The sequence below is a fragment of the Papio anubis genome, chromosome 4 (genome assembly GCF_008728515.1).
Source record: "Papio anubis isolate 15944 chromosome 4, Panubis1.0, whole genome shotgun sequence".
NCBI classification, from domain to species: domain Eukaryota; kingdom Metazoa; phylum Chordata; class Mammalia; order Primates; family Cercopithecidae; genus Papio; species Papio anubis.
Genome location: NC_044979.1, coordinates 13,719,415 through 13,791,503, shown reverse-complemented (window position 1 = coordinate 13,791,503; position 72,089 = coordinate 13,719,415). Strand labels below are relative to the sequence as shown.

Genomic DNA, 72,089 nt, shown 5'->3' with positions numbered 1-72,089 from the left:
TGAATTGAGAAGCACATATTAATATTCATTTTGAGTTTTGAAGTGCCAAATTAGACTATGAATCCAGGCTAAAATATAGTACTGCAAATTTGAAAGCACAACAGCCGATGTTTAAGGGGTGCTGTGGTTTCTATATGGTTTGTTTGGCCCCTTCCCGTCTCATGTTGAAATTTGATCCCCAGTGGTGGAAGTGGAGCCTGGTGGGTGGTGTCTGGGTCACGGGCGTGGATTTCTCGTTAATGGCTTGGTGCCATTCTCCTCATAGTGAGTGAGTTTCACTTTATTGCTCCCCGCAAAGAGTTGCTTGTTAAAAGAGTCTGGCACCCTCGCCTTCTCTCTCTTGCCTCCTCTCTCATCATGTGATTTCTGTACGTGCAGCTCCCCTTCCCCTTTCACTGGGAGTGGAAGCAGCTTGAGGCCTCACCAGAAGCTGAGCAGATGCTGACACCATGCTTCTTGTACAGCCTATAGAACTGTGAGCCAAATAAACATCTTTTCTTTATAAACTACCCAGCCTCAGGTATTTCTTTATAGCAATACAAATGAACCAAGACAAGGGGTCAGACAACAAATAGCAAAATTCATGATGGCCAACAAGTTTCAGCTTCAACTGCTGAAGTGGAAGAATGCTTGGTAATGGGAATGAGAATTCTCTAATAGGGAAAAATGGTAAGTAACAAAAGGAGAAATTGGATAAAGCTTGGACAAAGAGATAATGTATTCAAAATATCTTATGTAATAGAAATGTAAATTGTGAGACATAATAATAAAAGAAACTTATCTGGAGCAACCATCCAACCTTTTTTTTTTTTTTGAGACAAGGTCTTGCTCTGTCGCCCAGGCTGGAGTGTGGTGGCGTGATCTCAGCTCACTGTAACCTACGCCTCCTGGGTTCAAGCGATTCTCTTGCTTCAGCCTCCCAAGTAGCTGGGATTACAGGCATGAGCCACCACACCCAGCTAATTACAGCCATCCAATCTTAGCAAAAGACTTTTACCAAGTATCTCTTTCAATAGATGCTGCCCATGTCCTCTTTACAAGAGGTCTGAGCTGAATTTTGTGATCACCATTCTGTTTCTTCTCATTATCATTTTACCAAATACAAATGCATCCCTAAGCAATGCATTATTCAGTTTCACAGCTTCTGAATTTTAAGAACTGATTTCATTATATATATATATGAATTTTGAAATTTGCTTCTGTCACTCAACATTTTAAAGATTCATTCTTGTTGATGTATAAACCTGTAGTCCATTCACTTTTACTGTTGTATAGGATTCTACCTTATGAATATGTCACAGTTTATCCATTTCCCTGTTGATGGGCATTTTAAAAAATAATTTTAAAAACCAGGAACAATGCTCCTATGAACATTCTTGTATATGTTACTGGACACATATGTATGTGTTCTCCAGAACAGCACTGTCTAACCAAACTTTCTGCAGGGATGGAAATGTTCTATGTCTATGCTATCCAGTATTACAGTCAATACCCACAGGGGCTTTTGAGTACTTGCAATGTGGCTAGTACAGCTTAGGAACTGAATTTCTATTTAACTTCCTTTAAAAAGCATGGATTTTATGCACTTAATAGCCAAAAAAAATCAATCCATAGAGTGTTGAAATTAATTTCTCTTGATGCAAAGATTGAGGGGAAGAGGGACAACACGTTAGAGCTTCATTATATATTTTGATTACTATTGTATTTCTTTATTTGTAGTATATTAGTATTTCTTTATTTTTTTTCCTAATGTTTTTCTGTTCCAAGATCCCGCATTACATTAATCATCATGTTTCCTTAGGCATTTCCTGGCTGTGACAGTTTCTCAGACTCTGCTTGTTTTTGATGACTTTGACAATTTTGAGTACTTGTTATATATTTTGCATAATGTCACACTATTGGGATTTGTCTGATGTTTTTCTCATGATTAGATTGAAGATTAGGGTTTTGGGTAGGAAGAGAAGAGTATCATTTTATCATATCATATCAAGAGTACGATACTGTCAACATGGCTTATTACTGTTGACGCTGACCTGGCTGAAGTAGGTTTGTTTTTGTCAGGTTTTTCCACTCTGAAGCTACTCTTTACCATTTCTCACTGCCCCATATTTCCATATTGTTCTCTTCAGAACAAAGTCACTATGTGCAGCCTATGCTTAAGGAGTGGAAATTATTTGGGATTCTTCTGCAAAAGCTTTGTCTTTTCTCTCTCATTTACTTTATTATTCAGTAACTAACTTATGTTGTATGGATTCATGAACATTTATATTTTAGGTTATAATCTTTGTTGCTCAAGTTGTTCTAGATTTGGTCATTGGGAGCTCTTTCAGGTGGTTCCTGTGTCTTTTTGACATAACTCCCATCAGTATGCATGTGTATGTGTGTGTACAGATGTGTATGTGTGTACAGATGTGTGTGTGTGTACAGGTGTGTGTGTACAGATGTGTGCGTGTGTGTGTGTGTTTTGAGCCCTGTCTTTCTCGCACTACAAGATGCTCCAGGCTTATCTTGTATATTTCCTATTCTAGCCCCTAGAATCAGCCATTTCCCCAAAGGACCTGGTTCCTTTTGTTGGAAAATGGTATTAGAGACCAACGTCCAGGCACTAAGTCTGCTCATTACTACTGCATATATTTTACTCAATTTTAATTAATTAAAATTTATATAGGTTTATGTGGCTAGTGGCTTCTATATTAGACACTACAGCTCTAGGGTACATTCTTACGAATAGACTTGCTGAATCGTGGGATATGTGAATGACCCAGTTTACAAGATAATTCCTAATTGTTTTCTAAAGCATTTGTACCAATTTACACTCTTACCAACAATGTTTGAGTTTCTGCACTTCCCAGTTTGTCACCAATACTTTGTATTCCAGACTACCAATTTTTTTGCAGATTGTAAATATTCAATACTAAAATGTTAATATCAGCATATATTTTTGAAGTAGAAATTCAATGCCATCTTTTCAAAATTCATTACAAAATTACATCCAATTGGTTCAAGATCCTAAGGAGACAACCTGTAGCTCTTGAATCGTAGCTATCTTATTACTGATGTATGTGATTGAGGCAGATGTGATTACGGGGGGAAGACGTAAAGTGTAATGCTTACTCTAGGGTTTTCCTAGGTGTCCTTTATTAAGTGATAAAATTTCCCTCTCTTCCTAGTTTGGTGAAGTTTTCATTAGGAATGGATTTTGGCAAATTCTTTTTTTAATGATTGAAATGATCATGTGATCATTTGGTGTACCTGATCATATCATCATATGATTTTCCTTTTAGTTTCTTACTGTGGTTAATTACATTGATCAGCAGTGTAACTGAGAATTTTTAAATTATACCATTTTTAAATTATACCACTGGCTGGGCACGGTGGCTCACGCCTGTAATCCCAGCACTTTGGGAGGCCAAGGCAGGCAGACCACGAGGTCAAGAGATTGAGACCATCCTGGCCAACATAGTGAAACCCTGTCTCTACTAAAAATACAAAAATTAGCTGGGTCCGGGTGGTGGTGCATGCCTGTAGTCCCAGCTTCTCGGGAGGTTAAGGCAGGAGAATCTCACTTGACCTGGGAGGTGGAGGTTTCAGTGAGCCAAGATTGCGCCACTGCACTCTAGCCTGGCAACAGAGTGAGACTCTGTCTCAAAAAAAAAAAAAAATATATATATATATACACACACACACACACACACACACACACACACAATTCATCCATTGAAAATATACAGTTGAAATGTTTTAAAGTATACAATTCAATAGTTCTTGGTACACTTCAACCATTACCATAATCAATTATGGATCATTTTTATCACTCGAAAACCCTATACCCATTAGCAGTCACTCCCCATTTCTCCCCACTTCCCTCTTCCTGGAATCTCCAGCCCTAGGCAACTACTGATCTACTTCCTGTCTGGATGGCTTTGCCCATTCTAGATATTTCATGTAAATGGAATCTTACAATATGTGGTCCTCTGTGACTGAGTTCTTTTACGTAATATTTTCAAGTTTAATTCATGTAGCATGTATCAGTACTTCATTTCTCTTTATTGCTAAATAATATTCCATTGTATAATATCTCACAGTTTATTTAGCACTTATCACCTGACACATTGGTTAACCTTTGAATGTAAACCAAACTTGTATTTCTTGGATAAACTCAACTTGGTCAGGATATATTATCCTTTTTATAAATTGTGGGATTCAATTTGTTAAAATTTGTTTAGAACTTCTGCATCTATTTCATGTGGGATACTGGTTATAACAGATACAATTTTGTTTTCTTGTAATGTTTTTGTATAGTTTGGGTGTCAGGATGATGCTGGCTCCATACGATGAGTTGGGAAGTGGTCCTTCCTCTTCAGTTTTCTGCAAGAGTGTGTGTAGACTTGGTATATTTCTTCATCAAATATTTGGTACGATTTATTAGTGGAACTTCTAAGGTTGGAGTTTTATTTACGGAAAGGACTTTAAAAATTTAATTTCTGTGATAGTTGGAGTATCTTGTAAGGCCTCCTAGAAGAAAATTAGGGGTTCTTTTGTGGATGATCTCTTCTTAACCCCGACATGACATTTTTATGACAGTCAAGCGTGTGCCTTTATCTTTTTGAACTTTCTATACTTATTATAATTGATTTAATGATAAATTTCCAGGTACATCAAACAGCCTCAGAGGTTGGCTTCCCCTGTGGCTTGTCTGCAAGGAAAATACATTGACCACAGGATTTGAATGATAGGTCCCTTCTGCAGTCATTTTTTAAAAATGGAAATCAATAAATTGGTATTCTTATTTTATGTGTTAGTTTTGTGAGCTTGGTTAATGTGATTTCCCGTATTTGTGCTGACATACCATTATAATCAACCTGCAAAGGTTCAACTGTGGCAAATTAATTAAAGGCTCGTCACTCTATGAAGACACTTGGGAGTTTGGAGGGGACCTGCTTTCACTTATTCAACTCCTTTGATGGTTCACACAATCCTTTTCCTATTTGAGTTTCTAAACCTGCAATATGAAATACAATTCTGAGGGAAAGTCATTTAGCCCTGTTCAGCTGATATGAGAGAGGGAGCAAATATGTGTAAAAGTTTTGATAGTATTTAAAAATTTAGCATTCAACAAATAAAAACTCCAATTCTTGAATTTTTGCTCTGGTTAAGGCATTACTACATGAAAAGACGCATCACGTTGGAGAAGAAAATCAATATTGGCCTGTGAAAAACCCAAGTGAGAATATCTTGAATGACGTATCACATTCAATAGAAAGTTGGCAGGTATGGATATCTAACTGTCCAGTGAAAGGAAATAAGGATCCTTGACCTTCCGTAGATCATAGGCCATGAGAGAAGTTTTGGAACAGTGAACAAAAGAGCAGGAATTAAATGAGAAATGTAATGTTCACCCAAATGCGTTAAGGCAGCCATTCCCAATCTTCTTAGCACCAGGGACTGGTTTCATGGAAGGCAATTTTTTCATGGGGTTGGGGTGTGGGTGGGTGTGGGATGGTTTCTGGATGATCGAAGTGCATTACATTTGTTGTACACTTTCTTTCTACTATTATTGCATTGTAATATATAATGAAATAATCATACAGCTCACCATAATGGAGAATCAGTGGGAGCCTTGAGTTTGCTGACCTGCAACTAGATGGTCCCATCTGTGAGTGATGAGATACAATGACAGATCATCTGGCATTAGATTCTTATAAGGAGCCCACAACCTAGATTGCTTGCATGCGCAATTCACAACAGGGTTTGCACTCCTATGAGAATCTGATGCCGCAGCTGATCTAACAGCAGGCAGAGCTCAGGTGGTAATGCCAGTGATGGAGAGCCAATGAAGCTTTGTTCACTCGCCCACTGCTCACTTCCTGCTGGGTGGCTTGGTTCCTAACTGGCCAGGAACTGGTGGTGGTCTGTGGTCTGGAGGATGGGGACCCCTGCATCAAGGGATTTTAGCTTGATTTCTTTGGTTGAAATTGCAAATAGAGTTTATAATTCTACTTATATGAAGTACCTCAAAGTAGATGTTTAACATTTTCTCATACTTTTCTTATTTAGATACTTATTTTTAGATTTTTGTTCAGATTTCTTTTATTTTAGATGTTATGACTATTTTAAATTTTATACCAATTATGTCCAATGTCATTTTTCATGTCTCATTTACCTGGTGTCATTTGCAAAATATTCCAAAAATAAACCACATCTTGCCAGCATGATAACTGCTGAAAGAAAAAAAAAAACCAGATTTTTAAAAAAAGTTGTAAGGGCCGATCTTATGTATAGGAGAGGAAGTTAGAACAATAGAAAATCTCATATATAGAAGGTAGGAGTATAAATTAATACGATGAGTTTGAAGAACAATTTGGCACTATCTAGCAGGTCTACAGATGCATATACCCTGTGACCAGCAATTATATACTTCATTCCCATGATCTGAAGAAGGTGTCTGTCTGTCTGTCTGTCTGTCTATCTATCTATCTATCTATCTATCTATCTATCTATCTATCTATCTATTTTTCTGTCTATCATCTATCTATTAAATATCTACTTTTTCTTATCTATCCAAAAATATGATTATTCATTACTATTCTTTGCAATTAAACTGAAGCCAATAGAAGTCGCCATTAATAGGAAAAATGAGTAAACTGTCATATATTCTTATAAGTGAACATTAATGGCAATTAAAGTGAATAAACTAGACCTTTAGCAACATGCATAAATTGCAAAAGGAAAACTTTAAGCAAAAAATAAAAGTTTTGTAAGGCTACATAAAGAATGATACAATGTATGCATTGTTTGGATACTTGCAAAACAATACTGTATAGTTTAAGAATACACTGCACTCCAGCCTGGGCGGCAGAGCGAGACTCCGTCTCAAAAAAAAAAAAAGAATACACATTTTATAGTTGCGGTGTAACAACATGGGTGGAATAAATAATGCCAAATTCAGGATAGTGACTACCACTGGGAAGAAGAGAGGTGCACTCTTTTCTATCCGTTATGTCTTGTTTGTTTGCTTTTAGCTAGATGGTAGGATGATACCTAGTTCATTATTGTTATTTTCTGTATATTTTGAATGACTGAAAATGTTTCCTAATAAGAAAAAAATCACTTTTAGGCTATTACTTCTATAGTGCTCATTGCCCAGAGAAAAACTACTTGCTTCATAGACAGTTAATCCTCTAGCCCTTAAATAGGAAAAGTCCAAATTTTGGGGGAATCTTTACCTAGGTTCTCAGTTTTATTTGCAGCAAAATGTATAAAACTTGAAGATATATTAATGTAACTCTGAAATACAACTACTGGAAAATGTTTCATAACATTCCAATGACCCTCCATCAGTTTGGGTAATAAGAATGCAGAGAGAGTATGAAGCGTATGCCTTTTTACCACGTTATCCCTCTCTAATTTTATTGCTGGGGATGGCATAGCAGTCTGACATACATAATACCAAGGCAGACACAAAGCATTATTGTGTAAGAGTATTATTGCGTTATTACCATGATGCAAGTGAAATTACAGAATAGCTAAATAGATGAAGTTTGTCCCTTGCTTTGATGTTCTTATATTCTGCCCTCTTTCACCCCATGTTCTGTCTTCTCAGAGTTTGTTAAGGCAGTGATAGTTCTCAGACTTACACACTTCTAAATATTCCAAGTTCTAAAATTATCATTGCCTTACCAGGAAATAAAGCTCAATGGTTTAAGTTAAGCAAACAGACCTCAGTTAGTACCATATAACGGTCATATATACTGTATATGAGATAATATACCTTGAGCAACTCTATAAATTTAATCAATTTAATGAACTAATTACTATGCCATACTATTTTTCTATTTGTAGCAAAACTGGAAATGAGACTAGTTAATCTTTAAGATCTTTTCTAGCTCGAACATACACGTAATTCTATTTTATTTCCCCAATCTGCAATATTCTAAGGTATTACTAGGTGAAGTTAAGTAAACATGGCAGAGGAGACAGATTTAAGAATACAAGTCAGAAAAATCTCTTTTCTTTTAAAGGACTCACATCTAGGAATAGATAAATGGAACAAACAAAACCAGAACAGCGCATAGTAAAATATGCAATGCTGTTTTTCTTCGAAGTGATTTGCTATTATTAGCTATTGTATATTGGGCACCTGTATGTATCACCTCTAAACCTTGGACTAATGAAAGACATAATTATCCCTACTTTATGTTGATAAAAATGAATATTCAGATAAATTAAGGAAAATATCAAAGTTACCCAGATAATAGATGCAGACTTATAGTTTGATTCAGGTTGTCTGCATACAGAGATGATGCTTAGTTCACTATACTATATTGCCTGCATGACATACACATTCTAATTGATTTCTTAGAGTTATTTTTAAATAAAAAAGTAATCTTGCATTATATGCCTGTTGCCAACCATTACATGTAAACAATAAATAAAGGAATGAAAGCAAAAGTATCCCTTCACAGCCCACTTCCTCTCAGCATTCCCATCTCTTCCTTTACAATTTCAGATCATGCACACACATTATTCTTTGACTTCTTTTTAATGGGAAAAAATTTATTGTGATTATTTCCTATCTGTACATATAAACTTACTTCAGTGAACCACACCATAATTTATTTAATTTTTTATTTCCTTATTTTTGGATATAAGTTGTTTCTATTTTTTCTTATAAAAATGCTGTAATAAATGTATTTGCTTATATAACTGATCTCTTGTGCAAATTTCTCCTGTAGGAGAGTTTCCTGAAAGTCAGGTGCTATGTCATTAGAGCTCATGAACTCCAAAGCCTATTCTCCCCATCTCACTCATGCCAAAGTTATTTATTTATTTTCCCTCCGTCTTTCCTTCCCTTGTTTGATGAAGTTTGTTTCACTAATGACTTGCTAAAGTCTACTTTCTTGCAAAATTCTGCCTCAGTGTTTTTGATTCTTTAAAAATTCCAAGGATTGTTACTTAAAATTTTGTCTTAAAATTTGACATTAAAAAATGATTATAGAAAAAAAACCCAGCATTGTGTGTTAATGGCCTATATTACATAAATGCCCCAATAATGAATATTATTTTAATTTGTTTTATGGGCATTCTAGGTAAATAAGGGCTGACCCTTGGGTGTATAATGTCTACTAGCAGATGTTAGTTTCTTTTATAGAATTTAAAAAGTGATCTAGAAGAAAAGCTTTAGAAATTAAAGAGGAAGAATATATTAGAAATAATGGAATGAAAGTGAATTTTAGAGACACATTTGAATATCAGCTCTATCATCCCTTAGTTCTGTGGTTTTGGACAAATAATCTATTTTTTTTTTTACTGCCATAGTACTTTATATTTAAATTAGAGTAGTAGTAATAAGAATAAAACTAATAATACTAAATATATTCAAACTTTGTCCAAGGCAGCATTTTGCAAAGTAATTTCACTGGAACCTAAAAAAAAAAAAAAATAGTTTCACGGTCAAGTTAACATAAGAAACCTTGAGATAAAAACTTTTACTGCTTTTTTTTTTCCCCACTGTATATCTCAGATGATTTAATATATGAATATGTTTCAGGAACCTGAAAAATCAAGAAATAGTTTGAAACAGTCTCTAAATGATCTCCAAAGCCTATTTTTTTCCTTTCTTTTTTTTCTTTTCTTTCTTTCTTTTTTTCTTTTTTTTAAAAACTACTTTAGAGGGCTTGAGCTGCAAATAACATATTTTTGGGAAATACTTGTAATATTTAAATGTAACCTATACAAAATTTCTGGAATATTTTAGATACTCAGTAATGGTTTCTATTACTATTATAAATCAATTTTAAAAGTATAAAACAAAGGGCTATATAGGAGAGGTAATGGACATTAGAGACGAGGGAATACAAACAACATAATTAATAAAGAACACCCTCCCCAAAGTTTTAGGAGAAATTTTACCCAATAAATGAGCTTTAAAATGTAGCAAAGATTTGAGGAGTTTAGAAGTGAACATCAGAGGTATTCGTTTTCAACACAGATGCATTGAATTTCTCCTGTCTTTTCCATCATTGTCCTATGTGTGAGCATATTAGCCTGAGAATAAAGAGCTCTAAAATCTTTCAACACAAAAAACAATAGAATGATGGCCTTGATGACAAGAAGTGGGGCAGACGCGATAAAAACAGGCATGTTGAGAATGGGATAATTAAAAAAAGAAATTGGTAGGTGCTCTTTATTCCTAGAGTTTGATATATTTGTTTGCCTTTTTTTTTTTCTCACACATTGACGGATTCTAGTGAAATAATGCTCTCTGTTGATAATTTATTAATTCAGGCCATTTGCTATAAATACAGTAGGCGTCTATGGATTATTTCTGGTATCTTCTAATTGTCTAGTGCTTCTGATATTATTCTATTGATTGCACTTTTCCATTGTGTGTCCCAAAGGCAGAGAAGGGCAAACAGCAATCATGAAATATGAATGAGATGCCTCATTAACCTTTGGGCTTTTGAGTACTTGGAAGCATCTAATCTATGTCATTGGCAAGGAAAGCCTGGGAGCACTGCAGGAGGTAGAGGGGAGAGAGGAAGGACAGTTTCCTTTGTGGTTGGTAAACTCTTGTATGCCAAGTGCTGGCGAGGTGCCTGCTCTCACACAACAGGATCCTGCATTAAACTAGAGACTCTGAAATCTTAGTGGACAGAAATGTAATGCAGAAAGCTTGCTGACATTTAGATCAGGCTGTATCCCCAAAGATTCTGATTCAGCAGCAGAGGGTGGATTTCCATAATCTGCACTTTCACAGGCACCCAGGTGATTACAGTCCAGGTGATCCATGGACTACACTTGGAAGAATATCCATCAGACTCACTCAACAAAGAGGAATAAAGTTGACAAAATTAGATTTCTTTTTTTTTTTTTTTTTTTTTACCAGAACATGTAGAACTGTTTTTATTTTTGTATATTTTTCATTTGAGATAAATTTCCTACCAAAGTACATAATATTTGGATTAAAGCTATTACTTCCATATCACTGGAAGCTATTTCATCTACAAAGAAGTCATTGCCATGTGGACTATTTAGGTCTTATCTTCCCAGATTTTACAGTGGCCTTGCAGATGTGTAGTCATTATTGTGTGAACACTGTCTATTGCAGGGAGAAAACTCAAAAACTTAGTATTTTCAAGTGTTAACAAAAAATGCAATGTGATACCAGAGGCTGACTACAAATGACATCAATGTAAATAGTAGATAGAGCTATTAGCCATGAAGTGATAAGCAGAGTAAAATAACAGCACAAGAAGATAGGAAGCCCAGTTTTGTAGGGGGCAGGTGGAAGTGTTTAAAAGAAGAAGAAAGTGAAAATTGTTTCCCATTACCTGCCCTGAAACAACTTTTCTGGTTCTCTCACAAACCATCTGTAGTGTCATAGATTAATGGGAACTGGGGAGGTGAATTATTTGACTCAATGTCTTCTTCCTACCTTCTCTTTTTCTTTGTCTGCTGTAACCTCTCTGATTCCATAGCTTTTCGTTTTATAGCCAAAATCCTAGTTAATTACTTGTATAACAGTCACTTTCTCATACTCACCCTGTAGTCTTTACTCTCATTTTTTTTGCGCCTTTACACTCTTGCCTCATGCCTCATGAAAATCTATAATCACCTTCCTCTTTCTCTCTTCAATTGTGATCAAAGAATAACAACACAATTGTTAAGCCTAAGAATTATGACAGAGAAGTGCATTATAATGAGAAAAAGAAAAGTCATATGTTCATATGTTCTCAAATACTAGCTATAATAATGATAAGCAAAACAGTGTCACTGGGATATAAAGGGCCTTGAAAATACTCAGAACATTTGCAGAATTCCTAAAATAGTCTCCATCTACCAACTCATTCTCCACTAATTAAAATTGCTTTACCTCAAGGAGTCACTTTCAAGATAAACTATGTTCGATTAGAAAAGCCATATTCTATAATTTTTTACTTTTATTCCACTTCAGACTTGTATTGCTTGCTTTTTCATACATACACACCTTTTTTTTTTTTTTTTTGTCTTCTGAGATGGAGTCTTGCTCTGTTGCCCAGGCTGGAGTGCAGTGACACGATCTCGGTTCACTGCAACCTCTGCCTCACAGGTGCAAGAGATTCTCCTCCTGCCTCAGCCTACTGAGTAGCTGGGAATACAGGCGCCTGCCACCACATCCGGCTAATTTTTTGTAATTTTAGTAGAGATGGGTTTCACCGCACACACACTTCCTAATTGTTTTAATATTTTAAATAAAAGGTAAACCAGGTTTTCTTAGAAGAAATGAGAGATTTTGCTTCGTCTGAAAACATTGACTTTGTAACAAAAAACCTTTCTAGTTCTAAAGACTGTCTTTTAATGAACTTCAGAACACAGTGATATTTAATACATACATTGTATTAATGTAATATATATACATTGTATATATACACTGTATATATATACACACATTATATATACACACACACACACACACATACATACATTGCCCTCGCACCTGTAATCCTAGCACTTGGGAGGAATGGGGCAGGTGGTTCTTGAAGCCAAGTTTAAGACCAGCCTGGACAAAGTGAGACTCAATTTCTACAAAATAGTAAAATCAGCTGGAGTGGTGGTGCAAGCCTGTGGTCCCAACAAAACAAAAAATGACCAATGAATTATACTACATGGGCATATACAATGTGTGTGTGTATATATATACATTGTGTATATATACACTGTAATATATACACTATATATACACAATACACTATATACACACACACACACACACACACAAAATGGAATATTGCTCAGCTATAAAAAATGACATCTTGTCATTTACAACAACATGGATAAGCCTGGATGCACCACATTTTATTTATCTGTTCATCTGTTGATAGACATTTGGGTTGATTCCAAACCTTAGCTATTGTGAATAGAGCTGCAATAAACATGAGAGTGAAGACATCTCTTCAATGTACTAATTTCTTTTCCTTTGGATAAATACCCAGCAGTGGGGTTGCTGGATCATATGGTAGTTCTATTTTTAGTCGTTTGAGAAAATGCCACGCTGTTTTCCGTAATGGCTATATTAATTTACATTCCCACCAACAGTGTATGAGTTCCCTTTTCTTTGCATCCTTGCTAGCACTTGTTATATTTTGTCTTTTTGACAGTTGTCTTTCTAACTGGAGCAAGATAGTATTCCACTGTGGTTTTGATTTGCATTTGCCTAATTATTAGTAATATTGAGCATTTTTTCATATGTTGCATTTTCATTTGTATGTCTTTTTTGGAGAAGTTTCTATTCAGATCCTTTGTCCATTTTTAATTAAATCATTTGTTATGTTGTTGCTGTTGAGTTTTTGAATATTTTGGATATTAGTCCCTTGTTGGTTGAATAGTTTGCAAATACTTTCTCTCATTCTACAGGTTGTTTCTTCAGTCTGTTGACTGCTTCCTTTGCTGTGCAAAAGGTTTTAGTTAGATATAATTTCATTGGTCAATTTTTTGTTTTTGTTGCCTATGCTTCTGAAATCTTACTCATAACATCTTTGCCTATATCAGTGTTCTGAAGCATTTCTCCTATGTTTTCTTCTGGTAGTTATATAGTTTAGGGTCTTATGTTTGTCTTCAGCCCATTTTAACTAGATTTTAAAAAATAAGGTGAGAGATAAAGGTCTTGTTTCATTCTTCTGTATATGGAGATCCTATTTTCCCAGCACCATTTATTGGACAGGATTTTCTTTCCCTAGGATATGTTCTTGGTGCTTTTGTCAAAAAAGAGTTGGCTAGTGAGGCACCATGGCTCACACCTGTAATCCTAGCACTTTGGGAGAATGAGGCAGGTGGATTTCTTGAGCCCAGAAGTTTAAGACCAGCCTGGACAACAAAGTGAGACTCAATTTCTACAAAAAATAGTAAAATCAGCTGGGCGTGGTGGTGCAAGCCTGTGGTCCCAACAAAAACAAAAAAATGACCAATGAACTATACTACATGGGCAGCTGAGGTAGGAGGATTGCTTGAGCCCAGGAGATTGAGGCTGCAATGAATGGTTTTTGCACCATTGTACTCCAGCCTGGGTGACAGAGTGAGCTCCTGTCTCAAAAAAATAAATCAGTTGGCTGTAAGTACGTGGATTTATTTCTGGGTTATCTATTCTGTTCCATTCTATGTGTTTGATTTTATGTCAATACCATGCTATTTTGGTTATTGTAGCTTTGTAGTATATTTTGGCCTAACTTTGTATATTTGTAGTTTATTTTGGTATAATTTTGGCATTGTTTTGCCTCCAGCTTTTTGCTCAGTATTGCTTTGACTGTTTAGGGTCTTTTGTGTTTTCATATAAATTTTATGATTTTTTTCTATTTTTGTGAATAAGTCATTAGTATTTTGATAGGAATTGCATTGAATATGTAGATGCTTTGGGTGATAGGATCTTTATAACAACAGTTTTCTTCTAATCCATGAACATGGAATGTCTTTCTATATGTGTCCCCTTCAATTTCTTTCACCAATGTTTTGTAGTTTTCCTTGTAGAGGTCTTTCGCCTTCCTGGTTAATTTTATTCATGGCTATTTTATTATTATTATTATTTTTAGTTATTGTGAATGAGATTGCTTTCTTGTTCTTTTTTTCAGCTAGTTTGTCATTGGTGTATAGAAATGCTACCAGTTTTTGTATGTTGATTTTGTGTGTTGCAACTTTCCTGAATTCATTTGTCAGTCCTAAAAGTGTATTGCTACAGTCTAGGTTTTCTCTATATAAGATCATATCTGCAAGGGACAATTTGACTTCCTCTTTTCAGATGGATGCCCTTTCTTTCTTTCTCTTGCCTAATTGCTCTTATGTTGATGAAGACCAATGAAAGGTAGGCATCCTTGTCTTGCTCTAGTTCTTAGAGGAAAGGCTTTTAGCTTTTCCCCATTCAGTATGATGTTAGCTGTGAGTTTGTCATATATGGCCTCTATTATGTTGAGATGTGTTCCTTCTATACCTACTTTGTTGAGAATTTTGATCATGAAGGAATGTTGAATTTTATCAAATGCTCTTTTCTTTATCTATTGAAATCATCAGATGGTTTTTGTCCTTCATTTTGTTGGTGTAATGTATCATACTTATTGATTTGTATATGTTGAACCATCCTCACATTCCTAAGGTAAATCCTGCTTGATCATGGTATATTATGTTTTTGATGTCTTGTTTGGTTTGCTAGTATTCTGTTGAGGACTTTTGCATGTATGTTGATCAGGGATTTTAGCCTGTGGTTTTCTTTCTTTCTTATTTCTTTTTTTTTAAATTCTGTCCTTGTCTGGTTTTGGTATCAGGGTTATGCTGGCCTTGTAGAATGAGTTAGGAAGAAATCCCTCCTCTTTAATTTTTTGGTATAGTTTGAGAAGAGTTGGTGTTCTTTAAAAATTTGGTAGAATTCAGCAGGAAAACTATCCGGGTCTCAGCTTTAATGTGTTGTGACGCATTTTATGACTAATTCAATCCCGTTACTCATTATTGGTCTGCTCAGGTTTTCTCTTTCTTCCTGGTTTAATCTTGCTAGGTTGTATGTGTCCAGGAATATATCCATTACCTCTAGGATTTCTCAATTGTTGGCATATTTATTCATAATAGTCTCTAATGATTCCTTGTATTTTTGTGGCATCAGTTGTAATGTCTCCTTGTTTATTTCTGATTTAATTTTGTGTCTTCTATTATTCTTCATCTAGCTAATGGTTTTTCAGTTTTGTTTATCTTTTAAAAAACATTTTGTTTGTTGACTTTTGTATTTTATTAGTTTCTATTTTGCTTAGTTCTAGTTTATTCTTTATTATTTATTTCTGCTACTAATTTTGGGTTTTTATTGTTTTCACTTTTCTAGTTCTTCAAAATGCATCATTAAATTCTTTATTTGAAGTTTTTCTAATTTTTAATGTATGGATTTATTGCTGTAAAATTCCCTTAGTACTATTTTTGTTGTGTCCCATACGTTTTGGTATGTTGTTTCCAATTTCATCTTTTTCAAGAAACTTTTTGATTTCCCTTTAAATTTTTTAATTGGCCCTTTGGTCATTCAGGGGCATGTTTTTAAATTTCCATGTATTTGCACAGTTTCCAGAGTTCCTCTTGTTACTAATTTCTAGTCATATTCCATTATGGTCTAAGAAGATACTTAATAAAATTTTTAATTAATTTATTGATATTTGTTCTGTGGTCTTGCATGTAGTTCATCCAGCAGAACATTTCACATGCTGATGAGAAGAATATGTATTTTGTAGTTTTTGGATAAAATGTTCTGTAAATGTCTATTAGATCCATTTTGCTTATCATGCAGTTTAAATCTATGTTTCTTTGTTAATTGGCCAACTGGATGATTTGTCCAATTCTAAAAGTGAGGTGTTGAAGTTCCCAATGATTATTGTATTAAGGTCTATGTCTCTCTTTACCTTTAATAATACTTGCTTTATATATCTTGGTGCTCTGTATCGAGTATATATATTTACAATTGTTATATCCTCCAGCTAAATTGATTCCTTTATGTTATATAATAATCCCGTTTGTCTCTTTTTATTTGTTTTTACTTAAAGCCTATTTTATCAAAGTGTAGCTATTCTTGCATGCTTTTGATTTCCATTGCATGGACAATCCTTTTTCATTCCTTCACTTTCAGTCTATGTATCTTTACAGGTGAAGTGAGTTTCTTGTAGGCAGCATATAGTTGGATCTTTTTTGATTCATTCATTCGGCCTATAGCTTTTAATTGAGGTTTTAAACTATTTACATTCAAGGTTGTTATAGATTGGTGAGGAGTGGCTCTTGTCATTTTGTTAGATAGCTTCTGATTGTTTTGCATATCCTTATGTTTTTTCATCTTCTCCTATTATTTATTTTGGGATTTGGTGGTTTTCTGTAGTGATAAGGTTTAATTCCTTTTGCTTCCATAATTGTGTATTTGCTTTACCTGTGAGTTTTATTTATACTTTCATGTGTTTTCATGATGGTATATATCATCCTTTTGCTTTCAGTTGTAGGACTTGCTTAAGCATTTCTTGTAGGGCTGGTCTAGTGGTGACGAAGTCTCTCAGTTTTTGTTTGTCTGATAGAGACTCATTCTCTTTCATTTCTGAAGAATAGCTTTGCTGAGTATACTATTCTTGACAGCCATTTTTTTTTTCTTTCATCACTTTGACTATATCATCTCATTCTTTCCTGGCCTATATAGTTTCTGCTGAGAAATCTACTGCTAATGCGATGGAAATTCCCTTATATGTGACTTGATGATTTTCTCTTGCTGGCTTTGTAATTATTTATTTGTCTTTGACTTTGATAACATGGCTATAATTTGCCTTGGAGAGGAATTTTGGAGTTAAATTTATTTGGATAATTTTGAACTTCCTGTATCTGGATGTCTGTATTTCTCAAAAGACTTGGAAAACTTTTAGCTATTATTTCATTAAATAGGTTTTCTATGTCTTCTCCTGTTTCTTCTCTCTCTACAAAATTTGAATGTTTATTTGCTTGATGTTGTCCTGTATGTCATGTAGGCCTTATTATTATTATTTATTAATTATTTTTAGACAGAATCTCTCTCTCTCACACAGTGTCACAATCATGACTGATTGCAGTGTTGACCTCCCAGGCTCAAGCAATCCTTCTGCCTCAGTCCCCTATCCCCAGGTAGCTGGGATCACAGTCATGCACCACCATGCCTAGTTAATTTTTTAAAATTTTAGTAGAGATGAAGTCTTGCTATGTTTTTCCAGGCTGGTCTCAAACTCATGAGCTCAAGTGATCCTCCAGTCTTGGCTTCCCAAAGTGTTACGATTACAGGTGTAAGCCACTATGCCCAGCCTTCTTCATTCTTTTTCACTCTTTTGTTTTTTATTTTTTACATTGGGTAATTTTCAAAAGACCTATCTTCAAGGTTAGAAACTGTTTTTTTCTTCTTAATATAGTCTGTTGTTAAAGGTCTTGATTATACATTTCATTTCATTCATTGAATTATTTCATTCTAAGATTTCTCTTTGTTTCTTTTCTCATATCTTTTTTTTGGTTAAATTTCTCTTTCAGATCACAAATCAGTTTCTTGATTTCTTTGTATTGTCCATCTGTGTTTACTTGTATCTTACTATGTTTCCTTAATATTATTATTTTGAGTTCCTTTTAAGGTATTTTATAGATGTCTTTTGGGGTCTGTTATTGAAGAATTATTGTGTTCCTCTGGAGGTGTTGTGTTTACTTGCTTTTTCATGTTTCTTGTTGATGTTTATGTTGATATCTATGCATCTGGTGTAACTGTAGCATTTTCTAATTTTATGGAGTAGTTTTCATAGGGAAATATGATTTCTTGTTGGTGTATCTGTAGTGCCTGTTGGTTAGGGTACTTTGGCTTAGGTTCTGAGTGGGTGCCAGAGTATAATCTCCATATGATTTCTTTGGCTGTAATTAACGTCAGTGGTGTCTGTGAATTCCCTAGTGGTTGTCGTTATTTGTGCAGGCTGTGGTGAGACTTTGCTGGAAACTGGGGTGCCAGTCAGGCCAGTCCTCAGGTCCCTGGGTGGCCTGGGTGAGCCCCAGATGAATCAGTCCTCAGGTCCCTAAATAGTTTGTGTGGGTATTGGCTGTGATGGGAGGACTCTGGGTGGGCTAGTTCTTGGGCCCCTAAATTGGGTGTGTGGGCACTGGTGGTAGTGACAACAGAACCTATGCTGGCTAGTCCTCAGCACCCTGGGTGTGGTGCACAGGCACGGGCAGTGGCAGCCATAGTCTGGCTTGTCTGTTCCTTGGGCTACTCCTTCGGACCCTGGGCAGAGCATGCAGGTGTCAGTGGTGATGACATGGGGACACCTGGTAGGCTGGTCCTTGAGTTCCAAGGTAGTGTGTGTGGGTGCCAATAGTAACAGTGGTGACCCAAGAAGGCTTATCTTTGAGCCATCTCAGGAGGTGCACACATGTATCGGCCGTGGTAGTAGAGGTCTTTGGGCCTCTTGGTGAAGTATGTGGGTGTTGGTAGTAATTGTGGGAGGCAAGGTGGACTAGGTTTTAGGTACCCAGGCAGTGTGATTGGGTATACAATGGCTGCTGGGGTGGGGGCAGGATCACTGTTGTGGAGGCTTGGGCAGGTGGCTCTCAGGCTATAAGGAGCATGTGCTTTGGCTCCCTATGTCTTAGGAGCAGCCTCCACGATGTGCTGGACTGTCTATTCCCTGTGTTGTAGGGTGTTGCATGGGCTTGGGTGTCAGAGACATGGCCCACCTCTAGGTCCAGCTGGTGTGATGCTGCAGCCCTCTGGGCAGATGTGGGAGAATGTTGATGGGGCCCCAAGGATATGGAGATGTAGGAGTTATTGGGCTCCAGGCAGGATATAGTCTGGTGTTGGCTCCACTCTGAAAGTAATGCTGGGCAGCAAATTGGGTGCTGGTGGTGGATAAGATGAAGTATGAATTCCCTTGCAGGGATAACATAATTGTGCTGCCTGTAGGCATAGGGTATGGGAGGTTTGAGGGGCTCACCTGTAGTTAGGATTACAAGCATCTGTGGTGGGAAGGTGGACCATTGGGGATCTCTCATGTATATTTTTCCTGCAATGGGGAGTCTTTCCTGGCTCTTAACTGATCCTGACCATCTGGTTTGCTTCTCTCTTTATGGTGCAATCTCAAGTTTCCATGCCTCCGGGTCACTGTTACTTCTCTGCTGAATCCCAGTGATTTTGCTTATGCTATTGGACATGTGGTTATCTACTTGCAATTTTGGTCTTTTTTTTCAGGAGAGAAGAGTGCTGGGCACCTCTAGTCAGCCATCTTGATGACTGTCAGTATTACTATTTTTTGAGATAAAAAGTAATCTGTCTCTGAGTATACTTTTTCTTAGGTAACCACTACTGAAGTCTAATAATGAATGAATCTGTGTTCAAACAAAATTATAACAGAATTCTGGACCTTAAGGGCACCATGGAGATTTTTGATCATGCTCAATAGCCTCTTTTACAAATTATTTGACCAATTAATTCATAATCCACTTTGTTGTAGAAATACTATAGTTGCATACAAGCCATTTATTTTCTTCCTTTTTGTAAAAGTCTAGTGTTGCCTGGGAGAAATTTGGAGGGATTGTCTCAGAACACTTAACATAATAGTTTTAAAATTCAGTCATTCATTTATCAAATACTTATCACTTGGCTGTTATATGCCTGGGGATTTTACTGTTTTTGAAAAGGAGAAAAATGACACCTCACTCCATGGAGCTTGTATTCTAGAGATGGGAACATGTAACAAATAAGTAAAAACATAAATAAAATAATTTTAGGTTCTGGAAATTGTGAAGTAACTAAGCAAGGCAATATGATAGAACGAAGGTAATATAAGATTGGCTGTTAAGGGTGCGTGTCTGATAGTTGACATTGAAGTTGAGATGTGAAGGATAAGAAGGAGTTAACAAAATAACGACCTGGGGAAAAGGATATTCTAGGAATTTGATGGCAAGTGCAATAACATGAGGGTTGAAGTTACTTTGTTTACTAAGAACTGTATTGCTGTAGCATAGTAAGCAATGGAATGAGTGAGCAATTTGAGGTAGAAGAAATATTTTGCAAAACTGTACAGGATATGGAAACAGGCTTCAATTTTAATGGTTATACAGGCTGTTGCAAAGGTTTTTAAAAAATCTGATATGGTAAAATACGCTGTTTATGGGGTATAGTTATACAGATTTTGGCAAATGCATGAAGTCATGTATTGACCACCACAGTCATAAAATAGAATAGTTTTGATATGGTTTGGCTGTGTTCCCACCCAGATCTCATCTTGAATTGCAGCTCCCAGAATTTCCATGTGTTGTGGGAAAGACCCAGTGGGAGGTAATTGAATCATGGGGGCAGGTCTTTCCTGTGCAGTTCTCATGATAGTGAATAGCTCTCATGAAATCTGAGGTTTTATAAAGGGGAGTTCCCTTGCACAAGCTCTCTCTTGCCTGCTGCCATGTAAGATGTCCATTGCTCTTCCACCATGATTGTGAGGCCTCCCTAGCCATGTGGAACTGTGAGTCAATTAAACCTCTTTCGTTTATAAATTACCCGGTTTCAGGTATGTCTTTATTAGCATTGTGAGAACAGATGAATATGGGTTTCCTCATCACCAAGTCTCTCATGCTATGCATTTGTACTCAACTCTTCCTTCTCTGCCAATCCCTAACTCCCTATGATATGGTTTGCCTCTGTGTTCCCACCCAAATCTCACCTTGAATTATAATAATCCCCATGTGTCAAGGGTAGGACCAGGTGGAGACAATTGAATCATGGAGCCAGGTTTCCCCCATGCTGTTCTTGTGATAGTGAGTGAGTTCTCATGAAATCTGATGGTTTTATAAGGGACTTCCCCCTTCTTTTGGCACTCATTCTCTCTCCTGCTGCCCTGTGAAGAGATGCCTTCTGCTATGATTGTAAGTTTCCTGAGGCCTCTCCAGTCGTGTGGAACTGTGAGTCAATTCAACCTCTTTTCTTTATAAATTACCCAGTCTTGGATATTTCTTAATAGCAGTGTGAGAATGAACTAATATAACCTATGATGTGTTTCCCATCCTATAATAAGTCATATAGAATGGAACTGTATGATATGTAGCTTTTTGGATATGGTTTCTTTTACTTGGCTTAATGCATTTGAGATTCACCTATGTCATGTGAGTCAAGCTCATTTCTTTTTATTCCTGAGCAACCTCTTGTTGAATGGGTTTGCTAAAGTTTATCAGTTTACCATTTGAAGAACATATGCGTTGTCTCATTTTTAGACTTTAAAAATAAAAACCTCTATAAATATATAAAGGTATTTGCATAAATATAGCTTTTATTTCTCTTGAGTAATTATCTGGAAGTAAGGTTGTTGGGATGTATCAAAGGCATGTGTCTAACTTTATTAAAAACTGCCAAACTATTTTCCAAGGATGCTGTAACATTTTGCATTTCTACCAGCAATGTATGAGATTTCCAGTTGCTCTGTATCCTTCTAAGTAACATGATGTCGCTAAATTTTAAATTTTCTTTTTAACTATTTAAAAAATGCCTGACAGCAGCCCTATGTGGCCCCTGCCCTGGGAGCAGCCCAGTAGAGTGGGGGCGGCTGTGTGCTGAGGAGCCGATCAAGTCTGCCATGGGTGAGGGGCCTGGCCAGAGCTATGGCAGTGGAGCTATGGATCCTTCATAGTGACAGATTTTGGGGTACTTCTGTCTCCTCTGTGTAGTTGATAGTTTGGGTGGTGAAGAGATGCCTGACAGTGTTAAAACCTTTCTCCAGGACCTTGGCAGGGGAATAAAATATTCCATCTAGGGTACTTTTACAGTCTCCAAACTCCATGCTTGAATCCAGCAAAAGGGAGAGAAGCAGCACTGAAGAAGGGCAAGTAGTGTCCTGGCACAGAGAAGAGCCAAGAATATAGAGTAAGAGTGAGAGAGTGAGTCATGTATTGTTAGTAGAACTTTTTGGTGTTGCACTTGGAATGGTGGAGTGTTCTGGTCTAGTCTCCTCCTGTTTTATTGAGTGTTTATTCTTCTGCTTTGGTCAGTGACACCCTGAATTATTGGTGATCTATGACGACATGGAGATGCTCGGTCATGGCTAGAATTCTTCCTCATATCAATCTTCAGTGCTCATTGGGTGCTTCCTTGTTTGTGCCTAGCAAAGTTGTGAATGCCATTGGGTTTCAAGATATAGCTGATCTGGCATTTGAGAAACCAGTGAGGAAGCCTCACCCATTTCCTAGTGTCTGCAAAGTAATTGCTGACTTGCTCTCCAACCTTTTGCTGCAGGCTCTTTTCCTCAATCGAGGAGTGTTTGTGAGTCTCTTTCCCATCCATCTTGTTGTTCAGCTGGTTAGTCTCCTGCATATGTCTCTTCTCTATGCACTGTGCTGCTTCAAATATTGTTGGTTCAATAAAGGAATTGGAGCGCACCAGCAGTTGTCTAACATAGAAAAGAATTGGTCTTACTATTTTGGGTTTGGTTTGCCCTTGGCTTTTCTCGTGGCAATGCAGCCTTCATTAACAGTGCAGCCGTATTATCAGTGGCTGCCTCTTCTCTATCCTTCTTCCTTTATTCCTCTATCCTTGTTCTTTATCAGTGCCAATGAAGCCAAGACCCCTGGCACAGCGTACCTCTTCCAGTTGTGCCTCTTGCCCTTGGTGATCTTGATAAGCAACAGACTCTTACAGGACAGTCTACCTGCAGTCTGCCCCTAGCAGCTTAACCTGTTTAGGGCAGTTCCCTTCACTGCATCCATCATCTGCCAAACTGAAGGCTACTGACATGCAAAGGGCATGGGTGAGATAGGAGGGAGGCTGTATTCACTTCCCCCTGCCAGGGAAGGCAGACCTCACTCTGCCAAGGTTCTTCTGTGTATTCCCTTCTTTCTGAGGAATCAGAATTTTTGTCTCTGGTGCACATAAGGCAGAATCTTCCTGACACCGGTGTGTGGATTTTTAACACCATCACGTGTCTGAAAGGAACAGGTTTTTCTGCAGTTATTTTCTAGCATTTGCCAGTCCCTGTGCCTGGACTGATTTGAATACTTTGTTTTTCTTCTTGTGCCATTTACCCCCACTCCCCACCTTTCCTTCATGCCATCTACTACCCTTGGATGAATGAATTTCATAATTCTAGCTGTTGTATTTTGTGGATTTGTTTTGCGCGCGCGCGTGTGTGTGTGTTTCTGTGTTTGTGTGTGTTTCTGTGTTTGTGTGTGTTTCTGTGTTTCTGTGAAGCACATCCATTTGACGTGGGAGGTAAAGGAGTGTTCCACTTGCTCCTGGTCACTCCCTTTATGGCCATCACCGTCTTGCTTTTTGTAACTCAGGTTAGCTATTGGTCTCTCTTGCTCCACTGCAAAAAAAATAAAAATAAAAAATAAAAAAGCCTGAAGGGATGGGGCAGGAGGAAAGGCCTCACAGACAGATCTGCTGGGCTTTGAAGTGATTTTCTTTCTTTCCCTTGAAGACGAAAATGCTATTTTCACTGGTACATTTGAAGTACCCCAAGTATGGGAAGGTACCAATTCTGGACAAATGCCACTGCAACATAACACTCAAGAGAACCTGAACTTTTCAACTCTGTTAGTATTGGGGGCAGAAATTCACTGTTGGCCACTGCCAGGTCTGTTTTCAAAGGAATATTGGGTGCTGCAAACAGGAACTGAGGGTTAAACTCATTAAACCCATCAATCCTGTGATTGGTGGGTATTTTGCCATCATTTTAAGACACAAAATGTGGGAGGCAGATGTCAAAATACTTGTACAATTTTAAAATGTCACAAGTTTCACATGATACAATTAAAGCTTGTTTCTAACAAAATAAATTTTAAAAATGTCTGGTTGTGTCTAATTGTGGTTTTAATTTGCATTAATGATATTAAGCATCTTTTTATATGCTTATTTGCCATCTGTATATCTCCTTTGCTGAAGGCTCAACTCTTTACTCATTTTTATCAGGTTTGTTGCTTTCTTATTGTTGAGTTTTGAGAGTTTTTAAACATCCTTTTAAAGAAATGTGATTTCTATTGACTTATCTTCAGGTTACCAATTTTATTCTCACTGTGTCATGTGTACAAAATCTTCATTGCAATTACTGTTTCATTTCCAGCATTTCTACTACCCTTCCCTGCCTCCCCACTCCCTTCCTTCCTTCCTTTTCCTTCTTTTCTTTTCTTTTTTTTTTTTTTGAGACGGAGTCTAGCTCTGTGGCCCAGGCTGGAGTGCAGTGGTGCAATCTTGTCTCATTGCAACCTCCACCTCCCGGGTTCAAGTAATTCTCCTGCCTCAGCCTCCTGAGTAGCTGGGATTACAGGTGCCTGCCACCACACCCAGCTAATTTTTTTTTTTTTTTTGTATTTTTAGTAGAGATGGGGTTTCACTGTGTTGGCCAACTGGTCTTGAACTCCTGACCTCGTGATCTGCCCGCCTCAGCCTCCCAAAGTACTGGGATTACAAGTGTGAGCCACCGCACCTGGCCCCTTCTATTTCACTCTCTGGGATTTCCCATCTGATCTTGAATTCAAAAGAACATTTTGTAGCCATGAACAAATTAGTCATAATAATTTAAAATTCCTGTCAGATAACATCAACGTCCATGTCATATCTGAGTGTGGTTCTGTTGATTGCTTTGTCTTTGTCAATGTGTTGTTCCATATTGCCTTTTTATGGGCCTCATATTTTTTTGTTGGGAGCTGGACATTTTATGTAGGACATAGAACTGAGCTAAATAAGTTTTAAGGCTAGTAATAGAAATGACTTTCTTTCTACTCTTCATAGATTCAAAGCTGTGAACTTGCAGTTTGCTTAGCTTTTTTGTGTTGAAAGAATGGGAGCCATGTTCTTTCCAGTTCACATCCTGATCAGAAGCTCAGAAGTATCCTTGGAAAGTTTAAGCAGGGGCATTATATGATCTGATTGATTTATACTCTAAATGTTATGCTGAGTCCTGGGTGTTAACTGGATGGCAGGAAATCAAAAGAAGAAACAGAAATACCACTTAAATTAAGAGACTATTGCAGTAGTTAAGTAGTTAAATTATCTTAGTTTGGGTTCAGAAATATATTGTTTGCAAAAAATGTTGGCCTACTTAACAGATTGAGTTATATTGTATAAGGTGATTCCATACAAGCCAGTTGAATGTTCAAGGACATCTGCCAAAACCCTTTTTTTTTTTTTTTTGAGACAGAGTCTCGTTCTGTCGCCCAAACTGGAGTGCAGTGGCCGGATCTCAGCTCACTGCAACTCTGCCTCCCGGGTTCACGCCATTCTCCTGCCTCAGCCTCCCGAGTAGCTGGGACTACAGGTGCCCGCCACCTTGCCCGGCTAGTTTTTTGTATTTTTTAGTAGAGACAGGGTTTCACCGGGTTAGCCAGGATGGTCTCGATCTCCTGACCTTGTGATCCGCCCGTCTCGGCCTCCCAAAGTGCTGGGATTACAGGCTTGAGCCACCGCGCCCGGCCGCCAAAAACCTCTTGACTCCATTTTTACAAAAGTTGATCTGTAGCCCCTATACATCGCAATGATCATGTATAGGATCGTGTATAGGATCATAATAGACCCACATAGGAATGAGGGGTCTATTAAAGCCACTTCTAATTAATAAAAATAAAACAAAGTCACCTGCCCCAAACCAGATTATAGTAGTCCTTCCTCTGCATTTCCACAGGGGCTACCCATTGCAGTTCTCTGAGTATCCAACACTTCTCGGGAATTTTAGTCCCTGTCTACCTCTCTTCACTCACCTTCCTTCACTCTTTCTTTGTTCTCTAAGCTCCAGTATTCTTTCTAGGTTTTCAATACCACAGGCTGACTATAGCTTTAGGATTCTTGCTGCATCTGACCTATTTGCCTAGGCCATTCACACCTGTGACTAAAGATGCTGTGAATTGCAATATATCAAGAAGAAAATGGATATAAAAATTCAATGAAGCATTTTATTAGCTAATAAATCTACAATCTAGAAGCAGCTATGTACTGCCCTTTAGGCAACATAGTTTATCCATAGACGACCATGAACACACGTTGACAAAAGTGAACAATCTGGCAAAAATCCATTAGATCCTTCAGTGACAGTAGTTCCTGGACCATTCTGGATCTTCTCCAAATGTTTTATTTAGTTGGGTCTTTTGAAAGTACAAAGTGTACAATACAAGGACCTGTTACTGGGGCTTTCTCAGGATGTATGCTGTAGACCAGTTTCACGCAGTTGACCTGGGCTTGAAAACTTGGGAAAATGTCAGTTCCTGTTATCTCCCATGATCTCAGTTTTCATTGTCTCATTCTTTATTCTTCTCTTAATTTTGTTTCAGAATGTTTTCGTTTCTGGCCCTCATGGATCAAATCAGGATTTCCTAAAATACGTATTGTGACAATAAAAAGTTGAACATATTTTTATTTGGTAAAAGCCAAGGTTGCTTCTTCCAATGAGTGTTAAATCTTCCCATCACCTTCATCCCATGCATACTGGGGCATAACTATGCACCATTAATATGAATGGTGAATGTTTGGAGTAGCTATGAGGTCCTAAATGGCACAAGCATGATTGTCAGATAAATTGCACAACACCCATCCCGATTTGAATTTCAGACATACAGTGAATGCTTTTGTAGTAAAATTATGTGCCAGATATTGAATGGAAAGTACTTATAGTAAAAAAGCATTCGCTGTTCAACTAAAATTCAAATTTATCTGGGAGTCCTCTGTTTTTATTAGTTAAATCTGGCAACCCTAGCCACACATACTGTCTTATCAAACTTCGAGAAACCTACCAAGCAAAAACCCTGTAAGTTTAGCTATTATTTCGTTAAAAAATATTATCATGGCACAATGTATAATGAAGACACACAGTCTTCCGGCTGACCCAAGGTGGAAGTTTTGAGCACAGTTGCCCTACAGCCAGCGAGCCCTGCATTGCCTCCCGTGGAAGCCTGGGCCTGCTGAACAGCTTTCTCCCTTTGTCTCATAACCATGTTCACCAACAAGAATGTGAATTCACCAGCTGCCCAACTGAACAGATTCAAGAACAAGGGAAAAGACAGTACAGAAATGAGGCATTATAGCTGACCCACTATTGGCTCTTACAGTTCCTGATATGTTATCTTTAGCATGTGGTTACTTATGTAATCTCACCCGGACACTTACAAACCTTTGTTGCAACAGAATTCTGCAGCCCCATTAGGTGCTGTTGAGAAAATTCTTCCTACTTTAGTTTGGCTCCTTCATCACAATAATCTAGAAGTATTAGTAGATACATGCTGGGCTGATTCCTACCTTACTGAAGGTCTGACAAAAGTGAACAATCTGGCAAAAATCCATTAGATCCTTCAGTGACAGTAGTTCCTGGACCATTCTGGATCTTCTCCAGATCCATAGTCTCCAGATTCATGGTCATGAAAACAGAAGTTGTGACCCAACTCATGAAGCTTCTAGGAGCTTCTGAATTGCCAATTGTGACTCCTGCTCTGAATTGCCAATTGTGACTCCTGCACTAAGAGCCATAGGGAATATTGTCACTGGTACAGATGGACAGGCTCAGGTTGTTATTGATGAAGGAGCACTTACCATCTTTCCCAACCTAAAACTAATGTTCAGAAGGAAGCTACATAGACTATGTCAACCATCATAGCTGGCCTTCAGGACCAGATACAGCAAGCTGTGAACCATAGATTAGTCAGTGTTCTCCCTAAGACAGATTTTAAGACACAAAAGGAAGCCGTAGGGGCTGTGACCAACTCTACAAGTGGTGGAACAGTTGAACAGATTGTATACCTTGTTCACTGTGGCATAATAGAACCGTTGACAAACCCCTGAACTGTGAAAGATACCAAAATTATTCTGGTTACTCTGGATGCCATTTCAAATATCTTTCAGGTTGCTGAGAAACTAGGTGAAACTGAGAAACTTAGTATAATGATTGAAGAATGTGGAGGCTTAGACAAAATTGAAGCTCTACAAAACCATGCAAATGAGTTTGTATATAAGACTTCGTTAAGCTTCATTGGGAAGTACTTTTCTGTAGAGGAAGAGGAAGATCAAAATGTGCCAGAAACTACCTCTGAAAGCTAAACCCTCTATGTTCAGAATGAGACTCTTGCAACCTTTAACATTTAGATCGTGTAAGCTGAGGCATACAGTTGTTGTGTCCTATGTTTGGTATAAGTTTGTGTTGCTGTTTCTCCAAGAACTGTTTTTAAATGTGTTTTGTTATTGTAGCATGTTTTACAGTGAAACTTGAACAGTTCCAACATGTATATGCCATATGAAGCTTGTCCTCTGAATGGGTTTTGTATTTCTACGTGGAATTTCATGTCTCTTGGCATCCTATAAATAAAGATTAAAGTCCATCCTTTTATTTACTTTGAAAAAAAAAAAACCAAGACTGTAAATCCATACGTCAATTTAAAAAATTAACTTATGGTTATGCTTTTCTAATCAAATATTCAGATTCCCCATATTTTTATCTAGGTCTTATCTGTCACACATAACTTCAATATAGACATAATCATGCTGTATAACTTGTCGTATCTTTTTTTTCAGTTGTGTACATTTTTCACTTTGCTAAGTAGTTTTTATACTTGTAACTTTAATAGCTTCATGTTTTATGATTTTTATTAAGGAAAAATCTGTTGTTAGATAGTCTGGCTCTTTATATTATACACTACTGCATATAATAGTGCACAGTACTATTACTGCATATTATCCACGTATTATATTATTAAATGTTTTTATGCATGTGGCTTTTTACTTTTGGATGGCATATTTAGGATATCGATAAATGTAAATATTAGATGGCTATTGATTGAATGTTTGTTTCTCTCCAAAATTTACATGTTGAAACACTAATTCCCAGTGTGGTGATATTTGGAGATAGGGCCTTTGGGAAGCGGTCATGAGGATAAAGCCCTCATGATGGAATCAGTGACCTTCTAAGAGACACAGGAGACTGCCTGCCTGCCCCGGCCCCCACCACGCTCTCTCTCTGCTATGTGAAAACGTAACCAGGAAGAGGACCCTCACCAGAAACCACAATGGCACCTTGACTTTGGACTTTCCAGTCTCCAGAACTGTGAGAAATAAATTTCTGTTGTTTAAGCCACCCGGTTTACGTCATTTTTGTTATAGCAGTCCAAATGACAAAGACATTGATGGGAAGGTATAGCCATTTTAATAACATGTTGTAGATTGCTTTCTAAATTTTTATGCCATTTTCCCTCCTAACTTTGTTATGAGTTTTGTTTTAAATATATATTTATGATTTTATTTTACTTTGACAGATAAAATTATATGTACTTATTGTGTACAACGTAATGCTATAACGTGTATATACATTGTGGAATGACTAAATCTAGCTAATTACCATATGTATTACCACTAATAGTTATCATTTTTGTGGTGAGAAAACTTAACTCTCCTAGAATTTTTCTAGAATACAGTATATTGTTATTAACTACAGTTTCCATGTTGTACAATAGAAAGACAGATACTGCATGATCTCACTCATACGTGAACTAAAAAAGCTGATGTCATAGAACTAGAGAGGAGAAGGTGGTTGGTTACTTGGGGCCGGGGTGATTTGGCTGATGTTGATCAAAGGATAAAAAATTTCAGTTAGGTAGGAGAAATAAGTTCAAATATGTATATTTTTATACACAGACTCACTGATGTTACATTTTCTTTTGGTAATTATTGCTTTAAGATTTTTTTTATCAAATCAACTTTTGGGATTTAAATGTTTTTGCTTATTTTAATTTAGTATGCACTAAATAGCTGTGTGATGTATTACCTAGAAAGAAATGATTTTGTCTTTATGTCTAAGTTTTATACATTTTTGTATTATTTCATTCAATATTTTTTTCAAAGCTAAGAAAGTTATTTTAAAAAATAGATAAATATTAAATTTATCTTCTAGCAATTTAGAATTCTTCTCTTCTTGTTTAATTTTTCTGGAATTTATTTTAGAGTGAAGTCCTTTCTCAGTTCCATTTTTCAAATGCGAAAATACAATTCTGTAGCATTTATAAAAATAATTTTGAAAGAAGAGGGTTTTTTAAATGACATGAATTAAAGGAGATGTGGCTCAAATGATCAACAGAGAAATAGGAAAATATTTACAAATGGTAATTTATTATAATTGTTGATAGATTTATTAAGTGAGAATAAGTAAAAGCAAGAAAATTCAACGGGTTTTTGTTTGCAGTAAGATCATTAAAAAATCCATGTCTAAAAATTATATCAGTCCCAAGAAAATCTTTACAGAAGCAACCCATTTTACCCTAAGATTTGAACAGTTTCTTGATTAGATTAACACAATTCCCCAAATGTCAGCAGGAATTAGCCTAAATGATAGGCATTGTTAGAAAAGTTAATTTTTAGAGCTATGTAAGGATAAAAAGAAATGAAGAAATTATGATGGAATTTAGAAAAACTGCTATTGTCGAGTATGAATTTTTTACTTACTTATCAAACACTCTAATACACTCATTTTCATATTAAAATAAACCTATGGAGCATTATCATTTTTATTTTATATACGAATTTGCGGTTTAGTAGTTAAGCAACTACGCTCACATTTTATAAAGTGTCAGAATCCCTATTTAAATTCTAGTCTGCTTGAATGCAAAGCCTATTTTAAAAATCACTTTGCTATACTATTTAATAGCTTAAAACATGGACAAAGATGCTTTCATATGAACACTACTGTATACAATTTTGCCCCATCTCCTACAAATATTCCATATAAGGTTATAATTTGGACCTAAGTTTCTTAAATCTTGATAAAATGTCAGTCCATCTGCACATTGATGAATGTTTCATTCAAAAGAGATAAACAAACAATATTGGGCACTTACATGGCACAGTTTGAGCATTATATAGTGAAAAGGTAATGATCTTGTATGGTACCTTCTCACAGGGAATTTCCCTTCTATGTAGGTTAGTTAGGTAAATAAGTTCAAGATGATATTACAGATTGTAGTAAACAATTTTGGGGTGCTTAAGTTGTTGCCCATGTTTCTGACAACTTTCCGTATCCAAAGGGTTTGGGCACTCATGCTGCGTATCTTCTCCGTTAGCTATTACTGGTTCATCCTGTGGCCCACTAATTCTAGCAGTTTCAACCATTCTCTATCAGTATGAGTTGAGCTCTGAATGCTAATGAATCCTTGCATATTGCTAGACCGTATAAATAAACACAAGAGCTATGTGGCAGTCATATGACAGTATGTGGCTGGAGAAAATGACAAAACTGGTTTGCAAAGATAGAAAATCAAACAGAAATGAATAAGGAGCCAAGATGAGAGACTGAGAAAGAAAAACCAATATATTTTTTCACATCCAGTCTTTTTTTCTGAGGGTGATTACATTCATTTTCTATTTCTATAATTACCACTTAACATTTGGTAGAGTTGTTGCCACTGAAATAAAAGTCTCAATACATACCATAATAAGAGACTGTCCTGGATACAGAAGGCAGCAAAAAGAATACTGTTGTCAGTTTATTGTGCATGACGGCTAGGGAACAGGCAGGACTTCATTGTTAGCTGAATTTTTGAATGATGAGCTGTGTCTATCAGTCAAACAGACTAGGAAGTTGGGAAGAGAATTCTAAATACAGTTTGACAGAAAACCAAAGACCATAAGGCTTGATGTGGTGACATGGTGACTCTGAACTCTTCCGTCTGATAATCCTTAGTATCCTTAACCTGAATTGTTATGTTCCTGGCATGTATAGACAGGGTATTAAAAGAAATGTTTTCAGAGAAAAAAACTTGGTTTATTAATTACCTGGAAGTGCTGGCCGTAAAACTGAATGTTGGATTCTAGTCAAGCACAATATACTGAAATAGATCAAATGACTCTAGTGAGTTGAAGGGTACATGCATTTTTATATCTACAGAAGTGGAAAAAAAAAAAAAAAACCCACACAAGTATTCCATCATTCATGGTCTCTGCAGACTTAATCTTTAAGCTTTGAAATATCTTGTTCTCCTTCAGTATCTATATAAAAGCACCCATTTAAAAAATGAAATAGCTTTCCAATTTACTCCACTATTGTCTTAATTGTTGGAACTTGAAGTTTTTCCTTGGAGGTCAGCTTTGGTGAAGTTAGTCCTTTGCTGTATCCTGGCCTGACTTTCCATCTTTACCAGCTTTTGAAGTGCTATTACCAGGTGGGAAGGAATCATGGCAACTCCTCAGCAGTCCATGGTAATCCAGCTCCCAGAGCACCCAAGTCATTGCTCTACCAGCCATGAGAATAGCATTCCAGAATTACCTTTATTCCCAGCGTTTCCATGGTAAACACGTGGCTCAGTTACTAATAGGAAGAATCTCACCGAACATTCCAGAGCCCAGGTGAAATTTTTATTTACTTACTTTTTATTTTTTTTAGAGCAAAAGAAGCTGAAATATATCAAAGCAGCCAAATAACAGTAATATCTGGTCTCTAATATATTTTACTCCATTCCACAGACTATGGTGTGGCAAGATAAGCTTTAATTTCACTTCTCCTTTCAGACCCTGTATTCATTCCTTCCTTATTCAAGGAATACACCTTTGGAATAAGTATGCAAACTTTTTAATAGAATAATGCAGCTGACTTATGCTGTGAAAGACAGCCAAGAGAGAAAGGTTTTATATTTTACAATGGCTCTAACTCTTAAGTATCTATCCCATCTAGTGATTCATTGAATTTCCATTGAACAGCGGCAGAGCCTCTTATGTAACTCCTTGAAGATGGAGCCTGGAGCCCTAGGGTCAAGGACGGGCAGTAGAGGAGGCTCAAGGGGCATGAAAGAAAGCGAGAAGGAGAGTGTTCAGAGTGAAGCAGCTATTTTTTAGGCATAAAGGGTGCATTTGTAAGGAGTGAAGGAAATATCTGTGCGTTCTTGCTACTTTGTGTGCTTCAGTGACTATCTAGTACAAATGTATTTGTTCTGATAATGCACTACGGGTCCTCCCAGACATTTTGGAACTGAGAAGGGAATATACTGCTCTTCTTCCATTACACAATCGCATTCTTGTCTTTGTTTTCAATCTGTGTTTTGCCCCTGCTCTATAGGACTGTTTATGCTCTGATCAAGCTGATTTATTGATAGTTCTTAGATCCATCAGGTTTCTAGTTAATCATTCTTTATGCAAAAGATTTTGTTTTGGAAATTTATAATATATATTTACTTATTGGCAGGTACATGAATTTAACATTTTTATAAATACTGGTAATTTTCTCTCCAAATAGGTAGTACCTATTGAACATAAATGTAATTTAAATTGAATTTACCATTAAAAGTGCTGACGAGAATACTTCAGTCTTACTGCCATTTAAAAGCTATATGATATCAAACTAAAATGTTTGCTAATCTAGTGGTAATTTTTGTTAATCTGATTCTAGTTTTAACTTGCATTTATTTAATGTCATGAGTTTTAGTATTGTTTGAAATGTTTATAAGCTATTTCTGTTTTTCTTTCTGTTTGCCTTTTGTGGTTACATTTTTATGCTCTTCACAGGATTTCTGATTACACTTTTGTTTTTTCCTATTGGTTTGTAAGAGTTTTCTGTATGTTAAAAAATATATCTTTTATCTGTCATATTGTTACAATATTTTTTCTTTGGTGGTTTTATCTTTGACTTATTATGGATATATACCCTAGTAAAAATCTACTAAGATTAATAAGAGAAGCTCGCTGGATAAAGAATAACCTTACAAAACTCATAGGTCTTATCTATACTGAAAACAATTTATTTGAGTTGAAAATGAAGAACAACAAAATGCTGACAAAACTATAAAGTATTTTGGAATAAATTTGAAAAGACTGATCAGTATCTCCACAGAGAAATCTATACATTGTATTAAGGGAAAAAGATCTGAATAAAGTTTCAAGTCATACCATGTTTCAGGATGCAGAATATTTCTTTTCTATTTTCAAATAAATATAAACATTTAACAAAGTGCTACTTTACTTTTTTTTTAAATGTCACATTTAAAACTAAAATGGATAAATATTAGAAAATGGCTTCTGAAATTATGAAACAATCAAATAGTGATAGGGTTCTTGGCTTGTCAGATACTAAAGCTCACTACAAAGTCACTAGAATAAAAAATGATGATAGCAAAGGAATAGGTAAACAGTAAAAGAGAACCAGAAGTATATGTACTGTATGCAGAAATGTGATATGTGACAATTGTTGCATTTCAGTTCATTTATTGAAGCAGATGGTTTCTTTAATAAGTGGTGCTAGCAAAAAATGGCTATTCAATGGAAAAAATACAAGTATATTGTCCTGCCTCACATTATGTAGAAGTTGAAATATAGCATAGATAATAGTTTAAATATTAAAAAATAAAAAGTGTGGAAGAAAACATAGAAAAACATTTTTAAATATCTTAAAGAATATTTGTTTAAGCAAGAAAACAAACCCACAAACCTTAAAAACTCCCTAAAGATTAAAAGGTATATAAGCCCAGAAAAAACATATAAGCAAAATTAAGCTAAAAGCAATAGTCTCAGGGAAATAATTACAGTATTTCTGTCAGATAAAGAGTTAATATATAGAGTTTACCAAAAGCATTGATAAGAAAAAGAGAACAGTCAACAGACAAGAGGCGAAGTGGAAGTATATAAACAGGAAACTCAGTTAAGAAGGAAACGCAAATGCCAGTAAATCAGTAGATGATATTAAACCTCCATTATAGCAGAAAAATGTAAATTTTAAAAATGAGCTTATACTTTTTGCTCGTTACATTATCAAAAACTAAAAAGCAATAAAGCTCAATGCTGTCAGAAAGGTAGGCAAAGGGCATTCGTGTATTGGAAGTTGGAGGTTGTCAGGTAATAATGAAAATCAGTAATTAAAAATATATATAGCCTTTTATCCAGCAATCTCATTTCTGGGAATCTTTCTTATATAAATCAAAACACTAACATATAAAGATTTTACTTTACAAAATGGTAATGTATTATTTCTGTGGTGAAAAAAAAACCCTAGAAAAATCATTAACATCCATTCATGTAGGAATGGTTAGAAAACAGAGGCATTTATGCTCTGCAGATCTGAGCATCAACTGAAATAAATCAGTTTTTTCTTTTTTAGAGTAGAAGATTAATTAAACAATGTCCATTCCATAACCACCGTTAAGTATTTTGAATGTCATTGGTAATTCAATGGGATATTATGTGGCTATCATAAAATGAGTTTGATCTATATTTATTGACTTGAAGGGATGCCCATAACCTGTTTAAGGATGAAAGAAGTAAGTAACAGAGAAATAAGTATCATATGATCTTACTGTTAAAACAACAGATAAAAAGAAAACTAAACATAGTTGGAGATGGGGCCCAGGAAAAGACAGGATAGGATTAAGAAAGGAAAAATACTTTTGCCAGATAGAAAAAAAGGTACAATACTAAGGGAAAATTCTATCTTTCTCAGTCTTATTTCACGATAGCACATAAAAGGATCAAGTAACATTTAACATCCTGATGAAGAGCAGGCTGCTGAAAACACTGCTCTGGAAAGTGGTGACTCTGTGATACTTCCCCATATGCCCAAATTCCAAGGAGAAATCCCCCAACTAACAGGTACTCTTTAATGTTTCCTGACTCACAAACTTGTGTATACCTTTCAGCCTCAGAGTGGCTGTCAATCCTAAACAAGCCACGTAACAGTTGTTTCCAGCAATGGCAATGTAGTCTTAGGGTTAAAAGCAAAACTTTGTCTATGAACAGATGATTGGATAAAGAAAATGTGGTGGTGGCCGAGGTGGGCGGATCATGAGGTCAGGAGTTCAAGACTAGCTGAGCCAACATGGTGAAACCCTGTGGGCACCTGTAATCCCAGCCACTCGGGAGGCTAAGGCAGGAGAATCGCTTGAATCTGGGAGACGGATGTTGCAGTGAGCTGAGATCATGCCACTGCACTCCAGCCTGGGCGACAGAGTAAGACTCCGTCTCAAAAAAAAGAAAATGTGTATATATGTATGTGTGTGTGTGTGTGTGTATATCGAGTAATAGCTCTATATATTACTTGAACATAAAAAAGAATAAAATCATGTCTTTCGCAGCCACATGGATGGAACTGGAGGGCATTATCTTAAGTGAAATAACTCAAACAGAAATTCAAATACCATCTGTTCTCATATGTTGGAGCTAAACACAGGGTACACATGGACATACAGAGTGGAGTAATGGACATTGGAGACTCCAAAAGATGGGACAGTAGGAGGGATAAAAAAATTACTTGTTAGGTACAATGTTCACTATTCAGGTGATGGATACACTAAAAACCCAAGTTCTACCACTATGCAACATATGCATGGTGCTTATATTCCACCACTATGCAACATATGCATGGTGCATAATACATACATAGGAAGTCTGCATTTGTACCTCCTCAATCTATAAAAATTAAAAAAATATTTAAAGCACAACTTTAGTTCTTTAATCCCTCGGAATTTTCATTTATCTGTAAAATGGGATGGTAATGTCTGGGTTTTATTGTAAGTATTTCATAAAGTAGCGTATGCAATTTATGAGTCAATAGGAAGCTATCAGTAAATAATGGCAATTATTATTGGGACATATGTGTATTGTCTTCCTAGTTGTATTTTCAGCAATTTCTTGAAGGTTCACGGAAAGTGATCACAGGTGGTCCCTTGGCTCCTGCCTCCAAGGCACAAATTTTGATGGCCAAGTATTACATGAAAGAGAGAGACTAAGCTGAATAGCTGGGCCGGGGGTCCCACTGGGATGAGATCACTAACAGTTCTTTATTGATAACTACCAGAGGCAGAGACTATATTTTTTCCCCAATATGTGTTACCCCTTTTCCATTACAAAATAATCCCAATTTTATGCTGGGTGGTAATGTGCCTGTCTAAATGACCACATTGTTTAACTCCACTTGCAGCATGGTTGCCTTGTAACTCTGCAGAATTGTTAAGAGTGACTTCTTTAGCATTACCTGAAGAGAATTGGCTCATCTGAGGGGAGCATTTCTTTTGTTTTCCTTCTCTTTCCAGGTAACAAAAATGTTTATGCAATTGCTGGGATTTCAATAAAGATGGTATGCTATGAGGTAATCTTACAAATAAAAACCACCTGCTAAAATGATGTAACAGAAAGGTTCAAGGACATTAGACTCTTTATTACAGTGGGGAATCATAATAGTTCTGAGATTCATATCTCTGGATGTCTTTTAAAGGAATCTGTATTATTTAGGCTGCTCTTACCTTGAGGTTCTCACTACATGCAACCATACTTGATCTAACTAATATGGTTAAGTCCTTAATTCTTCCTCGAGGCCTACAGTTTAAAAGGTTATCAGGAATGGGAGAGATTTAAAAAAATGATATTTAAATTTGTTAGATATTTTCTGAGAAGTATGAAGTAAAATTTTAAAATCATAATATCAAACTCAATAACACATGGCACAGTGTTGATAAGATTGCCTGATATGCCAAGATTGTCAGCAGAGCAGAGCCTGGATCCGTTGTCACAAAATTGCCTAGAAATTCTTAATTTCAGGTCAAGGCTTTCCAACTAACTACAAAGATAAAGCAGTATAGATGAGCAATAGGGTCAATTCTCATAAACTTCAATGAGGACATTATAAAACAGGTTTTCATTTCCTTTTATGAGGTTTAATGCCAAAGTATGTCAGTTATTTTTGCCAGAGAGAGCTGTTCCTGCACCTAAGTCACACATAAAACTTTTCATGATCCAAGGAGGACTGAAAATCTACTCAATTGCCCAAAAGTCTCAATTTATATCGAGTTGTATTTTACCTATTTTCATAAAATGTCTTTAGTAATCTATCGACACTTAAGTACTTTGATATCCATGAAGCAAAGCTGTGAGTGAAACTTCTGTGATATTCCTGAGGGCCTGGAATGACCTTCAGTATTCAATGTTAGCCAAAGTACGAAAATTCACTCTTTTCAAATGTAAATCATTTAGTTTACAAAATCAAATATTAGATTAAATATATACTTGCACATGACGTTTTTAAAAATCGTCATTGACCGTTAAGCAGTCCTTAGGGCTTTATGGACTATAAGAAAACACAACATATTGAGATGATAGTTTCTACAGAGTGAAATTCATATATGCAAAATTCATCTGTGTAATGCACAAAATAATGGCAGCTAGTGGGAGGATGCAGAACTATGAAATGATATAAATTCAAGAAACAAAACACATTCTTGTAAAATCTTCTTAGTTAGCAAACCAAACTAGAAATCACTAAAATGAGATCTATAACACATTTTTGTAACAGTATACATTTTTTTGTAATACAATTAATACCTATCTTCTTTTGTTTCTAGAAATTTGAATGTCTATTTACTCCTACAGTTTCACAGAAACTTGCTTCTGGCATTTTAATCAAATATAGGTCTTTTCCCTGGTTACGACTCTTGAATTATTACTTTTCACTCATAGTGCCAATTTCTTAACTTGTTCTATTTATTTTATGCAATAGTCTTCAAGTCAGAATCTTCAAAGAAATCTTCATATGAGTCATTAAAATGCATTTTCTAATTTGTTTGGCCAGATTAAAATATATAACATGATTTACATATAAAATTAGATGAAATTTTCTTATGCACTTTTAAGAGGGGCTGTATGGATATTTGAAAATTTTATTTGGCAACTATCAGAAGTCACTGAACATTTTAATTGCAACGAAGATTGGTTGAATTAGTCTTGATCTACTTATTCTTCAATATTTTCAATTAAGAATTGTCATTGTACTGAAATAAATTATGAAAATATTTACAATGATTATGTGCAAGTAATAGAATTATAGGTGCTTTTGATTACCTTATAGAATCTTCCTTGGATTCTTCAAATTTTCCATAATAAGCATTCTCCAGACTTCGAGCTGGAGATTTGTGTGTGAGAGGCTTATTGGGAACTGGTCTTGAGAAGAGCTGTAATACAGGGAAGGAATCAGGGTTGGGCAGAGCAAGAAGTTGAGCTGTGATGTGAATGATACAGAGGCCTCTGCCAATTCCTCTTTTGCTCAGGACCGGGGACAGCTCTTCAAAGAAACCTAATAGGCTTTACTTCCCATCTTCTGGTAGAGCATGTGTCTTACCAGGACATCCTGGGTGATCATAATCTCTTGTTCACTAATACCTGCTGATAGGATGTTATCACATCATTCTGTAGAATGTCCAGAGAAGGGGTCAACAAATTTCAGTCCATGAACCAAATATGGCCCACCACCAGCTTTTGCAAGTGAAATTTCATTGGAAAACAACCATGCCTATTTGAGACTTGTCTGTGGCTTTTTTTGTATTTTCATGTTTGCAATGTATTGTATGGCTTGCAATGTCTAAAATATTAGTATTTGCTGTATAGCCCTTTACAGAGAAAGCTTGCTAATCTGTGTGGTCTGGGCCATCTTCAGATTATATTGTGAAAGAAAACAACTGAGTCAATAGAGCTCATTAATTCACTGCTACAGGTATACCCTACATATGGCCATGATGAAAAATCATAAAAATAAAATCTTAGATATGCTCCTCTCTGGCTATCACTAATTACTAATTATCCTTCTAGTTCTCTAATTTCTTTACTTCTACTCAGCCTAATCTTTGATCTTAAATAAGAACACCACTCCCTTGAAGGAGGCACAGTGATTCTATCATCCACCTCCTTGTTTTATGGTCTTTTCTATTTATAGGTGCCATAGTCTATTGGATTCCACAATTTCCATCACACTGTAACTAGTACTGTAAATGTTTTTAATTCCTATTCTTACAGCTATATCACCTCCCCTTTTACTTAACCTGTTATACATCCATGCTAATCAAAATTTATAGCCTCCAATCTTGGCTGGACTTGAAAAAGCTTATATTGGCTTCTGGTCATCTCCTCCGAATTTACAAATAAATTATTTTAAACGTTAATACTCTCTTCAAAAGTTTCCTAAATAGTCTTCATAGTGAATGATCTTGTATCCTCCCACGTAGAGAAATAGCATGCTCTCAGTGTCTCCTTAGTTTGGTGTTTGTACCTTATGCTTTGTCTCTTTTTAAAAGTTTTATCCTGACATGGGAAAAGCAAAGCCCTTCTTTCCTGATTGCTGTGACCTCTTAATCTATCATTCTGTTCTCTCTTGGTTCCTAAGTCATTTTCCATGCCTCACATTCAGGGATAGAAAAGTCCTTATTTTTTTCATCCTGTGGAATAAAACTTGTATCATGGATTCTTTGCTTAGCTATTATTTGGTCTACGGTTAATTCTCTCAGCTGTGATTCTTGGCATATAAAAACCCAGGAATATTTTAAAATACATTCCTTGCATGTAAAATCCCAGAAAAATTTTTTCTTTCCATAAAGTCTGGAGTTCTAGACTATTGTCTTTCTCTGAAATGAAAAGATTCTAACTAAAACTTTGTGCTATGATTTAATGCATCTAGCACAAATGTCCTTCCCTTTTCTTTCCTACCAAAAATGTCCTTCCCTTTCCTCACATCATTCTCATATCTTAGTTTTAATAGTCAAGTAGACACATGGGGTAGTAAAAACTTCCAATTATGGAGAAGCAAAAACTTACTCCATAATCCAAAACATTAGTCTGTTATTAAAACCTGTGTCAACTGTATCTGTTTATATATTTGAATGAATGAAAAGTATTTTTTAATCCATTTGACTGTTTAAAATTACCTCCTTAATGACATGATTCATTTACAAAATATGTATCATGGAAAAAGTCCAACCTAATAAATATATATCAGTTTTATCTACGGCATAGAATTCCACTATAAAGTGGATATATGATTATTTCACTTACCTCTTATTCACAGTTCTTGGGTTACATTTTAACTTTTCATTATAATTTTTATATTATAAACAATAATGGAATTATTTGTTTACTTTTTCTTCCCCACTTGAAAGCTTTAGCACTGTGTTCTTGGTATATTCACTTTTATACTCTTAAAATGTTAAACTCTACCTGCTACCTATTAAGACATCAACTTATATATGTTTAATTAATAAAGGAATCAGTTAATTCCTTACTTTAATGTATCTGATAAACTCTATCAATAATATTTAACTGACTGCTTAGACAGAGACAGCAAGTGTGTGAGAGACTCATTAATAAGATAGGGAAATAAATTATAGTCTATCATATATATGACATTGATTTGAATATGAAGAGTACATTAATCACAAAAATCTGGTTGTGGTATCATTAAGTATGATAATTTTAAAATTATATGTACACATAAAACCTCAAGAAAGGGGAAGATTAGAAATTCTTGAGCAATTTAGTGAAAACATATGTGATTTGGCTATGTACATCTGTATTAAAAGTAGAAGAAAGAAATAAGGGACATTTTCTCTATTTGCTAACAATATGACCTTATATATAAAAAATTCCAAAGACTCCATTAAAAAAATGTTGGAACTGATAAATGAATTCAGTAAAGTTGCAGATACAAAATCAAAGTACAAAAATCAGTAGTGTTTCTACACACTGATAATAAACTATCCCAAAAATTAAGAAAAAATCCCATTTTCAATAGCAAAAAAGAAAAAAACTTAAGCATAAATTTAACCAAGGAGGTTAAAGACCTGTATATTAAAAACTATAAAACACTGTTGAAAGAAATTGAAGAGAACACAAACAAATGGAAAGATATTCCATGTTCTTGGATTTTAAGTATTAATATTGTTAAAATGTCTATGATAGAGACACCTACAGATTCAATGAAATCTCATCAAAATTCCAATGTCATTTTTTAACAGAAATAGAAAAAATTCTAAAATTTGTGTGAGACCACAAAAGACCCTGAAGAGCCAAAATAATTTTGATCCCAAAGAACAAAGCTTGAGGTATCATACTACCTGACTTCAAAATATACTGCAAGCTATAGTTATCAAAACAGTATGGTATTGACATAAAGACAGACACCTAGATCAATGGAACAGAACAGAAAGCCAGAAATAAACTTGCACATTTGTGATCAATTCATTTTTGACAATGGTGTCAAGAACCCACAATGGGGGAAGCATAGTCTTCAATAAATGGTACGGTGAAAACTGGTTATCCACATGCAGAAGAACAAAATTAGATCATTATCTCACACCATATACAAAAACTAACTCAAAATTGATTATAGACTTAAATATAAGAACTGAAACATAAGACTACTAGAAGAAAACGTAGAGTAAAAACTCCACAATACTGGTCTGGTCTGGCAATGATTTTTTGAATATGACCCAGAAAACGTAGGCAATGGAAACAAAACAAAAATAGACAAGTGAGACAATGTCAAACTAAAAAGATTCTGCACAGCTCAGGAAACAATTAACAGAATGAAAAAAACAATCTACAGAATGGGAGAAAATATTTGCAAATTATACATCTGATAAGGTATTAACATTTAAAGTTTATAAGGAACTCAATTCAAAGCCAAAAAAAAAAAAAAAAAATGAATAAAAATGGAAAGGAACCCACAAATATTTCTCAACAAAATGCACACAAGTGCCCAAAATATTCATGAAAAAATGCTCAGCCTCATTAATCTTTAGGTAAATGCAATCAAAACCACAATGTTAGAATAGCTACGATCGAAAAAGATGAAAGATAAATGCTAGCAAGGATGTGAAGAAAAGGAAACCCTCCCTTGTACACTGTTGGTGAAAATGTAAATAATACAGCCATTATGGAAAATGGTATGGAGTTTCCTTAAAAAAACTAAAAATAGAACTACTATATGATCTAGCAGTCCCACTTCTGGGTATACATCCAAAGAAACTGCAATCAATATGCTGAGGGGATATCTGTACTCCCACATTCATGGCAGCAAATTATTCCCAATAGCCAAGATATGAAGTCAATGTAAGTGTCCATCAACAGATGAATTAGAAAATGTGGAATAATACATATATGTATGTGTGTAAATATATATACAAATATGTGTATATAATTCAGCCTTAATAAAGAAGGAAACTTTGTTATTTGTGACAACATGGATGAACCTGGAGGACATACGCTAAGTGAAATAAGCCAGGCACAGAAAGATAATACTGCAACTTGAACTCATAGAAGTTGAGAGTAGAATTATGGTTACCAGAGGCTGGAGTGGAGCGGGGAAGAGAAGGAATGGAAAGTTGTTGATCAAAGTGTTCAAAGTTGTAAAGAGGAGGAGTAAGTTTTGAGATCTATTGTAGAGCGGGGTGACCATAGTTCATAATAATGTAGTATACATTTCAAAATAAGAGTAAATTTCAAATTTCTCACCACAGAAACTTATAAGTGAGGTGCTAGATATGTTAATTAGCTTTATTTATTTATTCCCCATTATATATGTATATGAAAACATTACATTGTACCCCATAAATGTATACGACTATGATTTGTCAATTAAAAGTATTAAGAAATGTAGAAGTAAGTGGGAGAGCACAGGTTAATCTCAAGAACAGAATTACTTTCTACAGCTTGCAAATGCCAAATCAAGAATGGTTTTCATTGACACAGTTGATGTTCACCAGGGTGATATAATTTTAAGGCATGGTAATACCCCTCCTGATAGAAACACCTCTCCAAGGACTTATCACTGATGCTTGAGAATCCACCGTTGTCAGTTAATCCCTTCAGGTTACTAAAACAATTATTCCTTTTTGAAATGCATATACTCTTGAGAAATCATTTTAATAACTGCAAGACATTTTAAATGAGAGACATAAGACTGATAGCCATGGAGAATACAGGACAGGGTAGAAGAAAGGTCATTGGTATTAGAGAATTAAGAGTCAATGGCAACAGTGTATGCTATCCAGACTCATTGGCTCTAAAAAGAGACCCTAGGTTTATGAGTTACCTCACTAGATGACCTTTGATTCTCACCTCTAGCAGTGACTGTTCACACATTTTAAAGTGTTTGGATTGCAAAAGAAAGGAAGCTAAAGAGAAGTGCATGCTGATCCCTCAAAAATCCATAGCTCCAGTTCCAACCTTCCTCCTAAACTCTGTACCTGCATCTTCATGATACCTCTGTTGGGATGTTGTACAGATATGCCAAACTGAAATTTTCTTCTATAGACTTTGCTTTCCAAGTGTCTATTACAATGTTTTTTATGTAATACTTGCTTAATAGATATTTCTTCAATGACTACATGTAGAACCTTTGCTTGATCAATTTGCACCGCAGATGATTACTTACTGCAATGTTGACCTGGTTAATCATAGATTATGGAATCCAGAGAAGACTTCAGAGATTTTTCTAATTCAAACCACTCATTTTATTTTTGAAAAAAAATTGGAGGGAAGGTAAATTTCACCAGGTGGCACGAGTAGAAATAGAATTCAGGTCTCTTGACTTTAAATCATATGTACGTTTAGGTCTTATTTCTACCTAGCAATTTGGATAATTCATTGTCTAATTACTTTCTAGCTTAAGCATATTCTTCCTTCATACTCAAGAGTATTATTCAGCTTCACAGCTAAACTATATCAGCTTAAGTTACTAATCCCTTTGCTGATTTTAGATTCAATTTATGGCATAATATTTTTTTACACTTCCTTTCCTTTCAGAAAAAACACAACTGAAATTATTCAAAATGTCTCTGATTTAACATGATACACTGTTTGAATGCCATGTAGTCCACAGTCTCCCTAGGAAATACAGTCAATTTAAACGGTACTGATTTCATCTCAATGCACAGAAGTCCTTGTCACTTTGTAAAATATCTTGTGCGGTGGGAATCTGTTTTTTAAAAGGTCAAAAATCTTTCGGGTTTAGTGAATCAATACCGTCTATTCAGGGATGAACTAGTGCTCCCCTATTCAGGACAGTAGATGGACACATTTATAAGAGCAGTAGAAGATGTTTCTAGGAGAGTGGTGACATGTTTTAAATTTCATGTGGAATTGAATACAAACTTGCTACACTTGAACAGACCAAAAGATAAAATGTCGGCCTACGAACTGGGAGAACAGGAAGCTTCAGGCCCATGGCAACAGAGGGATAAGTGATACAAAAGGAAGTGGATTAAATAGTCACTTCTGAATCTCTGACCACATCTTCTCTCACAGCAATGGGAAGTTCTAAGGGTATGCAGTTGCCAGACTTTGTAAACAGTTTGGTGGTTGAGTTAGCAATAAACTCTGAAAAATATATTAATGACACAGGTTCATAAGTCAATGGCTTAACGTAGGGGTCATTATTCCTTGATGGTTTATGGTTTTGCTGTGCTGCTTTTCTCAAATCACCTAATAATTTCTGAACATAAACTCTGTGTGCAACTTTGGAGCAATTAGGCCTACCCTCATCAGAAAGAGAAATGAGCCCGTGTCTGTGCCACAGAAACATGAAGTTGGAATTATAGACTAAAATAGAACTCAATTAACTTTGTTTTGATTATTTTAAATTCCCCTGACTTTCACAATCATGGAACCTGTGGGCTGATAAGACCTGTGTGGTTTGTATCCTTACTATCATTCTCCAGATTATCTGTCTTCTCTGCTTGAACACCTTTAGCAATGGGAACTGAGGATTTCCTAAAGCAGATCATTCTTTTTTTAAGATAATTTGCATTTTAGGAATTTTTTTATGGAGCTGGAGTTAGTTTTATTTTTAAATCATTGACCAATTAGTTGTCTAATTACGATTTTGTATTGTCTCTGAGATGCATAAGAGATCTTTTTTCTTCTCTGGTACTAAAAGGAGGTACAACAAAAAGAACATCTTGGGCTTCCCCTGAGGTTAGAATATATAATCAACATTATGCAGTATAAATAATACTGAATGAGGCCAATAGTTTTGACCGAGCAGCTTTCTTCCTCCAAAATATACAAGCAGTCTGAACATTAAAGCAAAATTTACAAATAAATATATGTTTCAGTTCATTCAAAGACTTCCCCAAAAGTCCAGGGAGTCATCAATGCTGGGTGGAGGCCTTTCCATTTTCTCTCCTAAACAGAGGAATCCCCCACCTTTCCACCAGCTGCTGGAGGAGTGATTTTAATGTCCGGGTAGCTGAGTTCTTCCTCTCATCTCAGCCCATGCAACTCTCCTTCTTTTAGTCTTCTTTTCCTAGGCGGAGCAATTTGTTTTTGAGCAAAAGGAATGGAATCATGAATTTGCATACATGTCTCAGCATTAACACCTTTTGGGATTAACTTCTTCAGGTTTACAGGCCTCTTTATTTTTTATTTATTTATTTATTTTTTTTTGAGGCGGAGTCTCGCTCTGTTGCCCAGACTGGATATAGGCCTCTTTATGTTTTTCCTGTTTTATTTGTCTCCTCCTCTATCCTAGGACGACAGAAAAGTTCCCAGGTTTGTCCAAGCTGAAGCTGGTCTGCAGCGGCTGGGCTAGCAGAAAGCCACTTGGGCAGGGCAGGTGGAGAGCAGGCCATCAGAGCAGTGTGGGCTGCAGAGAAAGCAGAGGCTCAATAGGAAACCCCTGGGGGCACAGGCAGGACAGGTGAGGTGAAGGGGCTGAAGAGTGAATTCAGGCCTTAGGCTTCTGGGACACAGGTTTCCATGGAAAGCTTATGCCAGCCTGAGCTGCAAGGTTGCCGAGGCACTGCTGTGGGCCTGTGCCTCATATAGAGCTCCACAGATATTCTTGAACCGGTACTGTCCATTCACAAGCTGCAGTCAGGGACCTCAGGACAGTCTCCCTCTCCACCCTCTTAATGCTGTACTCCCTTTAAAGGAGAGAAGCTTAAAGGGATTCCATCACCTATCACAGAGCATATATTGAAGGGTGCATTTCAAGTTGAGAGCCTTTAATTTCATAATTGGCACAGAGAGATCAAACTGAAACCATTCAAGTCAACCTTTCAATCTTGCAGTGTGACCTTGCATAAAGGCAGGACTCCGGTGGAAGCCCTGACTCCCATTCAAGTTACAGGTCAGCCTGAGGCCAGAATTTAACAAAGTGTAAGACTGGAAGAAATTTGAGAGATAGTGAACCAAAGATGAGAGAACATGAGGGACATGTTGTTTGAATACATCTTTGTGAAAGATTTTGACACAAGACTTTAATCATAGCTGATAGGTCCTTGACAGTACTGGTGGTAAATACACTTTTATAGAAAACAAAGAAGCGTGGAATCTTAGATATGTAAAACGAAAATCATAGTAAAGAATCAATATCATGTACTCAAAGACCTAGAAAGGACCCAGAAGTCTTGGAAATTTCCCTGGGATTTTTTTAAACCTGCTCATTTGCTTCTAAATAAACCAGCATCTCTCTAAAATGCCAAAGGTGAGGTGAAACAAACAAGCAAGCAAACACATGGTTTAAAAAAATTGTTTTCCTGATTATATCAGGGAAAATGTCTTCTCACAGACTTTAGGGATTCAAACATTTTAAAAATGTATTTTAAAGACAAATGTCACGTTACATTATTGTTCTCTAGTATTTCTAGTAGTGCAAATAGTTAAATTTCCTCTAGGTTTAAATCTGACTTTATGGATTAATCTGTGAATCAATTGTAAGTAACATTATTACTATGAAAAATAAGTTTGAAGTTTTAGAATCATTCATTTATAAACAGAATATAGTTTTTACATTGGGGAATATCTTTAGTTATCAATTAAATACATGGTTGATAGAGTTCATGTTTAAAATTAAATGCTTTTAGAATACAATAAAATCTTAGTAAATGTCAAGTTGTTAGTCATTAAAATGTGATTTGGAAGAATAGCATGCATTGTTTTCCAGTGGTGAAGGTTCAAACAACATAATTGCAATAATTAATAGATTTTTCATTAAAACGTCAGAATTACTTTTCTTCATGGAATAAAGATTCCAAACTTCTCCATAAAATGTTGTTGTTATTCTGAACAACTGCCACCACCATCTTAAGTCTCCAATCCAAAATAATAACAAAGAAAACCATCTTTCAAGAAGTAATAAAACCATATGACAAGTAATAAAGGGAAAAAAGCAAAATTCTAAGATGCCATGTTGTTGAGTACAGATATTCAAGTTTAATAGCAGTTTAAAAAGCATGTTATTTCAGCAAGAAGAAAAGAAATATAAAAAGAGGCACAAATTTAGAAATTAGACCCAAACTAAATTTCAAATGCGATTTGAATAAGATAGTCCCCAACTTATAAGAATATGATCTGTGATTTTTTGATTTATGATGGTGTGAAAATAGCATTCATTTTTGAGAAACTGTGCTTTGTATTTTCATTCAAAAAAAAATTTTTTTTTTGAGACAGAGTCTCGCTCTGTCACCCGGGCTGGGATGCAGTGGCGCGATCTCAGCTCACCGCAACCTCCCCCTTGCGGGTTCAAGCAGTTTTCATGCCTCAGCCTCTCCAGTAGCTGGGACTACAGGCATGGGACACCACAACTGGCTACTTTTTGTATTTTTAGTAGAGAAGAGGTTTCACCATGTTGGCCAGACTAGACTCGAACTCCTGACCTCATGTGATTCACCTGCCTTGTCCTCCCAAAGTGCTGGGATTACAGGCATGAGCCCCCGTGCCCAGACAATTCAAATTTTTAAATAATAACTTTATTATGGAATAGTCTCTGTGTTAAGTGATTTTTTCCTCAATTGTAGATTAGTGTAAGCGTTCTGAGGATGTGTAAGGTAGGTGAGGCTGAGTTACGATGTTCACTTTGTTAGGCATATTAAATGCATTTTCAACTTATATTTTTCACTGAAAATGAGTTTATTGGCTCTAATCCTATCATAAGACAAGGAGCATCTGTATAGAGATTATAGCCATAGATTCTCAAATTGTATGAATGAATTGTACCATGGTAATTGCGAACATGATGTGGTGAGAAAAAAATATTTATTTCCACCTAGAGTCTTGGAGTTTTATTACAGGCCATTACGAAGATACTACAGAGTGGGTCCTTGTATCTTTCATTCAATTTCCCCTAATGGTTCCATCTTACATAATTATAGTACAGTATCAAAACTATAATAGGAAATGGATGTTGGTACAATGTGTATCAGTCTGTTTTATGTTACTATAAAGGAATACCTGAGGCTGGGTATACTTATAAGGAAAATAGGTTTATTTGGCTTATGGTTCTGCAGGCTATACAAGAAGCATGGTGACAGTACCTGCTTCTGGTGAGGGCCTCAGAAGGTTTACACTCATGGCAGACGATGAAGGGAACCTGGTGTGTCACATGCAAAGAAAACAAGAGAGAAAACATGACAGGTTCATTTTAAAAAAGAATTTCAACTTTTATTTTAGATTCAAGAAGTACATGTGCAGGTTTTTTACATGGTATGTTGTGTAATGCCGAGGTTTGGGGTACAATGGATCCCATCACCCAGGTACTGAGTACCCAATAAATAATTTTTCAACCCTTGTCTTCCCTTCCTCTCACCCTCCACTAGTAGTTCCTAGTATCTGTTGTTGCCGTGTTTATGTCTATGAGTAGTGCCCAACATTGAACTCCCACCTAAAAGTGATAACATGTGGTATTTGGTTTTCTGTTCTGCATTAATATGTTTAGGATAATGGCCTCTAGCTGCATCCATGTTGCTGCAGAGGACATGATTTCATTCTTTTTTATGGCTGTGTTATATTCCATGGTGTATATGTACCACATTTTTAAAAATCCAGTCCACCACTGATAGACAGTAGGTTGATTCTATGTTGTTGTTATTGTGAATCATGCTGTGACAACATACAAAGGCATGTATCTTTTTGGTAAAACATTTATCATCTTTTGAATATTTACCCAGTAATGGTATTGCTGGGCTGAATGGTAGTTCTGTTGTATGTTCTTTGAGAAATCTCCAAACTGCTTTCCACAGTGCCTGAACTAATTTCCATTCCCACCAACAGTGTACAAGAGTTCCCTTTTCTCTGCAGCCTTGCCAGCATCTGTTTTTTGACTTTTTAATAATCACCATTCTGGCTGATATGAGATGGTGTCTCATTGTGATTTTATGTTTCTCTGATAATCAGTAATGTGGAACATTTTTTCATATGTTTGTTGGCTGCTTATATATCTTCTTTTGAGAAGTATCTGTTTATGTCTTTTGCCCACTTTTTAATGATTTGTTGTTGATGATTAGTTTAAGTTCCTTATAGATTCTGGATATTAGACCTTTGTCAGATGCATAATTTGTAAATATTTTCCATTCTGTAGGTTGTCTGTTAACTCTGTTGATAGTTTCTTTTGCTGTGCAAAAGGTCTTTAGTTTAATTAGGTTCTACTTGTCAATTTTTGTTTTTGTTGCTATTGCTTTTGAGGACTTAATCATAAATTCTGTACCAAGGTCAACATCCAGAATGGTGTTTCCTGGGTTTCCTTTTGGGATTCTTAAAGTCTGAGGTCTCATATTTAAATCTTTAATCCATTTTGAGTCAATTTTTGTATATGGTAAAAGGTAGAGGCTCAGTTTCATTTTTCTGTAGATGGATAGCCAGCTCTCACAGCATGTATTGGATAGGGAGTCCTTTCCCCATTGCTTATTTTTGTTAACTTTGTTGAAGATCAGATGACTGTAGGTGTGTGGCTTTATTTCTGGATTCTCTAAACTGTTTCATTGGTCTATGTGTCTGTTTTTGTACCAATTCCATGCTGCTTTGGTTATTGTAGCCGTACAGTATAGTTTGAAGTCAGGTAATGTGATACCTCTAGCTTTGTTCTTTTTGCTTAGAATTGCTTTGGCTATTTAGGCTCTTTTGGTTCCATATGAATTTCAGAATAGTTTTTTTCCAGTTCTGTGAAAAATGACCTTGGTAGCTTGATAGGAATAGTGTTGAATCTGTAGTTTGCTTAGAAGAGTATGGCCGAACATTTTTAACTATATTGACTCTTCCAATCCACGAGCATGGAATGTTTTTCTATTTGTGTCATCTATGATTTCTTTCAGCAGTGTTTTGTAATTCTCCTTGTAGAGGTCTTTCACTTCCTTGGCTATATGTATTCCTAGGTATGTTATTATTATTATTATTATTATTTTAGCTATTGTAAATGGGATTGCATTCTTGATTTGGCTCTCAGCTTGAATGTTACTGGTGTGTAGACATGCTGTTGACTTTTGTACATTGATTTTGTGCCCTGAAACTTTACTAAAGTAATTTATTAGTTCCAGGAGCCTTTTGGCAGTGTCTTTAGGGTGTTCTAGGTAAAAAATCATATTGTCAGTTAAGCGAGATAGTTTGATTTCCTCTTTTCTTACTTGGATGCCTTTTTTTTTTTTAAAATTATACTTTAAGTTCTAGGGTACATGTACACAACGTGCATATGTATTGTTACATATGTAAACATGTGCCATATTGGTGTGCTGCACCCATTAACTCATCATTTACATTAGGTATATCGCCTTTTATTTCTTTCTCTTGCCTGATTGCTCTAGCTAGGATTTCTCAGGCTGTTATGAACAATCAGATAATTAATAGAGCAAGAACTCACTCATTACCATGGGGATGGTGGCCACCCATTCATGAGGAATCTACCTCCATGAGGCAAACACGTCCCACTAGATTCTACCTCCAACACTGGGGATCACATTTCAGTGTGAGATTTGGAGACTTATCCAAACTATGCCAACGTACACGTGTAGCTCTATGTCATTTCGTCACATGTGTATATTCATGGAACTTCCACCACAGTCAAAATACAGAACTATTTCATCACCACAAAGATCTCCCTCTTGCTGTTCCTTTAAATCACACCTACTTCTCTTCCCCGCCCCCCGCCGCCATCCCTAACCCCTGACAACTATTAATTGTTTTTCATCTCTATAATTTTGTCAGTTCAGGAATGTTATGTAATGGAATCACACAGTATGGGATCCTTTGGGAGAGGCTTTTCTTTTTCCCACACGGCATAATGCCTGTAGGATGCACAACGGCTAAGTAGTGTGTATCAATAGTTCACTCATTTTTAATGAGCAGAATTGTTTATTCTAATAATGGCTTTTGGCTCCTCTAGATTTGGCTCCTGGCATGGTCTCTTGCTTTAATGAGGTATAGGAAAAATCTTTTAGCTATCACTAATACATTGGAGGAGTTCCGTAGATAGCGTAAACTAAATACTGGGGAAATGGAGATATATTTCAAAACCTTTCATACTCGTGGAGCATAAGTACTTGGAGAAATAAATATGTAACATTTAAATATGTAAATATTTAAAACCAATCGATTTGAAATTTAAGATTCAAGAGATGTTAGAAGAAGCGTTATATAAAATACTGCTAATAATGGAAGTGGAAAAACAGGATTAGATTGTTTTTAATAACAAAGACTAGTGAGAAGAACATGTTTCCGTTAGAAATTGTTTTTTTGAAAAACAATCGATGTGAAATTTTTACCATGACATATTTAAATGTTTAGGCTTTCCATTGAAACGTTTTCATAAATAGCACGAGTAGAAACATTAATTGGATAAACTTTGGATTTCCTTCAAAACATGCAATTTAGAGTTGAGACATTGAGAATGATACCAAAATCTACCACCTGGTGGCAGTATATCCTAACTGCATACTTCAAAAGTAGGCAGGTGTTGCGAGGGGTGGGAGAGGGTGGCAACTTGGTGAATGCTGAACCTGGTAACAAGTTTGTACTTTAAGTCCAAAGACTTCACACCAAGTAGTTGAAGTTGGGTAGGTGTTTCTATCAGTGCCTAGACAAAGGATGCAGGAGACATGTTGTACTTTCATGAAGAAAAGTCTTTGAAAACTATTCTGGCCCAAATTAGTTTTCCAAATTTCAAACTCTAACACTAGAGCGTGCCTGAAAATGTCCTAAACAGTGTAATATTAATAAGTGAATGAAAGTGGAACTCACAATGGCCTTTTAATAGAGCTCTTTCATACAGCAGTTCTCAGCATATGTTTGTGGCACCATGCCAAAACGCAGCACAGTAAAAGAGCCTCTAAAGAGTGAAGAAACTATGCCGCTTCCCCTACCCCTGGCAGAATACTAGAGGTTTATTTTCTTTAGTGGGTAACATAGAGGGTTTCTGAAAAAGGATTCTTCAGTTACAGTTGAAAATGGAGATTCTGTACTGTCAGCAGTTCGATTAAGTGCACACAGGCGTGTATGATGCTGATACTCTCTTTTCCTCTTCTCTTACTAGGCTCCTAGCATCAAATAACCAGTCTGCTATCCTTAGAACAGGAGAATGGAAGAACTTTCTCTGGAAAGTCTGGTCAATGAAAGAGCAAAGCTCCAAAAATATTAACATCACTGGTTTTCCAATGAAATGGCACAGTCAGCTCACCTTATGATAACATGAATCTCTGAGAGGATTAACCTACGTCCTCAATGAATCAACTCATTAGTTTCCCACTTTCAAATAAGAAGAGAAAACTGAGAGTTGCCAAATAGCTGAGGAAAGCCTCTTGCATAAAAAACAGAGAGGAAGAAAATGAAAAGAGTAAAGAAGACGTTTGGAGGAAACAGAGACTATGAGGAGGAAAAAATTTTAGAAATATCATCACAAATATGCTCAGCTACAAGGAGATATTGTAATCATGAAACAAGAACAGGTGCAGTTAAACATGGACATGCAGGACACAGATACCTTTTTGAAGTTAAAAATATAACTAAAAATTCTACTGGAAGTATTAGAAAATAAAACAGAAAGCAAAACTAAGAAAGACAAATGGAAAAACGGGAGAAGTAAGAGGATCAGCAAGCACAGTTTGTGTCTTATCTATTGAATAGCAAGTTTTGGAAACAGAGTAAATAGAAATGGAGAAAGACAAGAGTTATCAAGGCAATAATTTAAGGAATTTTCCTAGAACTGATACAAATGAGTTGTCAGACAGATGGTCTTACTGAATGCCTAGAAAAATAGGCAAAATTCAGCCCTCATCAAGGCAAATTACTAGAAGACTAGCAGCAAAGAAAATCCCTATATCCTTCTTGAGTATCACTGTCCAATAAAGTTGCCACAAACCATATGCGACGATGGAGCTTTTGATATGCATCTAGTCCAAACAAACATGCAATAACTGTGAAATACACGTTATATTTTGAAGACCTAGGTTTTAAAAGCTTGCAAAATGCTTTCTTACAATGATTTATATTGATCACTTCTTAACGATAACATCTGGATATATTTGGTTAAATAAAATGCTAAAATTAATTTCACCTGTTTCTTTTTCATATTTTAAAACATGCTATTAAAATTTTAAAATTGCACATGTGGCTAACATTTGTAGGTTACCTTATATTTCAATTGATCAGTGCTCTTCTAGAGGAAATAAAAACCGCAAAGAATCATGAATCATGTGGGTTCTCCATGATCCTAGAAGCTAGAACACAAAATTCTGAAGGAAAAATCATTTTCCATCTAGAGTTTTATAATCAGGACAATTATCAACCAAGAATGCAAAAAACATAAAGATATTCTTAGGTATGTAGGTTCTCAAAAAATTTCCCCTGAATACTTCCAATCTTAGGGAAATACTGGCAAATATTCTCTATTAAAATAAGTAACCTAAGAATGAGAAAGGTATGGGATTAAAAAGAATAGGAAAATCAGTACTTTCCTATTTTATTTCTGATAGAGGAGAGAAAAAAGGAATGTCCAGGAGGGATAAAGGCATAGCAAGCAACAGGTTCATGTGAGCACTCTTCACAGGTCTCCAGGAGATATTTCTTCCAGAAGATGAAATTGAGATATTACTTTATGTGTCTCTGTTTCCTGAAGGAAGATACAGGATTGGGGGAAACTTTGGGGTTAAATTAGTGCTAATTACATAGAAAATTAAACAATTATACAATGATTAACTGCAGGACAGAGAGTTGTACAGTAAATGAAAGCAATCGGTTTATTGCATATATCGTTTGAGAATAGTGTTACTGTAGTCCTGTAAATATTGAATATCAATCAATTGAAATTATGGTATAACTCTATGGGAGAGTAGGGAGATGAAAAAGGAAATGTAGAGGGGTAAGGGAAGAAATGAAGCTTCGTCTTCATCTGCCATAATGGGTAATCTTTTCACAAAACTAAAACCGACTAATCAAGAATTAGTAAACATGTTACTTAATGATATTTCTTAAAATATCCTTTAATAAAGTTGAATGTGGCTGCTTGTAGAGAGGAGAAAATGGGACAAGGAGAAGTGGTCAGGAAAATTGCTATTTTATTTAACAACATTAATGGAATATTTAACCTTAAACTATAGTCATATATAACTTAGACTTTTATAAAAACTGATATATAAAAAATAAATAGAACTGTGGTAATCTGAGGTTTCATCATGCCCAAAGTCTGCAAGTCATTCTAATGACCCATAGACCTAAGAAGGCCCAGTGTGCCAGAAAGATATCAGGCAGAAACGTAGCTTACATTATTGATTGTGTAATAAATTCATGAGTCTGCAAATCTGGGGGAAAGTAAGTAAGGAGTTGCCCTTTTAAAAACTGACATAGACTATCCTCTGTATCTTGGTAGCTGGGAAGATGCTTATAGTGTGGGTAAAAGGACATGACTAGCCAAGAATCCAAGCCCACAATTCAGAGAAATCCTTGGTTCATTCTTGGGTTAGGGAATCTTCTCCAGGTGTATTTATTTTCAGGTTTGTTGTTGTTGTTCAGTTTGAAAGCAGGTACTGTTTATTAACCAACCAGCTTAGAAAAATAATCATGATAGACACCTGAGTTCATTCTTCTAATAAGCCTGTTGATCTGGTCCTCCCTCTTGCCATCATCTCCTCCTTCTAGAAAATAGATGGTCTTTTTCTTTATTCCGCCTCATGGAGAATATAATTTGAAGGACCACAGGAAGTTATTTGCTTCTTTGAAGCATTTTCCAACAGCATAGATCTCATGAATCAAATCCTCCATGCGGATGATGCCATATTTACCACGAGATTGAGCAATCAAAGCATGTTCTGTCAAAGCAATTCTCTTATTGATTTTGCCATAATGACGCTTGTAGATTAGTTCATTTACTGACTTTAGATTTGGGTACCGCCATGCAATCTATGACTCGACAATCCTCAGCATGTTAATTGAAGCCTTGTTGATCTTCATACAGGTTCCATTGAAGATTTGATGAAGGCAAAGAAGCTGCAACACCTTTCAGACCTTTGGGCTCACACCATTAATACCTCTGATCTTGAAGACAAACGACAATTTGGGTTCAGCAGGTACATAGAAGTTGCCAGCTTTTCTTGCCGTCCTCGCCCTTCAAATTTCAGTTCTGTACATCTGCCTATATTCCTTGTGATAGTGCTTCGCTTTTTCTTAGATAAGCTTCCTCCTCTTGCCTTTTGAAGCGTCTTTTGGGTAAACTTCTTTCTCAGGTGCTTGATCTTCCGCTCTGTGAAATTCCTTCTCTTTTTCTTAAGGGTTTCTGGCACAGTAGAAGCCTAATCCTTCGTCTCTTCTACACCCTCCATGGTTCCGATCGGAAAAACAGGAAGTTCTATTTTCTGGTTTTTAAAGAAATGTTTACAACAGTAGGGGGCATTACAGGAAGTCAGAAGCTTGCAGGTACAAAATGGAAAGAATACACATTTGTCTCAGTTGAGGAGAGACTTGTGTGTGTGTTCCAAAATCTTTTCTCTTCGCAGTATAACAGTCTCTTGGTAAATAATAAGTTGCCATTTTCTTTAAAGTGAATTATTGAGGAGATATGGTTCTTCTCAATGATTTTGAAACTGTCTTAAAATAAATTAGTTGCTGTGTGTATAAACAACAGTTCTTTCACATCATTAGGAAACATTTTAACCAGTTTTGTTGCTAGGGAGAACAATTATGTAAGTTGATTCGATGCATTAGACAAAAGGTTTTGGTTAAATACAAGTCTGGGTCACTTTGCATCTCCTTGTAATTTAAATTAGATTTAAATTTCCAAAACTCCCACTCAGTTACTTCAGGAGATTAGGTGGAAGAACATGGATGAATCAGCACAAATATATCAATATTCTTCATGAATTTGGGATGCTCTGGTAGAATGTGTGTTTCTGTGGAGATGAGAATAACTCTGAGACCATTGTCATGGTCTTGAATGGCTGGGGTTCTATTAATTCAGCAACATTCTGTGCTTATGTATAAACTATTCGTAGCAACTCACCCATTGACATTTTTGTAAAGCCATTTTTGACACTCTATTAAAGCTTACATTTGTTTGTATATAGAGTGAATATTTTAGCATATTGAAGCCTGTTTTTAAAAGAGAAAGTAAGATTTATTTATTCTACGATCAGTTATTTTAAAAACAAAGGGATTACAACTAGTACTTGAGCCTGGAAAGGTCCTCACACAGCAAATTGCCAAGGAATTCCTTCTTAAGAAGCAACAGAGTTATTACAGATTCCTGTCCTCAGTCTGCTCCCTATCCATAAGCTCCTGATCTATGGTATATTTCCTGAATAGTCAGTAAAGTTGCTGCAGAGAAAATTGCCCTCAGTGCTGCATAGTGGAAATAATGCTAGAAGTAGAATCAAGCTGGCTTGCTGCATAATCTCAGCAAAAACACACAGATAGCTTCTCTGGGTTTTTAAGAAAATAAAAAGAAAGGCCAAAGAATAGAAAATAAGTTTTCAAAATATGTATTTAACAAATCACTTGTATTAAGAATATATTAAAAACCCTTATAGCTCAATATGAGAAAAATCCTAACAAAACAAAGATCCTTTTTTTGAGACGGAGTCTCATGCTGTCGCCCAGGCTGGGAGTGCAGTGGCCGATCTCACACTGCAAGCCTCACCCTCGGTTCACGCCATTCTCCTGCCTCAGCCTCCCTAGCTGGGGACTGCCAGGCGCTGCCACCTCGCCCGCTATTTTGTATTTCTTAGTAGAGACTTAGGTTTCACTGTTAGCTAGGATGGATCTCTGATCTTCTCTGACCTCGTGGATCCGGGCCCATCTCGCCTCCCAAAGTGCTGGGATTACAGGCTTGAGCCACCGCGCCCGGCCGGCAAAAGATCTTAACACATTTCATCAAAGAACATACCCAAATGGCCAACAAATACATAAAGAGATGTTCAACGCCATTGTTAATTACCCAAATTCAAATTAACCTCCATAATAAGATATTACCACATACTAGAGTTTAACAAGAGTGATATATAGTACAGAAAATCAGGAACAATTTGATTCTTGTCTATACCGTGATGGACTGTTTAAATTGTCTTTTAGAAATTCTGTTTTTCCCAGAAGAATATCTAGTTTTCCTTTAGGAAGAGCATCTCCATCTAGTTGTCATCTCAGATTTTCTTAGAACCAAAAAGCATGCCCTAGAGTGAAATATTTCTACCCTCTCTTTAGGTTCTGGTATATTTTTGTAGCCTGAAATCCTTCAATATAATTTCTGACAAAAATAGGACATCCCACCCCAGAAGAATTTGGATAAAATTCTCATTGCAAGGGTTTGTCTTAACTCTTTCAATGAGAGAAAGAAGTCTATGGATTTTAACACTGAGGAGATTCTTGGATGACTCCTCTGAGAAGGGAATTGACACAACCCAGAAAATGTATTGAGCATTCAAGTGTAAGTAGAAGATATCTGTGGTTCCTCTACCATATTATGAATCTTAAGTAACCATCAGAAGGCCCATCGCCACCTGCCTGCTTAGGATTTCTGACCTGGGACAGGGAACGGAGAGCCTTGCCATAGCTTTGAATTTCTCATGGTACAGTATAGTATATGGAGACAGAGGTGATAAGTGTCAAAATTTGTATCTTTTCACATAAGGCTTGGATGGTAGGAGGTTTTTAAGAAGAAAAGCATACCTGGAAAAACTTTATATTCTAAGGGTTAACCTATAGATTCAATGTCTTAAGTTTGTTTTTTCATATCCACCATTATGAAGTATTAGGTCCAGGAGATCTGTTTGGAAAAACCAGTGAAATAATCGTAAGGACAATTCTAGGAGCGAAATATTTATCTGCTCCTATGTTTTGATGACTTAGACTCATTAAGCAATTTCAGCACAAATGGACAATGTTCTCAACAAATATTATAAAAAAGTTTCTGAAAAGGATGGGTGAAGAGAAACAATTGGGGAAATAAGCATTTGTAAGAACATAAAATGTTGAGAAAAGCTAAACACATGAAAGTATTTTATTAACGCTATGCTCCCATAAAGTAGGAGAGTTGAGGTCTAATAAGAATGTTAAACATTAAAGCTAAAATTTAAAATTTGAGATAAGAGAAATCAAGTTGAAAATAAAGGCTAGAACCACATTCTAAAAAAACATTTCTAAAGAAGCAGTAAAAATTTCAGGCAAAATGACAAAACCCAGTGGGATGAGAGCCTGAAGCTGTTATTCTAGATGAGATTAAGGATAAGGAAGAATTAAGAGCTAAAAATGTGGAAGAAAAAAAAGCTTAAAGGGGAAAATTTTGAGAGAATTTGAAATATAGAATATAAGTCATTTTGACATATTACCAGAATTATTCCTCAAAATGGAATAATCCTATGAGGATTTGTAAAATGGCCATTCTTTAAAAAATTTTACATTGCAGTTACAGAAGGATGATGCCCTTGTAGCGGGGTGGGCCATTGGATAGTGAAAGGCAGGTCAGGGGTGTCAAGGTGCCCCAACCCAGTCTGTGCAGACAGGATGGTGGGATCTAGGTAGACCCATGATGAGAACAGAGGGGACAACATGGAGTCTTGTTGGAAAGGCAGACTTTGTGATAGCTCTTGCTCGATTTTATATCTTGGTGGGCCATCAGATTCTGATCTAATGCAAATACATTCCATTCCTTTAAATATATACACTCTCTTACATATGTATTAGAAATAAAAAAGAACTTCTTTAGAATAGGTCTAGGCTCACTCATATTTTTGTATATTACTGTATCCTTTTGTTGCTGTTCTCCAAACTCTAGAGGTACTATTCAGACAGAAGAAATCAGTTTCAGACATTATGGGTTAACAATTGCCGACTCACTGGGCTAAGAGTTTGCAGATGAGTCACATAGCCTAAAAGAGACACAGACAGACAGACAGAGACACAGGCAGGCTTACTGAGACGTGGGAAGAGAGAGAAACAGAGAGAGGATGAAGTGTTAGCAGGGAAAAGAAAACAATAATATCCTTGATTTGGGCCAAGATTTTGCAACCAACTTCCTGAGGTGCATCTGACGCCTGCAACTGAGATGTCTATTGCAGCAAAAAACCCAGAGACTCCACAGCACCATCCACAGGGATGGTGATTTGTTGGGAAAAATGGACAGAAGGGAGAGAAGTAATCCTGGTTTCTCAATGCAAACGAATAAGGAAAAAAAAAAAAAGGATGGATTTCCTGGTGGCAGTACAAGGGAATTAGGGTTTTTCAGTTCATCTACAGAACATACTGGAGAAAAGTGACCGATATCTAAATAATCCACTTGCTTATAGAAATAAAAAAGTATCAGTTGTTAAAGTATATTTTTCTGAAAACTGAACATGAGAAAAAATTATGTAGCTATCATACTAGGACAGTTCTATTTAATTAGCAATTAGTACAAGGCAAACATACTTCAAGAAAATTGTTTTAAAAGGCAGGATTGTATAGTGCTGTCCATTTCATGAAATTTCTGTCTTCCAAAATAGATAAAATTGTGAAATTTGTGTAGCTGGTGTTCAGCAGCTCTGATCTTTCTTTCTTATTATTATTTATTTTTGAGACGGAGTTTCACTCTTGTTGCTCAGGCTGGCATGCAATGGTGTGATCTCGGCTCACTGAAACCTCCTCCTCCTCGGTTCAAGCAATTCTCCTGCTTCAGCCTCCCAAGTAGCTGGGATTACAGGCACGCGCCACCATGCCCTGCTATATTTTGTATTTTTATTAGAGATGGGGTTTCGTCATGTTCACCAGGCTGGTTACGAACTCCTGACCTCAAGTGATCTGCCCGCCTGGGCCTTCCAAAGTGCTGGGATTATAGGCATGAGCCACGGCACCTGGCCTGATCTTTTCTTTCTTTAGAGCTTCTTTGTGCCCTTTGTGCCATTTCATCCTCCTCTACAATGTGTGATGGCGCCCAGTGCCGTTGAGAGCCCAGTCCTCCCCCAAATGAGCAATTTGTTATGGGAACCATTTACACTTTTGTATCAGGAGTTTAAAAGTCACTGCCTCAATTCTATATTTTAAGACATATATTTTTCTAAATAAAATACTTGCTTTGGCTAAAGAGCTTTCACTCACCTATGAGCAGCTGAGCAGGGGGAATTTCAGAAGGCAGAGGGTACTTCCATTGCACCTAGAACTCTACCTCTAAAAGAACTGGTTTTGTCAGTGAGGAAGAACTAAAATGGTAGTTTATTTTCCAAAAGCGAAACAAACAAAATGTCAGAGGATATTATATATGTATGTGTGTATGGTACATCTATGTTTGTATATGATGCATAGCTCCGGTGAAAAGCTGATCTTTCTGTCTTTTGTCTAGATGGCTTGTACAGAGGCTAAATGGAATGCTGTTTGGTTTCCTCAGGTCATAGCAACCTAGCATGGGGGTTGCAGAGGCAAGAGACTTAGATGAACTGTCTGACTTTCATTTGGCACCAAATTTTGAGTGGTGTGTTTAATGCCATCACACAGTCTTCTAAATTAAACTGGTGAATGTATCTCAAGTTTGAAATGAGTCTTAAATATCACGGTAGCAAAATGGTGCTTTGAGAGAGTCTCCCAAAGCACTTAATGCTTTGGGAATAGATTTCAAGTCCTCATAGTAGAACCAGATAGGCATTAGACTGGTGCGCGTGTTCCTTCTCTGCAGTCCTTCCAGCAGCTTCTGAACTCTCTGCCTTTGCCTGCCGTGCAGGAGGGAAGCTGAGAACCCCTTCCTGCCTGCACTGGCCTGGAGCTCAGGTGGGTTGCAAGGCCCCAGTGAGGTTGAATAGAGAACGCACAGCCAGAGCATGGTTTACAGAACAGGACAAACTGGATGGCGTACCTACGATGATACATGTTGTTAAAGAGAATAATATTCAACCCGTAAATAAAAAACATTGAGAGAATGGAGTTAAAATAATTTTATCATTAGTGAGTGTCTTAGTTTGTGGGAGTTCACATAAAATATCTCTGCCTGCAGCATTCTTGCTCAGTTACACTCGCCTCCATCACTCCACGCACACGTTAATTCGGCTTCTTATTATATCAGATCAGTGGATCAAGTATTTATCTAAGGCTTGTTACAGGGCCAGCCCTGTGCTGGGGATGATGGGAGCACTTTAGGAAGTCAGATGATACATTTCCTTGCTAAGGCAATCACAAGCCTGTTGGGGAAGAGACCCCTTAGTAGAACCATGCTAGATTTTATTTTGCATATCAATGTTTAGGAACTTTGTGACATTTCAGTTGTTCTTGAAAGTCTATTTATACAATTGCACATTGCCCTGAAGGGCATGGGAAAATATTTGGGAGGAGAAGGTATATGTGATTTTCTCGGGGCCTCTGATTATCTAAGCTAAAGTTTACCTGAAAAAATAGCTGCGATGACTTCCTCTCAAGGCACCTTTTCCCTCGCTGTCAACCAGGCTTTGTGTATCCATTCTGCATGGAAAAATCCTGGGAACTAGTTCTTCTTTGCTTGCCTACTTGGGATTCTTGAAAAGTGTCTATGCAACTTCTGATCATTATTCAGTGTGGGATTTTCATAAAGATCATATTTTGGGTCTCACCAATGTTTCATATCTACCCACTGCCTTAGCTTTCACTGGCTTTAAGGCAGTGATTTTCAGAGTGGTGTTTGTAGATCCCTGGGGGTCTTCAAGACCCTTCTGCATGCTCCACAAGGCCCATACTGCTTTCATAATATGAGGTGTTATTTGATCCTTTCACTCTGGATAGTTGCACCAGTGGTGCAGAAGTCAATGGTAGGCAAAGCAGCTGGTGCCTTTGCACAAATCAAAACAGTGGTACCAACCTATAGGTGGGTCATTGTGTTATCACCACCAGGTACTCAGAGTTAAAAAAAGTTTTACTTAAGAATGTCCTGATGAAATAGCAAATGCATTCATTTAAAACATTTTATATTTAATTTTCATGGGTACATAGCAGGTGTATATATTTATGGGACACATCAGATATTTTGATACAGGCATACAATACATTATAACACATCAGGGTAAATGGGGATATCCATCACCTCAAACATCCATGATTTGTGTTTTGAATGTTACAGTTGTGCTTCCTCAGTTATTCTAAAATGGACAAAAAATTATTGCTGGCTGTAGTCACCCTGCCATGCTATCAAATACTAGATCTTATTCTTTATATCTAACTATATTTTTAAACCCATTAACCATCTAAATTTCCTATCCCCTCAGCCCCAGCTACCCTTCCCATTCCCCGGCAACCATCATTCTTCTCTCTGTATCCATGAGTTCAATTGTTTTAATTTTTAGCTCCCACAAATAAGTGAAAACATGAGAAGTTTGACTTTCTGTGCCTGGATTATTTCACTTGACATAATGTCCTCAGTTCCATCCATGTTTTGCACATGACAGGGTCTTATTCTGTTTTTCACTGTGAACTTGTAAATATGTACCACATTTTCTTTATCCATTCATCTGTTGATGGACACTAAGGGTGATTCCAAATCTTGGTTATTGTGAATCGCTCTGCAGTAAACATAGGAGTGCAGACACCTCGTCAATATACTGATTTCTTTTGGGTGTCTATCTAGCAGTGGGATTGCTGCATCATCTTGCAGTTCTACTTTTAATTTTTGAGGAACCCTCTCTACTGTTCTCCATAGTGGTGGTACTAATTTGCATTTCTGCCAACTCTTCTCCACATCCTCGCCAGTGTTCATTTTTGCCTATCTTTTGGAAAAGAGCTATTTTAACTAGGGTGAGGGGAAATCTCATTGCAGTTTTGAGTTGCGTTTCTCTGTTGATCAGTGATGTTGAGTACCATTTCATGTATCTGTTTGCCATTTGTGTGTCTTCTTTTGAGAAATGTCTATTCAAATTTTTTGCCCATTTTAAAATCAGATTATTAGTTTTTTTCCTGTAAAGATGTTTGAGTTCCTTATTTATTCTGCTTATTAATACCTTGTCTGATGGGTAGTTTGTAAATATTTTCTCCCATTTTGTATATTGTCTGCTCACTTTGTTGATTGTTTCCTTTGCTGTGCAGAAGGTTTTCAACTTGATATGATCACATTTGTCCGTATTTACTTTGGTTGCTTGTGCTTATGTGGTATCACTCAAGAAATTTTTGCCCAGACCAATGGCATGGAGAACTTCCCCATTATTATTATTATTATTATTTTTGAGATGGAGTCTCGCTCTGTCACCCAGGCTGGAGTGCAGTGGCATGATCTCGGCTTAATGCAACCTCTGCGTCCTGGGTTCAAGCAGTCCTTCTGCCTCAGCCTCCAGAGTAGCTGAGACTACAGGTGCATGCTACCACGCCTGGCTAATTCATTTTGTATTTTTAGTAGAGATGGGTTTCGTCATGTTGGCCAGGCTGGTCTCAAACTCCTGACCTCAGGTGATCCACCCACCTTGGCCTCCCAAAGTGCTGGGATTACAGGTATGAGCCATCACACTCGGCCAATATTTTCTTTTAGTAGTTTCATAGTTTGAGTTCTTAGAGTCTTTAATCCATTTGGATTTGACTTTTGTATATGGTGAGAGATAGGGTCCAGTTTCATTCTTCTGTGTATGGAGATCCAGTTTTCCCAGCACCATTTAGTGAAGAAACTATCCTTTTCCCAATATATATTCTTGGCATTCTTTTCAAATATGAGTTCATGGTAGAAGTATGGATTTATTTCTGGGTTCTGTATTCTGTTCCATTGGTCTATTTTTATGCCAGTGCCATGCTGTTTTGGTTACTAAAACTCTCTGGTATAATTTGAAGTTGGGCAATGTTATTCCTTCAGTTTTGTTCTTTTTGCTCAGGATAGCTCTGGCTATTCTCGTTCTTCTGTGGTTCCATATAAATTTTAGGATTGTTTCTTTTTCTGTGAAAAATGTAATTGGTATTTTGATATGGATTGTACTGAATCTGTAGATTGCTTTGGGTAGTATGGATATTTTAACAATGTTTATTCTTCCAATCAAGGAACAAGGAATATCTTTCTATATTTTTGTGTCCTCTTCAATTTCTTGCATCATTGTTTTATAGTTTTCATTGTAGAGTTTTTTTTTTAATCTCTTTGGTTAAGATAATTCCTAGACACTTTATTTGTAGCTATTGTAAATGGGATTACTTTCTTGATTTCTTTTTCAGATTGTTTACTTTTGGCATATAGAAATGCTACTGATTTTTGTATGTTTATTTTGTATCCTGCTGCTTTACTGAATTTCTTTATCAGTTTGAACAGGTTTTTTTTTTTTTTTTTTTTTGGTGGAATCTTTAGGTTTTTCCAAATATAAGATTATCACCTGCATATAATGGTAATTTGACTCCTTCTTCTCCAATTTGGATGTCCCTTATTTCTTACTCTTGTCTAATTGCTCTAATTAGGACTTCCAGTATTATGTTGAATAACAGTGGTGAAAATGGGCACCCTTGTCATGTTTCAGATTTTAGAGTGAAGTCTTTCTGTTTTTCCCCCTTCAGTATGATGCTAGCTGTACATCTGTCATATGTGGCTTTTATTGTGTTATGTTCCTTCTATATCCAATTCTGCTGTTGAGAGACTCTGATACATTCTTCAATCTGTCAATTGAATTCTTAGGTGCAAAATTTCTGTTTGATTCTTTTAAATTATTTCAGTCTCTTTGGTAAGTGTCTTTGATAGGATTCTGATTTCCTTCTTCTTGTTATCTTGGGTTTCTTGAAGCTCAAGACAGCTACTTTGAATTCTGTGCCTGGAAGGTTACAGATTTCTGTCACTCTGGAATTGGTCACTGGTGCCTTCTTTAGTTCATTTGGTGAGGTCAGGTTTTCCTGGATGATGTTGATACTTGTGGATGTTTGTTGATATCTGGGCATTGAAGAGTTAGGTATTTATTCTAGTCTTTGCAGTCTGGACATGTTTGTACCTATCCTTCTTGAAAAGGCTTTCCAAGTATTCAAAGGGAATTGAGTGTTGTGATCTAAGTCTTTGCTCACTATAGGCATATCTGCATTATGGGGGAACCCCAAGCCCAGCAACACTATGACTCTTGTAAACTCATAGAGTCGTCACCTTAATGGTCGTGGGTAAGATCTGGGAGAAATCCCTAGATCACCAAGTGGAGTCTCTTGTGCTTCTCCCTTACTTCCCCCCAAGCAAATAGAATCTCTCTCTCTCTCTGTGCTGAGCTACCTGGACTTGGGGGAGGGGTGACATGAGCACTCACAGGGACACCACTACTGGGACTATGCTGGGTCACATCTGAAGCCAACACAATACTGGGTCTTGCTCAAGGCCTATGTCGACTGTTTCCTGGCTACCTCTGATATTTATTCGAGACCTAAGGGCTCTTTAGTTGGTAGGTGATGAATCCTGTCGGTATTTGGTCTCTATTCCTTAGGGCAGTGGATTTCCTTCTGGCTCAGGGGGTTGGTCTAGAAAAGCCCTCCAGAAGCTAACACTTGGAACCAGGGAATTTATAAGTCTGTTCGGTGTTTTATTTCACTATGGCTTATCTGGTACCCAAGTTGCAAGACAAAGTCCATTTTATTCTCTCTCCTTTCCCCAAGGAGAAGGACTCTCTCCCCATGGCCATCACAGCTGGGAATTTGCTGAGTGAAACCTGAAGCCAGACAGTATGGGGTCTTGCCCAAGGCCTATGGCAACTGCTGCCTGGCTACCACTGATATTTACTCAAGGGCCAAGGACCCTTTCGTAAGCAGGTGGTGAATTCTGCTAGGACAGGGCAGTAAATTCTCTTTTAACCCAGGGTTGATCTGGAAATCTCTTCCAGGAGCTATGGCTGGAAGGGGCTTCAGGACTCTGCTTGGTATTTTATTTTGTGGTGGCTGAACTGGTATCCAAGTTGCAAGATGAAGATCTCTTTACTCTTCCCTCTCTTCCTGGAGATGTGAGCTGCACAGTCTGGAGCTGACAGAGGCATGACACAAGCACTCCGTTGGCTGCCCTTGGTGTCTCACTAGGTTGCCACATGTACTCCAAGTCCACTGACCCTAAGCCTAGTTCAGTACCAGGATTTGCCTAGGAATTGCAGCCTTTGTGGCCTAGACTGCATTTTAAGTTTATTTAGAACCCCAGAGCACTTTACCCTGTGGTGGTAGGGACAGTTGGAACTTAAGTTCAGACAGTTGGGATTGATGTTGTCCCTCTGGTTGGAGCTGGTTTAAATGCCCCCTCCATGGTTGCTGGCTGAATTCTGCCCCATGTTGCTTTCCACTGTGACAGGGAAGCACTGAGTAAAGTCCGATGTAAAGTCCCACAGTCACCGTGCTTTCTTTTCTGCAGGTGCACAGATGATCTCTCTACACCATACAGCTGCCAGGGGAGGGAGGAAGGGAAGTATTGGCAATTCAAGATTGCCTTTCCTACCCTCTTCAGTGCCTTTTCCTTGATATGATTTTCAAACCAGGTACTGTGATTGCTCACCTGATTTTAGGTTCTTATGAAGGTGCTTTCTTGTGTTGACATTTGTCCAATTTGGAGGACAGGATGATGGAGGGAAGGGTGATCGCTGGAGGCTTTTGTTTGGCTGTCTTGTTCATCCTACTCCTTTGGTATTAGTTTTTGACTCCAGTAAAAGTGTCCCAATTTTCACTATTAAAAAAATAGTGAGTTTTCATGAAGTGTTATTTATGCTAATATTTAATGGATATTTTTAATATTACTTGTGATGAAATGGGAAGTATGCATGAGGTACTTCCACTACATACCAAACTATTAAGATCATCTCAAGGAAAAAGTCCTGTGAGACTGAGTTAACCTAGTCACTTTTCATGGAATATAATTTTTACTCAAATAGCTGGTTGACAAACTACAGTTATTCCACCTTTGGTATTTGGCAGACATTTTGTTGAAAAGGAATGAAGTGAGTTTGTCACCTTAAGGAAATAACTGATGAACTTTGTAACCAATGGCAAAATTCAAGCTGTTAAGCAACAATTACAATTCTGCAAACGGTTTAACTGCTGCTTTGAGCTTGACAGTGTCTCAATACCTAAAGACCTTTTTGAGGAGACTGGTGGTGATATTAATGAATGTGATTTTTTTGATATTGTATAATGAAATATGTCAGTATTTGGAAGATGTTACAAAATCAAGCATGGGTAAAACAATCTATTCAGAGTACATGCTAGGCAAACAGATTTTTAACTAAGAATTGCAAAGTTCATTGATATGGTTTCAGATTTCACTTTTGCAACTAATGCTTAAAAAGCCACTATTTGTTGAATGTTGGCATAGTATCAAAGAACAATAGTCACAATGCTCGGAAACATTATAAAATATGGCCTTTTCCAATTACATATCTGTGTGAAGCATTATTTCCTTTAACCACTTTAACTAAAACAACACCTTGTAACAGATGGAATACAGAAGACAAAATGGTACATGTTAGGGACCTCCTTTCTCTCTCAATGGTGATTTACTCTACAGGTCAGGGTTTGGCCAAATCCTGTCTAGCCATTCCAGCTATACATTGGGAGACTAGGGCAAAGACCACACAACGGGTCTGCAGACCACTTGATGCACTATGACACCTTCTTGGATTGTCATTTCATTTATCCTTTGGCATCTATAAGTCCCTAGTCCTACTGCGCAATGTGATGGCCTTTTGTATTTCTGGGGATCAGTGTCAGATGAGACATTGTATCCAGTAGTTCTCAAAATGTTTGGGTATTTCCGTTTTCCAGGTGCATTTTCTCTCTGGGAGATGGCTAAAAGGCCTTTTGAAGGAAGAATTGGGGCAATAGTGATGTTATATACTTGTGGTGATATTACAGGGTCCTTCCTTAAAGAAACATTGCCTTCACATCAATTAACGAGCTCTAGATCTAAGATGTTGCTTAGATTTGAAAACGGAATGAGAAGTCACAGCTTTTTAAAGTGGTAGCTGACGTTAACATTCTTCTAAGCAATTCTTGACTTTTTCCTAAGCAAGCCAAATAACTGGTTTCTTGTCTTTTTAATCCCTAAACATATCACAGTCTATTAGGCTTGATAGATAGATCTTTGTGGGTGAAGGTACCACTTGAGCCTTGATGCCCACTATAGTAATTACAGGCATCTTACTTCTGTCAGTTAAAGATTTCCACCAAGTCTCTGCTATAGATATGATTCCCACTGATACTAGTGATCTTAGTTCCTTGACATGTTACAGAGGACAGTCATCATCAACCTTCTCGAAGTGGACAAGCTGTCTTTACCTGTGCATTCTTTATTGTATTAGTGAAGGGCTTGTTCTTCGGGCACTCCTAGAAAAGATGGTCAGATGGCAGGTTCTCCAAGCTTGTGTACTGTATCGATTCTAACATTCTTATGCTCCTGAGTTGTTCCCTAGTACTCTGTTAAGGCAATTCTCACATGATACAACATTTGTTGTAGACCAATACTATATTCAAGCTTTAGGGAGCTCTCTCAGAAACACTGGGGCTGGCCCTAAGTGTCCTTGCCAAGGCAAACTCTGAGTCATGGAAGAGTTTTCCCGTGTTAATACCTTGTCGCCTATTCATATTTCAGTAGTTCCTTGTTTGACGTCATCAAGATTCATTGTCACCCTCACTCTCTGTCTGCTACATGTACATACTTAGCCATGTCTTTTAATTTATATCTGTTGTTTTCTCTTAGAGCAAGCATTAGATTTCCCTGTGCAGACCGTGTTGTGATTCAATCGCCGTTACTTGTCTGCAGGCAATGGAGTGGCTCTAGAGAAGGACACACATCTTGTAGCAATGCATCTGACTCAGGTAATATGTTTTCAGGGTGCCTAGACAAGTGGCACTTCCTCCTCTATCAGTGGCAGTGAAATTGCTTCCACTGACCTGAAGGGTTCAGGGCCTTTTGGGAGCTCAAGAATCGCAGGTTTGCTGGAGGTCACCAACAATGTCATCTCATCAGTGAGAAGGAAGTTGCTTCCACTGACCTGAAAGGTTCAGGGACTTCTGGGAGTTCAAGAATCTCAGGTTTGTTGGAGGTCACCAACAATTTCATCTCAGCGGCCCAGTGCTTTCCCATTAGCTATTGAGCTTTTGCATTCAGTCTCCTTTGCAGCTCTGCTTCCTTGACCGTCATTCCTGGGCATGATTTGAAACCTACTTTCCCCCCGTTATCCTAAAAGATAAAGGTTTCTTTTAATACTTCCATGGATGTTTTCTGATTTTCACAGCTTGTCTTGAGGTAGGAGTCTAACTTTAGAAGCCTTAACAAAAGTAGCCAACTCCACAATCCTTAAAATTACCTTTACCCCACACCATTTATGCCATGGCTACTGCATTCACTCTCTGCCTGGACTTCATCCTGATTCACCACCTGTAGGAATCTTAGTGCTTAGTATTGGCTATTGTGTGCAAGGAGTTGCAACCAACCGGCTTACTACCATCTGACCAGTTCCAATTTCATCTCAGGGGTCTGCTTTCCAGGGCCAGTTTTGATCCCAGTTTTCTTAGAGTTTCTGCCAGAAAGCTTACACGAAGACAGGGGCTTGTATGTAGGTAGTTTATTTTTGAGGAAGTATTTTCAGGGAAGAAGAGGATAGGGTGTGGGAAGCATGAAACAGAAGTAGGGAAAGCTGATACAGGGTACATCGTTGCCTGTGCTCCCACTGAGGGCAACTGCAGCTAGACCCTTGTGGGGTTTTCTAAGTAGCTGCATATAATGAGCCTCAAGAGTTTCCACTGGAGGAACAGCATGCAGATTCAGTTATCCACAACCTCCCCTCTATGGGATTGCACATGCCCCACCCCTGATTCCCTCATACTGTCAGGTTGTACATGCTGAGGAACTTCCTGCAGGCTTCCCAAGCAGCCAGGTCACATGCTTAGGAACTTCCTGCAGGCTTCCCAAGCAGCCGGGTCACACAAGCTCTGGAGTAGACTGAGAGTGCAGTGCAGTTGAGACAAGACGCTGTCCAATTACCTATCCGAAGAACAGGTGCAGCACTGGGGGCTGAAGCACATGGTGGATTTGAGAGAACGCGATGTGGGCGCATTCAGTGTCTATGACATTCTCTCACTGACATTTAACTTTTCTCTGTTTTGGATTCCTGCAGCCATGACTATTATCTGGGCAATGTTCTAATTTATAACTGCCTGACTTAGAAATATTTGGCTCCAATTTCTTATTCTCTGATTGCTGCATAGTATTTTTGATCAACACTGCACAATATAATATCTCTTTATAATAAAAATGAACATATATAAGTTGGTCTCAGAAGCTCTTTAGAAAACATTTTTAGAGCTAACTAACTTTGTTACTATTTCAAAAAAATAATTTAGTGAACTCAACTTCATTCATTCATCAGATTTTTTATTTTGAACCTAATATAGTCCAGGCACATAGTGGATTTGTGGTGCTGACAATATAGTAAAGGCTGTGGGCACGCAAATAAGTCATTTCAGAACATTGTGAGAAGTTCTGCCATATACATATGCTCCATACTGAAGGATTAGAGAGGAAGGAGGAGCCAATCTTGCTAATAAAGGTAACAAAGAAGGTTTCACGGGGGAGTTACACTTTGAAGTCGATTTTGAGGGATGAGTTGAGCCTGGGTAGATGGAGAAGTGACAACATTTGCAAAAGCACAGAAACGTAAAGGAGTGTGTTGTCTTCATAATAAGGGGTTGAGGCAGCATATTTCAGGTGGTGTCTGGTGGGAGTGGAAATAAGAGATTTAAAATA

General features: G+C 36.8%; 2 long non-coding RNA genes and 2 pseudogenes across 2 annotated transcripts; 3 read left to right on the top strand and 1 right to left on the bottom strand.

Moving 5' to 3' along the window:
* The first annotated feature begins 21,426 nt into the window (after positions 1 to 21,426).
* On the top strand, positions 21,427 to 24,213 carry LOC101023252 (annotated as a pseudogene).
* Positions 24,214 to 26,560: 2,347 nt separating this feature from the next.
* LOC116274452 lies at positions 26,561 to 27,821 on the bottom strand. Its single transcript, XR_004183092.1, has 2 exons — positions 27,737 to 27,821; positions 26,561 to 26,817 (listed from the first exon to the last, which is right to left on the bottom strand). It is a non-coding gene; the product is annotated as an uncharacterized LOC116274452 (long non-coding RNA).
* Positions 27,822 to 27,849: 28 nt separating this feature from the next.
* Positions 27,850 to 28,560, top strand: LOC108585198 (annotated as a pseudogene).
* A 15,265-nt stretch (positions 28,561 to 43,825) lies between these two features.
* On the top strand, positions 43,826 to 54,521 carry LOC108585199. The gene is made up of 2 exons (XR_001901310.3): positions 43,826 to 46,907; positions 53,508 to 54,521. It is a non-coding gene; the product is annotated as an uncharacterized LOC108585199 (long non-coding RNA).
* The last annotated feature ends 17,568 nt before the right edge of the window (positions 54,522 to 72,089 follow it).